The 60,948-nt window shown below is 39.4% G+C and overlaps 2 protein-coding genes across 3 annotated transcripts in view; both read right to left on the minus strand.

Moving 5' to 3' along the window:
- Nucleotides 1-11,459, minus strand: part of pcca.L (propionyl-CoA carboxylase subunit alpha L homeolog) — a 261,425-nt gene extending 249,966 nt beyond the window's left edge. The window contains exon 1 of one of the 2 annotated variants that reach the window (XM_041582406.1): nt 11,307-11,459. In XM_041582406.1, the coding sequence (XP_041438340.1) occupies nt 11,307-11,402 (96 nt within the window). In that variant the 5' untranslated portion in view covers nt 11,403-11,459. The remainder of the gene's footprint in view (nt 1-11,306) is intronic. The other variant, XM_041582407.1, reaches the window with a different exon arrangement.
- A 43,878-nt stretch (nt 11,460-55,337) lies between these two features.
- On the minus strand, nt 55,338-59,597 carry zic2.L (Zic family member 2 L homeolog). Its single transcript, NM_001087724.1, is given in 3 exon segments — nt 55,338-56,483; nt 56,846-57,009; nt 58,012-59,597. Coding segments are annotated over 3 exon segments (1,509 nt in total). The 5' UTR covers nt 59,147-59,597; the 3' UTR covers nt 55,338-56,273.
- Nucleotides 59,598-60,948: the final 1,351 nt, after the last annotated feature.

A 60,948-nucleotide genomic window follows, 5' to 3' on the forward strand; every position in this document is an offset into this window, starting at 1 on the left:
CATCTTGGGTGATAAATGATCGTATTTTGGATATGTTCTTTAGGTGGAATTGACATGATTTAATAAGTGACTGGATATGAGGAGTGAATGACAGAGCAGAATCTAGGATAGCCACAAGGCACCGGGCCTGGGGAGAGGGGGTGATAGTGGAATTGTTAACTATGATGGATACTTCCGTGATGTTACTGGTGTTAGTTGGAGGAAAGAGAACCATTTCAGTTTTAGAGAGGTTTAATTTAAGGTAGTGTTGCGACATCCAGGTAGAGATAGCGGACAGGCAGGAGGAGACGCGAGTTAGGAGTTCTGGGTTGAGATCAGGAGATGAGAGATAGATCTGAGTATCGTCAGCATAGAGGTGGTAGTGGAAACCATACCAGTTGATTAATTTGCCGAGGGAGGAAGTATAGAGGGAGAATAGTAATGGTCACAGGACAGAGCCTTGAGGAACTCCAACAGAAAGAGGTAGGGGAAAAGATGATACTCCATTGTAGGAGACACTGAAGGAACGATTGGTGATGCAAGAAAAGAACCAGGACAGGGCTGTGTCACGGAGGTCAAGCAAATGGAGGGACTGGAGGAGGAGAGGGTGATCTACAGTGTCAAATGCGGCTGAGTGTTGTGGCAAATGCGTGGAGTGTTGTGGCTTAAAACCAGATTGTAGGGGGTCCAGCAGGTTATTGTCAGAGAGGAATGAGGTTAGTCGGTTGTAGACTAGGCGCTCAAGTAGTTTAGAGATGAAAGGTAGCAGAGAGATAGGTTGGAGGTTGTCAAGATTGGAGGGTTTTTTCAGAATGGGGGTGACAAGAGGTAGCCACATAAGGACATGAGATGGCTGAGATATTAGAGTGAAGAGAGTCAAAGGAAGAAGAGAGATGTGACACGTCTACAGCTTGCAAGTCACGGTAAGTACATGTTTGGGGAATAGCAGGGGGTGAGGAGGGAGTTAGTAAGAGTTGAAATATGAGCATATTGTGATCAGAGAGGGGAAATGGTGAGTTAGTAAAATTGGTGGTTGAACAGAGTCTGGTAAATATGAGATCCAGAGCATTACCATTGGAGTGAGGGGGGAGTCTGAGCACAAAGATAAGCCTAGGGAGGAGGTTAGTGAAAGAAGTTTAGAGACAGAAGAGTTGTTAATGGGTATATTAAAGTCACCTAATATGATGGATGGGGTGTTAGATGAAAGAAAATAAGGAATCCAGGCAGCAAAGTTGTCCAGAAATTGTCCAGTTGGTCCTGGTGGTCGATATATAACAGCAATGCAGAGTGAAACAGGAGAAAAGAGCCTAATGCAGTGAGCCTCAAATGAGGAGAATGATAGAGAGGGAACAGGTGGAAGAACTTTAAAAGTACAGCGGGGAGAGAGAAGCAAACCTACCCCACCTCCAGGTATGTTACCAGGTCTGGGAGTATGAGTAAGGCGTAGGCCCCCATAGGACAGAGCAGCAGGTGAGGCAGTGTCAGTAGAAGAAAGCCAGGTTTCAGTAAATGCGAGTAGTTTAAAGGAATTTGCAATGAAATGATCGTGTATAGTGGTGAGTTTGTTACAGACAGATCTGGCATTCCAGAGAGCACAGGAGAGATTAACTGGGTTTTTGGGTATAGGAGTAAGAGTTCTGTACTGTTTGAATTTGCTCCAGAGAGAAGGAGCTCGTGGCCGTGATATAACTGGGATGGGGTAAGGGCCAGGGTTTGGGGAAATGTCCCCAGCTGCCAGCAATAGAAAGGAAAGATAGACTGAGAGTGGGATTTATAAGTATAAATAACTTTACCTTAAAGCTAAGGGCACACTATTTGGGTGATCTTTCCACCACCTGTACGGCTTTGACCTGTGTGCAGCTTAACTGGGCAGATCTCGATACCGGAAAACATGAAATTAGGCATTTTCATGTTGTGTAGTTGTACCCAGGCCAAAGCTGTGCTTGTCAATGAAGCTACACAAAGGAGCTGATATAAGTGGATCTTTTTTCCGCTAAGGATAGGGGATCATCTGTATTGTGTGCACACAAGTAAACAAAATGAATAAATAATACAGAAAGAAAAGCACTTACTTATGCTTTGTTACAGACAATTAGGAGACACTTTTCCACATTAAAGTCCTTTTTAACACTCACATGTGTAACTATTACGAAAAAAAACTTCAAATCATTGTTAAATTCTAGGCATTTTCTATATTTTTACCAGTTTTAAAAATGATTTTGTTTTCTTTTCCCTTTCTCATCCATCCCAGTAGCAGCTCAGTAAACCAGACCACTGACTTTCTAATATAAAAATATTTATTTTAAAAACTATATTTTAGAGAAAAAAAAAACAGTAATAAGGAACCACATAGGTTCTGCAAGTCTGACTAGTTTGGTGATCATTCATAAAATGAAAATAAGATATTTGACAAAAAAAGGTGCCTTGGAAGCTTTTAACTTAGTCAAATAAGCTCTTAAGCACGTCCTGTCTCTTAAATGTTAGATTAGCAAAAGGTAAGGTTAGAGTTGTCATTGTATTAGTCTTCCTATTATTTGACCCGCAGAGTTACTCTGTACACCTACAAAGACTAGAAACAGCATCAGAACCTCCGTCTGCATAGGAAGGAAGGAAAGATTTATTGCCAACTGACTTGAGTTACAAGTTTTGATGAATTACTGGAAGCACACACTGCCTGATAAAGAGGGATAGGTTTGCTTTAAAAATAAGTTTATTTTCTAAAGCAAATAAATACTTCTCGAAGAGGGAAGAGCTGTAATAAGTAATAGAAGTTGTGTATTTATTATTAAAATGTGTATGAGCCATTTTTATGTTCTCACTATTAATTGCATTTTAACAACGGGCTACGTGTCAGTCTATGGCTGGAGCGAAACGGTCATAATTCTGTCATTAGTTTAATTTAAAAGACACATGGTAGACATTTGAGGGTTCTAAATTCTGTTCACAAAAAGTTCTCGTCTTGCACCTTTGTATGTGTGATCCAAACGTTTGTTCCATGGGCATTTGTAGATGACGTTATTTAACATGGTGAGAGCCACTACTAACGATGGGCTTTCAGAATTTCATTAGCTATAACTCCTTAGGAGGTGTATGTATTGCCATTCCACTCTCATCAACAAAGCCTTCCTTTGGACTAAAGGTTTGATAAAATAATTGAAATGCTGGATAAACAATCAATCAATAAGATTGTCATGGCCATTGGTAGGACAAGTGTATACATTTTGTTCAAGTAACAATAGAATCTGTCAATGGAAAACATTTGTCAATTGTGATCTGACTGTGCATATGTGATGGGATGTTGGTTTTTTCACAACGATTACATCTATAACAACATTACAGAAATTAGGGATGCACCGAATCCACTATTTTGGATTCAGCTGAACCCCCGAATCCTTCGCGAAAGATTCGGCCGAATACCAAACCGAATCCTAATTTGCATATTCAAATTAGGGGTGGGAAGGGGGATACATTTTTACTTCCTTGTTTTTTTTACAAAAAGTCACGCGATTTCCCTCCCAGCCCCTAATTTGCATATGCAAATTAGGATTCGGATTCAGTTCAGCCTGGAAGAAGGATTCGGCCAAATCCAAATCCTGCTGAAAAAGGCCAAATCCCGAACCGAATCCTGGATTCGGTGCATCCCTAACAGAAATCCTACACTGTACTTATTTACAAACTAAAAACATCATAAAATAGACCTACAAATCCATCTTTAATGGTTTAAACCAAATGTTTGTTGCTATAGCAATAGAACATAACAATTGGTCATTAGCTGCAATGTCAGCAGAAATGCAAAAGCTAAAATGTGGCAATAAAACAAAATGTGCATGAAAACAAATTGGTACAAAAAAAAAGTGCTGTGGCATTTTAATAGAGAATGTGATGTTACACTGAAATCTTTTTACATGCTTGTTTTTTCATGCACGGTTATAAACAATACAATCAGTCACCTATGAACTACAAAATCTTATCATATACAACCACCTTTAGAATGGCAACGCTAGTTTGACCTTGCCAGTGTGGTAGGGGAAGAATATCTGAACTGTGTAAAATAAATTTTCCATGAAGCACAACCCATTATGGTGGGAAACAAGCACTCAAGGAAACGGTTTGGTGTGTGCCACTCATGTACCAGGTCAGTTCTTGATTGATCCTAATTCCCTGTACATTCAAATTTACTGATCTTTATCTCAGTGAACATCACTAGTTGATTTGCACCCACATTCACCCAACACAACCGTATACTTTCCCACATGTTCAGTTTTTTACATTTCTTCACTCTCACATTCAGCCTTCCATATTTCAAGTCTCTAACAGCATTCCCTACCCACATAGGCAAAAGTATCCCTCTTCATTAAGCAGGTCAATATATAAATACACGCAACAGGATGTATTGCCTACATGCTCTCAATATAAATATGACTGTTTGGAAACCTCAGCCAAATGAAAGCTAGGTTCAACAGTCAGAAAGGGAACAAAAATAATTATGCATACAAGCAGGTTTGTGCCAAATGCTGAATTTAAACAATAAAAAAAGTTTCACCCTTGCCTTAAATTCATAGTAGTCCAGCAATAAGGAAAGGAAAGTAAAAGCCATGGCTTTCCCAGTAAATTTCACAATTTCACTAAAATAAATGCTGTCAAGCAGAATAAAACCCACAGCCATTCAGTTTTATTACATTCAATAAAATGTTTGTGAGACAATGTTTTACTTTACAATGTTACAATGTTCAAATTTTAATGGGGACTATTACATCTTTTACTGTTTTCTAGTCAATAAATGGAAACTACAAAAAAGGGATAACAAACATAAAGGAAGGACTGTGATTTAAACTGTGCATAATTTATAATAATTTACACAAAACGTCCTCTACATCTTTTAGCAAAATATATGGGCATGTTGGAGTTCCGAGACTGCCCACTTGCATATCTTGCATTTATTAATTATAAATTAGAGCTACCATTCTGCTTTCCACATTGATTACATAAAGAATCACCCATAAACACCACAAAACGAATTAACACTTTCTACGTTTCAAATGATTATGTGTAACAAGAGTATTTTGTTTGGCTTTACCAAGCACTAGCTATAACTAAGCAACTTTCAAATGTGGATACCTTAACAGAAGAATACACAGTGATCGCTACAAAGTGTCATTGTTCCTAGCTCCAGCATATCTGAACATAATGCTAAGTTTTCAGGGTGTAAATCTACCTTTATTTTTTATTCAGTGCTTCAGCTGTTCCCCAAGCAACTTAGTCTCCAGTCTAAGGGGGTAATTTGTCAAAATTATAGTATTAGAGGGTTTTTTTTTACCTCGAATGAACTTGAATGACTTCGAAACTCGAATGGTATCTTATTTAAGAAAAATCTCGATTCTGCAAGTTCGAGTCCTGCAACACTGATCGAGTTTTCGGCTGAAAAAAAACTTGAAGCGATCAAATACAGTTTTCTGTCCCTAAAAGAAAGTTATTCCCAAACGTTGTGCTCCCTGGAAGAATTTGTAAAATGTCAGCCATTTTTGAAAAATGTAGGTTATCCTACAAACTACCATTCTTTAATTCAGAATATTGGTCAGATAAAGCTATTTATTATCAGACAATTGTGTGTGTCCTGTAATCGTAATGATAACTCAAAACAGATTGCCCTGATCAAAAATCATACACTCAAGCTGACACACACAGGTTGAGATGGCAATGTTTGATTGTAATTAGTGTCTGTGTATAAATAGTGAATACTTTGTACATTTTATCCAGTGCTGTGTTGACTTTGCTGATTCAGCACGGGGAAAGCTGTGATCAAAATTAGTTTAACATTATAAATCAGTGAACGTATATAAAAAGAAATCCAAAGATTTGAAAATGCCAATAAGTACTGTTCAAACTCTTATCAAGAAATGGAAAATTCAAAGTTCTGTTAATAACAAGCCATGGCCACGTATACCAAAAATGGTTTGAGACACAATTTGCAGGTAAATTTGTCAGGATGTAAATCCACAAGCAACTTCTATGGAAATACAGACTTCTCTGAAACAATGTGGTGTGGCTGTGTCTGTGTCTGCATACACAGTAGGGAGATACTTGAACATAAATGGCCAGATTTAAACTTTATGTCACAAGATGAATGCAGCATATTATCATTCATTTTATTATCATATTGCTGGAGGAAAATGGGGTGCACTTGGACTCCAACAAGACAATGATCTAAAAAACAACTAAGTTCACTTTCAGTGGCTTCAGCATAAAAAAGTGAAGGTTCTGGAATGGCCAACAGACTGTTCATTATTAACAATAATAACTAACAGCAAGGACTAAATAAAAGTATGTGAAAAACTATGTAACTAAAAGTGTACAAGGAGGCTTACAAACAGTCATCAATCACAAATTTTAAATGAGTGGTCCAAGTAACTAAAATATAAGTAGCATGTGTTTCTCAGTGAAAATATTTGACTTGGAAAAAGAACTGATATAAAGCAAGAGGCTATGCCAAAAATATCAAGAATTCTCATTCCAGCTTCTACCCAACATAGTTTCATAAGATTAGTATGCGTTTAGATGTACCCAGTCACTGATAAAGTGCATGTTCAAATAAGGACATGCAAAATGTTACCGCAGTTAAATTACAAAAGTTTGCATAGTGGAGTTGGACCACTATATGACTGTGGCTTCTTTTTATCTGAAATCATAAAAATCAATGCCAAAGATGTGCTGAATGTGATATTGCAGATAGGGAAAAATATAGAACATTGACTTTCTGAGCTGACTTTGCAAATAACAAAGAGCTGGTTCTGTTAGCTTGAAGTCCTACTGCAATTCATATTAGAAATGACCAGTGCACAAATTTAAAGGAAAACTATACCCCCAAACAAAATATATTGCATAAAACAACTCGTATGGAAAAGCCTGCTTCATCTAAATAAACCATTTTCATAAAAATAAGTAGCATGCACCATTGGGAAATCCTAAAGAGAAAATTGCCATTTTAAAGGGGTTGTTCACCTTCCAAACATTTTTTTCAGTTCAATTGTTTTCAGATTGTTTACCAGAAATACATTTTTTAAACAATTTTTTTATTTTTTACCGTTTTTTCAAAAATCTAAGTTTGAAGTTCAATGGGGTTTGAAGTTGTGGGGTTTCAGTCCGGCAGCTCAGTAATTCAGGTGCAGACTCTAAACTGTTACAATTTTGCGACATTAGTTGATACATTTCTTAGCAGCATCTCTGGAGTATTAGCAACTATTGTATCAATTCAAACAACGGTCTCCACAAAAACATAACTTAAGCTTTTTGAAAAGTAAACATAATTTCAAGCAACTTTGCAATATACATCAATTAAAAAATATTCAGACTTTTCATGAATTTTAATGGTTTCTGACAGTTTCCTAAGCCTAGCCCCTGCTCTTCTGCTAAGCTTTCTGACTACTGTTACTTTGTATCAACAGCCAGCTGTCTTCAACCTGCATCCTCCAAACCCCAGAATTCCCTGCACACGTGATTTCAATAAGTAAAAGCACATCACAGTGCAATGCATTGTGGGTTATGTAGTTCCTGCATGCTGTCTGTAAGCTGTGGAGAAGTTGTTACAATTTGTAACATCAGTATTTAGTCCCTCCTCCCCTGCCAGGATTTCAAATGATGCAGAAAGAGAAGAACTATTAAACATCTGGATTTCAGAATAGAATATGACATTTATTCATACTTTTTGAAGAAACAGGTAACTGTGATGGAAGCTGGGTGTTAGCCATAGACATGTACTGGCACATAGTGATGCGCTGCTCTTGCATACGTCTTAAGTTTACAGTACGTCTATTGACACCTTCAGCCCTAAAGAAGTATGCGAGAGCGGCCGCGTCACTATGTGCCAGTACGTGTCTATTGCTAACACCTTCAGCACACAGGCAGCAGTATAGACCAAGTGGCAGATCATTTCACTAATGTGCCCAAATATTACTGCTTCGGCTAGGCTATTCCTGATTGCACAGTGCTGGCGGGCTGCATAATTATTACTTTCATGATGGAGTCTGAGGGCCGGTGTAAATTTGAAAACGGCCGCAATTGGCTCGACTTTGGAAAGGCCCGAGTAAAGAGTACACAATTACTTGGGGATTCCTAACTTTTGGCACCCCCAGTATAACTTAATTACATAATGGGTTCACTTCTAATAAACATGAGAGAATCCAAGTAAAATATTACAATATTTGATCTATTTACTTGCAGCACTACCTTGATATATATGTAGAGTTGGTAAAATTTTACATCAAATCTAAAACCAAATATAGGTATAGGACCGGTTTCTGTAATTTGTATTCCATAATTCTCCATACCTTAACGCTATTAAAAAATTATTTGGAGCTTTCTGGATAATGGGTTTCTGGATATCAGATCCCACATATGTAATTTTCAAAACCATTTGCCTAAAAATACAACAAATGAGTATGGTCCTCAAAAACCCTATAAAATCCTAGACATTAGCATAAAACCATAAAGGATTATATTTTCTGCATCAAATCGAAATACTACAGAAATGAATCACTGAGCAATCAAAACAAAAACATCGATATTTTGTAATTAGAACGGTCAAAAAGTATGTTCAACACAAACCCTAGTCATTGAATTCATTTTAATCAAGGGGGTACACTGGTAAACCTACATTTTCCTACCAAGTTGGGCATATCTTCCCCACACAAGCCACATCATTTGTACTGCATATAACCTCTCCATTTGTCAGCGCCATCAGCCGGCAGCCATTTTCCCTATGACACATAATAAGTAATATTGACTACAGCATACATGTCCTGTTTGCAGATACATTCATGCAACGCAGATTTACACAGGCACAACATACTTTGACAAAAAGTTCTGCTGGGGCTGAGCACTGTACGGGGCCAGCACTGTCCTTGTGTTCTGCCATAGGGCAGGTGGTAAGTACAGGGCCCTGTTTCAGCCAGCGTAAGCTGCAGCAATTCATCTAGAGTAGAAGGTAGGATGCAAAGTGCAAAAAGATAACATATAGCTTCAGTTTTTTGGCACCCCGGTCTTTTAATCACAAATCACTCTAAATTTAAACAGATTGAACTAAACTGAGCAAACTGGTAAAAAATATTAACTAGAGTGTGGCAAGTGGAAAAGCACACAATGCTTGGACACTGAGCAACCCCTGTAGAGCTGTCAAACTGGAGCTTTCAAACCAAACTTAAACGAAGGCACAAACAATATTACAAGAAATTTAAATCCTGGATCCAGTTCTGTTCCTAGTTAAACTAAATCTGATTGCTAAAAGGTCTGTTTATCAGTTTGTTTCTGCTAGACTGTCACAAGTCAGAAGGACCGAAAATATAACCAGACAGATACTATTTTAAACACCAATTACACTTACAAATATATTTAATGTATAGTGGAAAGCTGTTTAGGATTTTCTTCATATATTTCGTATATATGTTTTAAAAGAAAAATATTTGAGTTAGCATTTGCTTTTACTCAGAGGGCAGCAGCAGGGAGCAATTTCAAGGGTATTTCATGTGCTGGAAAAACAGAAATCTGTTACAGAACTTAACGGAGATGTACACCCCAAAAATAAGCTTTGTCTAATGACTTTGGCTACACAGTTTCAGGAGACAGTCGTGGTGTGTTGCGTCGGATCAATGCTGCGACTTCATCAGACATTTCTATCTCTTACCTTATTTCCGTCACATGGATTTGTCGCATGCGTTTTGTCGCAGCGTGTCGGATCGCACCAAAAGCGTCCATGTAGTCCTACCCTTAAAGTCTAAATAAGCTGACAAGGAGCAAAAACTGGGAAAGGAGCATTCAGATTATTCTTGTACCAGTCACTTAACCATGTGGCGGCTACCTGACCAGAACAGCAGTGTAATTGTGTAAAACCCACTAATTATCATTAAAACTAAAGAGAATAGAAATGTTAAAAATTACAAGTTACAATTTGAATAAGTTTTCATTAATTTGTGGGGGGGGGTATTTACTATCCCTCCAGTGATGAGTTACATAATGTAATTTGTAGTGTTTACTGCAGTGATCCCCAACCAGTACCTCGTGAGCAGCCACTTGGATGCTGCTCTCAGTACCCTCAAACAGGGCTTTATTTTGGAAGCGAGTATAGTGCTATAGCTTCCTATAGGCTGCCAGTCCACATAGGGGCTACAAATAGCCAATCACAGCCCTTGTTTGGCACTCCAAGGGACATTTTGATGCTTGTGTTGCTCCCCAACTCTTTTTACATTTGAATGTGGCTCACGGGTAAAAAAGGTTGGGGACCCATGGTTTACTGTGTATGGACTGTGTATGATTAGATCCCTAAATCATTTAATTGTGCAAATGTGAAAACGTAAGTCACTACAGTAACTAAAATATGGCTATTATGCCAGGAGTCCATTGGCACTAGGGCTCTTTTACAGACACATAGAAGTGTGCACAGAGAAAAGGCCAATTCATGCTGTGATAGAAGTTGTAATGACCTCAAAGCGATGTGTACACCATTACCATTCAGTCACTTGCCACAGATCTGCTCTTGATTTACAACTGTAGCAAACTTGATGCAAAGGAAAAGAAGAAATGGGAGCACTCAACGACCCATACACATCCACTGTGCTGCAATGTGTAGACGCGCCCCAGAAGCATAATCCATATAAGAAAGACTTGTTCCCCTGGAGCAACAGCAGAGTGGTTAAAACATATATTTGTTTATTCCATATTCATTAAAACCAGAGAACTTGATGCGTTTCATGGTAATAGCCAGTTCAAAGCTATAAGCTTTTGAAGAAGTGCTACGACCATGAAACGCATCAATCGCAAAGACTCTGTGCTCTCTGGTTTTAATGAATATGGAATAAAGAAACATATGTTTTATATGTGTAAATATAAATATATGTTATAACCAGTCTGCTGGTGCTCCTTGGAACAAGTCTTTCTTGGTGCAAACATGACCTTGTAACATCTAAAGTGTGAAATGACTGCACACACATACCAATTCACATGATTTGACACTGCACTGGTCTAATCAATCAAGACTCGAACACAGAGCCACGTGCACCATGTGCTTTTAATAAGGAATCCCAGCAACTCCCTTATTAAACACTGAACGCTGTTAGCACGATACTAGAGAGTCGGTAAAGACAGAAAAGGTTTCACGGAGAGGTGTGACTAGCAGCCACCACATGCAACTGTACAGGTCAGTCCTCTCTCCCTTGACAGCAGCCAGCCAAGGTGAAGCGTTCTCGTGACGCAAGTCCGCCAATAACTGCACATTATCTTCTCCCCGATTTCCCTTTCTACATATTCCTTGAAGAGGTGATTAAGGAGACGCATCTCACCTGCCAGGTTAACACCAGTTTCTGTACATCTGCAAGCACCCTGAGCGCCGCCATTGCTGCTAGTGAATGGCACTGCTGACCTTTCGCCCGTATCATTTGGGCGGCGCAAGGGCGGAGTTAAAGATGTTTAGCCAACCAGATGCTTGAAACGACAGTGCGTCATCTCACGCCCCATACTTGAGCCTGTCCTTGTGAGAAAAAGAGCAGTGTAGCTTAGGACGATTGGAGGACAGTAAGCGTGGCTATTGCTGGTTGTACGAGTGCGTTACACATGAACATGTACACAAAGGGCTTAATACAATGTGAGTGTCAAGCGGTTTGTGTTTGCGGTCATGTAATATTCAATTTGCTGTCTTAATGAAGTCGTCTTTCTGCCATCTTTTCATAATTTCATCGTCGAAAACTGACGTGAGCGCTATGCATACAAGTCGTTTTCATGTGAGCCTGGTTCAATATGGATGTGTTTGCCATGTAACAAAATAGTGTTCAGCAAATTGAGTTTACATTTCTTAAGCAGGTCTGCTAAACAATAGCTCAATATTACTTTTACTGCTGTAAATGTGAATATTGAGTCTCATTTGCCTGCCTTGTAGTGTCGATACAATACATGGTAATGCATGTAAGTTAAAATATCCTTCTAAATGGTACTCAGCAGGACCGCCATCAGAAATCACAGGGCCCCATACGACAACATTTCCTGGGCTGCGCCCAAGTCCCACCTGCAGGTCCGCCCTCCCAACCCCACAAGTCCACCCCCCACCACACAGTAAAAAAAAAAATATATATTGGTGGCTAGGGTTCCCACATTTTAATAAAAAATAAAAAGATATTGGTGGTCAGGGCCCCCCATAAAAAAAAACATTTGTGGCCAGGGCCCCCCCATTAAAAAATATTGGTGGCTAGGACCCCACAAGAGAAAAAACAATTGGTGGCCAGGCCCCCCCCACATAATAAGAAAATTGGTGGCCAGGGCCCCTTAAACGTCCATGCCTTCCCGAAGTCAGCAGTTCTCAGAAAGATGGGGGGCCCGGCTGATTAAGTAAGTGTGGCATGGCCGGGGCCCCCCTTACCCTCGGGCCCGCTACAACTCTCCCCCCTGTCTCCCCCCGGATGGCTGCCCTGGTACTCAGTGATGTCATGATAATTACATAAAGGAATTGTTCAGTGTAAAAATAGAAACTGGGTAAATAGGCTGTGCAAAATAAAAAATGTTTCTAATATAGTTAGTTAGGCAAAAATGTAATGTATAAAGGCTGGAGTGATTTGATGTATAACATGTCAGTCAGAACACTACTTCCTGCTTTTCAGCTCTCTTGGTTTACACTGACTGGTTACCCTGGCTACCAGGCAGTAACCAATCAGAGACTTGAGGGCGGGCCACATGGGTCATATCTGTTGCTTTTGAATCTGAGCTGAATGCTGAGGACAATTACAAACTCACTGAACAGAAATGTACCATGTGGCTCCCCTTCAAGTCGCTGACTTCAAGTCGCTGACGCAGTTATAGAGTTATAGAGCTGAAAATCAGGAAGTTGGATTCTGGCTGTTTTATTAGACATCTGTTCACTCCAGCCTTTATATATTACATTTTACACTGAACTGTTCCTTTAAGTGATGTCAAATGTGTCATGACTCACTAATACTCTTATATGTGGTTACAAAATGCATGTCATGCAAGAAGAGGCCCAAACACTGACATATTATACCATCCCCACTGGCACTTAACACTGACATATTATACCATCCCCACTGGCACTTGCCAGAATCTAGAGATTGCCAGTCTGGGCCTGATTGGTGACTTATAATATTCTTATATTTTACTTTAGTCATTATATAGTGAATAAAGTACCCCCTCTTGTAAATTATAAGGATATTATAAGTTACCGAGCAGTTTCATGATCATATAAAAATATACAGGTCATGGAACTACGAGGTAACTTCTAATATCCTTATATTTTGCAACTGGGGTCCTTTATTAAAATACACAAGTTTCAGTGAGACATGTGACAGAAATGACATTAGAACTCACCGGTTATAACTGATGACATCAGTACTCACCGTTTATAAGGATATCATTTACAGGATATTCATGGCTTTTGTGTATTCTATTATAATGCATCAAGAGTTCACTCCATTGCTTTAGTGAATGGTCAAAGGATTTATTGTTTCCCTGTTATTTGCACATTTTATTTTACAGTGGAACCTCGGTTTTGCATACTCTGATTTTAACATTCTCCTATTTTACAGTTTTTTGTGGTTCCAAAATTTATCATGCATTTCACTGGGTATTTTTTGCTAATCTTACCTCGTGTTTTGCAGACTTTACACCAAAATTTTGTCCTGAAAGTTGACTTTTCCTTCTGTGAATATTATTTGTGAAATTAAAAATACTGACTGATGCACTTTTTGCTCTTGTTCTTCCTGTAAATAGTCAATTCCGATTGGTCTGTGCCTCATACAGCACAATAACTTTTTATTAGGTTATGCATGTGACTGTCAGTTCTTGCGCATCATGACCCCCCCCCCCCGTGTGACATTAATGCTGCAATGCTTAACCCTTGTGATTAAGACAGTAAATATTTTATTTCAGTATATCCGAAAGAACCATTTGGTTGGCCATTTCACTCTTTTAGCAGCTAATTTGATTGGTGAGTTGCAGAAAGCAAGGCCTAGTAGAGCTGATTTAGCAGAAAAATAAAGATCCAGTACAATGTTATGGGCACACAGGCTAAAGGCTCCAGCCATATTTCTGCAGGCTGAGAGAAATGGATCTCCTTCCTGCCCTTGCTCTATTGATCAGCCTGTGTAAGCACACAACAGAGGTCAGCCCAAATAGGCACACACACATCATTTTTGAAACATATAATTTAGTACTTATTCTAAGTACCAAAATTATTAATTTTAAATTTTCTTAACCTCCCTGTCGAATTGTGAGTGTATTCGAATTAGAAAAAATTCACATGAATTTGAAATTGGACCTTGATAAATGGACCTCTAAAAGTTGACTGAAAGGTGAACTACCCTTTTGACTACTAACAATGAGGGCCCACTGCAGACCAACTTGCATCATCTATGGACTCAAAACCAAGATCAAGTCAATGAGATGTAGCTGTTGGACTTCATTATAAGAAATCCTGCTGACTATGTACAGTATGCTGCAGCTAAGAAACGTATCTAAAATACATATCTAAGAGATACTAGATGAAAACATGTGGCTCACAGGGCAACTATTGTTCATCTTTCATGGAAACAGATGCCTTACCAGATATTGAAGAGATTTCCCTCAAAATCATCGCCTACTTTAACTTTGTTGAATTTGAAAATCCAATTCCTCCAACTGGTCTTCTGAGGCTAATCCCACTTATTTAAACTCCCTTTTAATTCAAATGGCCCATAGGATGAAACCTATACCTACCGCCACTGAAAACGTCTGAGAGAGTTACAGTGGAATGTTGCTGTTGGACCTCTGTATCTGCACTAGACACATCTTATTCTAATATTGAGAATGTTGCACTTCAGAGGGTCTAGTACTGTATGCAGGATAAATATTCTGGTGGTAGGGATGATATGAGTTTTCTGGTATTTTAACAGTCAGCCATGCTGCTGAAGAGGTGGCTCTTTCCATGCTGTTTCCCTTCATTTGGCTATTGCAAGTGAATTTTCTAGATGTAAAATAACGTTCCTTTGCTCCTCTACTCTGCAGTCAGACTAAGGTGAATCTTGGTGAAAAAAACTTCATGCTATGGAGAGACCATACAGGAAGCAAGTGTGCTAAGGATGCAGTTCCTCACAGAGGACCTAAGCATTAGGTTGATCGGAATGTGGTGAAAAGCAATTTGAAAACATACCGTAACGTTGCCTGATTTCAAGACCATCATGATGTTTCTGATTGGATTGAATTTGAGGTTATGAAGGAAATCAAATATTAGAAAATGAAAGAGAATAATAGCCAGAAAATTCACTGGGGGTGCCAAAATGTTAGTTTACCACTAAGTTTATTCATCAGCAATGTTCCTTTTCAGAGAAAAAGGCACTGGTACTATTTAAAGCAGTGCTCATAGCCATCTTGCCTTTTTTGGATCTTGGGGAGAGCAAGCAAGGTTTTTATGTATAAAGTTGGGTGGTATAAAAAATAGATGAAGGGGAAATTGGAATGTGTAGATCAGAAAGAAGAAGACTAATTGGAGAAATGGAAAAGAGTAAGGTAGAGAACATGGAAACTGTTAGCAGAAACTGAAAGAAATTAGATGACAATTTGATGTTATGAAGGAAATCAACAATAAAAAAAAGAATAATTGCCTTTATTATAGAAGAGTAGAGCAGTATAAATGGGAAGGGCTCAAAATAATGAGAAAGTATAATCATATGAGTGGTAACATATGAGGTATATATTTATAGTGATAGACTTTCACTGTGTCATTGCTGGGATGTCTGTGTTTCTAAAAGACAATCCTTTAAAAGTGGGAGATTTTGTAAAGGAATTGCAACGGTTGGCACCCTGAATCTAGAACCAATGGCAAGCACCCTGGTCTCAGCTCGTGCTTCTGCCTGTAGCAGCCGCTTTTGGCCTCGGGAGGAGCCCTCAGCTACTCAGATACCGCCAGGTCTTAAAATGAGAGGTGCAAGGCGAAAGGTTCTAAACAAGCGAAGGGGCACGACTGTAAGTCTTTGGGCAGAAGGTGGTGGTACAAGGCAAAATCGTAGTCAGATCAGGCTGGCAGAGAATAAGGCAGGCAGAGAATAAGCATGATCAGGCAGGCAAGGGTCAAACCGGGAGATCAATCAGAAAGGATTTAGCAGAAGAGGTAGTCGGTATTCAGGCAAGGGTCAGGATTCAGAGGTCAGAATAGTCAAAAGCCAGGCAGGGGTCACAACAGGAATTAAAACAGGTTCAGACAGATTATCTTAAAGCTCAGAAGCACCAGGAACAAACTTCTATAACGGGCAGTGTGAAAATGAAAAAATGTCCCTTTAAGTACTTTTGTATTTTCGCGCCAATGTGCGCTGACGTCATCACGCCAGCGCCTTTAAACCAGGGAGAGGCGCCTCACGCTCGCCCTAAGAAACCGGCGCCTGCAGTGGAAACTGGCATGGCGGGCATCCCCGCCGAGGGGGCGTCAGGCGTCCCTGCCATCCCCCCACTAGACCACCAGTGTAAGTTGTTATTACAGGAATGATGGTAAAATAGATGGGTGCGTCTTCAAAATCGTTGTGCCCTATACTTTTATTCTACCTTTTTGAGGCACTTGAAACACTGATGGGCCTGCCTAAATCTCAAGCCGTGAAAGGACGCATAAGCCAGAGAAGTTTGAAAACCTCTTTTATGAGGCATGGAAAATTGAATTTGAGTATCATGAGTGCCCATATTCTGTTGGACTCAATGAAAGAAAGCAGTGGAAGATAATTGGAGCAGCTATAGGCATCAATTACTTTAGATATTCCAGGCATATTTACAGTGGGTAGAAGGCGATGCATCAAGGGATTACCGATAATATATATTTTATGACCTCTGACTCTGAATTAACATTATTACACATATATGTAGTAACAAAATGAATGAAAGGTACATAAAACTTGTGAAAACTTATAACGAGGTACCTATAAAAGTCATTTTAAAGAGTGAAGAGTTACTAAAGCTCTAAACCAGATTTAGAAAGTTCCATGTTTCCTGAATGCTCCAATACCAAATATGTATAGTTTTATGGAGATTTCACACTATAGGTCAGAAACTCCCAAAAGTATACTACCTCATTTTTAAAGCTCAGTAAATATGCATAGTTCTGATTTCAAGGCCAAACATTCCACACACAGTAGGTTTACCCTGGAAAACTATACATTTTTGAAATAACATTCTGATGAATCCAAAAAAGTTAAATATGTCTTTCTCCTCTAAACTACTAAAGTTGCAATTCTCTCCTAAAGTTGTTGTTTTTTAAATCTCCTCAAAGCTTCTGCTCGTCTGTAGCATCTTATTTCCTATAGTTTATGAAACATCCTAAATATAAATGCCAGGGGTCCTCTAAACTGTTTAATGCCCAATGTGCATAGGTTTAACAAAGTATGTGGCATACAGTGGTTTAGGAAACCCCTAAATAATCTATCATTTCTGTGATTCCAGATACTGCAGAGTCAGCACATTTACAACATTTTATGAGGGGTATAGCTACAAAAAAACGTACACTCCCCTCAGAAAGCCATATATTTTTGGAAAATACACATTCCTTCGAATCAAAATGTGAACACGTCTTTATATTCCAAAGTACTAAGCTGCAAAGGTTTCCTGAAGTTGGTGAATGTGCTGAAATTTACAAAAAGCTTCCACTTTGCAGCATCTTATCTAAAACTGAACAGTTCCATGCCCAATGCATATAGCTTTGTGGCATATAGGGGCTCCAAAATAAAGTTAGCCCAAATCATCTATCATTTCAGATACTGCAAAAAAGAGCACATTTACAGCATTTTATGAGGGGGTAAAACTACAAAAAAGTAGTTCACTCACAGAAAGCAATATATATTTGGAAAGTACATATTCCTCCAAATTGGAAATACAGTACATGTCTTTTTACTTCAAAGTACCAAGCCACAAAGGTTTCCTAAAATTGCTGGTTGTTATGATGTTTCCAAGAAATCACCTCAAACCTTCCACACCATACATTCTGCTCAATCTTATCTCCCACATATCATTCAGTACCAAGATAAAACAGTATGTACAACAGGGGTCTGCTGAACAGTTTGATATCCAATGTACATAGGTTTACATTTACACTAATATATAAACACACCGCCAGTATGGTGTCCCCTAAAAACCATATCTTTTTGGAAAGTACACAGTCTGATTAATCTAAAATGGCTAAATATGTTTTCTACTCAAATCTACCAAACTGCAAAGCATTTCTAAATTAGCCATTTTAATGGCATTTCTGAAAATCACCTAAAGATTTAATGTATGCATTTATCTCACACAATTTCTTACATACAAAAGTAAAACACCAAAAATGTGAATTGCAATGGTCTACTCAACAGTTTTATGCCAAACATGAATAGATATACCAAAGCATGTGGTATGTACAATGCACCTTATGTGAACAAAGCCCCCCTGAATGCGTATTATATGTCATATATTTTTTGGAAAGTACACTTTTAATGAATACTAAATTTCTAAAAACATCTTTATACTCCAAACTGCAAAGTTACACTAAAGAAAAATCATGAACAACAATGCAAGTATAAAACTGTAATAAAATCTCAAAAATCAATTACAATTAGGCAAATACTGTACATTTTTACATTTTTCAGATTTAAAAACTTGATTTGAATTTTTTCTTTGAAAACAAATCGAATGTCAGGAAGGCTGCAAACAACTCCAAATGGATCCCTGGACCTCTCCTGTTGACTCAAACAGCAATTCAGCAGGTATGGCATATGTATTTGTAATTTTTTTGTTATAAAAAAAGTGAAAGTATGTTGTCTCAGTTGCCATAAAACTTATAATTGTGTTTTAAAAGACCACAATAAAAATGTGTAATATAATATGTTATTGCAATCTGCATATACGCTTTGAGAATAAATCAGACTATTTTTATCAATGAGATCAATAGATCATTCTTTGCAAGTAATTTGAATCTCAAGAGATATAAATGCAATCATTAATGTATTACATTATTCCCATACCCGCTGAAATCATTTTCTGCATCAGTAGCATAAGTACAAATCTATCATAGTTATTTACTCTAGCATTTATTGATTTCTTAGAAGATGCCATCACTAGACTTCACTAACTAATGTGGCCTGGAGACTGGGACGTTGATTTCTCTGCAAGAGAAAAGTTAGTCAGGGTTTCCATACTGTATCAAACAAATGTGTGTTTCATTTTGTGTGGAAGAAATAATATTCTTAATCATAAATTAGATTATGACCATTGCATAATATAAAATATTGTTAATAATAATAAGAAAGTGCTTTACTTTAAGAACATTCGTTTCTAGTCTACCATTAGTTCCATACTAAAAAAAGAGGCATAATGATGTTTGAAACAAGTTGTTTCATCTTCCATTATTAGAATGGAATTAGAATGGTAGCTGAACAGAATGAATTATATAACATTGATTAATGTCTTGAGCAATGTATTTTCAAAATACACAGCCAGTAATTTCTGTGGCTTGCAAGGATTACATTACAAATATGATGCTTTAAATGTTTTTCTGATTAGAAACTATTCATAGAAGAATAAGGGAATAATAATAATACCGCTCTTAAGGGAAGAGTGGTATTATAATTTTAATCATTTATGTTATCTATATGTAGATCACGGAACGAGAATTATAGCACATAATGTAAGGGTGTATTTATTAAAATTCAATCAAATGCATTGCTTTGGTCTGAAAAAATCTCCACCAAAATAAAAGTTGAAGGTTTTTTTCAATTGTGGTAAAGAAACTGATCATGGAAAACCACATTTGTGTTGTTCGCCATAGTCTATAAAGAGCACTTTAAAAATAAAAAATCTTGCAACTTAAAACCTAGAGAGTTGCTATTTTAATTAACGGGAACTATTAGCATTCCAAAAAGTTAATTGAATTTTATTATAAATCCGGTCATGTAAAAATAATCTTACAACCAAGTTTTTTCGGGGTGAAATTCAACAAAATGCACTCAAGATGAACCCATTTGATAATTATGATTATAGATGTTGCAATCATGAACTTTTTTTTATATTTGACTTTTAATAAATGTTGTCTTAGTTGTATTTTTAAACTATTTGTCCAATAACCCTCCTGATCTGAAGCTAAACACAAAGGACAAATCTAGCAACATTCAAATTGAACTTTTATTTACTACAATTCAAGTGTTTTGCGCCAAAATTGTTATATTGTATTACAGTTGTATTCTGCATGTATTAAAGTTGTATTCTGCATGTATTTCTGTTCACAAGGTTCAATACAAGGTAAAACAGTAAAATGATTAATATTTTTAAATATAAATGATGTATCATGTTTACTCTGTTGAATCTGTAATTTTAATTTGGACCACATTTAAATGGGTGCTTCAAGTTAATGTTTGGTATGTTCTGTATATGTTCTGTATATTTCTAGCAACTTTGCAATTTATCTTCATTATTTTGGATTTTTTTTTAACTCCTCTGCTTATTTCCAGTTTTCAAATTGGTCTCACTGAGCCCAGAAGCCAAAAAACTCTTGTTCTCTAAGGTTACAGTTCCAGTCTCTCATTCAAACAACTGCCTGGTTGCTAGGGTAAATAAGACCATAGCTGCAAAATATCTGCTGAAATTCTAAACTGGAGAGATGCTGAACAAAAAGCTAAACTGAAAAACCATAAAAAGGCCAATTAATTAATTGTTTCAGAATATCTATATATCTAAATGTCCATTTCTCCTAAAAGTTAATTTAAACGGGAATTACCCTTTATAAGGGCAGAAGACACTGCAGAGGCAAGACACAATGGAAATTATAAACTTTAATTTTTCAACTGAAAATATATATCTGTAGGAATTATAGCTATACATAGTATTGGTACATGTCCTTTGGCTCAGCCTATAAGGATTATTGCATCAAAAACATTAAGCTATATTGAATGCTGAATAATAATTTATAGACAGGCAAAGATTCAGATTGGTGTGGCCATTCCTTAGCGTTTATCAACAGCCTGGCTATATAATACCCAGGTCTGAACCTACTCACTGCCCTACAATGGGCAGCGAGTAGGTTCAGCTTGTGTCTGGGTGGCCTGATTCCTGAATCTATATTCTGAGTATTGTCCAGGTCTGAATGTTTTTGCCACACCCACTTTCTGTAGACCTGCGTACACAACTCTGCATTAATTTTGCTACTTTGTCTGCGCCACCTGATGTGACTGTGGTGTGCTCGCTCCATTGTTGCCCTTTATACTCTAAGTGGGACGTCATAGTATAATCTCACGAGACTGTGAAGAAATGTTCCGAAAGCATGCTGGAAAAAGCAGTGGCCAGAAAGATGAAAATCTAGGCAATGCGACAAGAACTAAAGATCTGTTTAAAAAGCAATCTATTAGAATCATGACTGTACCAAAAAAGATTATACCATCTTATAGTACTATAAACCTTCTCAATACATTAGACAAAGGAAAAAAAGCATACCTTGGCATGCAATTGGGTTATTCTCAGGAAGTGGTTTTGCAATGCAGTTCAGCCACATGCCCTGGTGCTCCCAGAAGTTCCAAAATATAGATAAGTGAATGCTGGTGCATACAGGGATTTTTTTCTTCAGAATCTGTTTTTATTTAATCGACGTTTAGATCCACTTCTGGGACCTTTATCAAGATAAAACACCATAAGATTTATCAAACATTTAAACACTCACCCCCCTGTGAACCACATCCATAGTCCGCCCCTCTCTTGCCTCACACGGCATTCTGGGGAATGAAAAACAAATTACAAAACAGTGAAAAGAACATTTTTGACAATATCACATTCATTTTGTAGAAGCATAATTACAAAAATTAAAAAACCCAAGCTTTTGTGTGCATACAGGGATTTTTTTCTTCAGAATCTGTTTTTATTTAATCGACGTTTAGATCCACTTCTGGGACCTTTATCAAGATAAAACACCATAAGATTTATCAAACATTTAAACACTCACCCCCCTGTGAACCACATCCATAGTCCGCCCCTCTCTTGCCTCACACGGCATTCTGGGGAATGAAAAACAAAAATGTGTTGAGAACATCAGGATATGATTTGCTATTCCTCAAAAATAGGTTAAAGGAGAATGAAAGCTTAAGAATTAGGGTAACTATGCTAAACATTATATTTTGGTTTTTTTTACTAGCCTTAAGCTACCATGTTATTTTAGCAGAGAAGATCTGTGTCTCTGAAGAAACCCCCAGTAGCTCCCCATCTTCGTTTCTACTGATTCACAATACATGCTTTGTGCTGCTCTCAGTATATAAAGCATATAAATGTCACATTACAAAGCTGATTTGTAATTTGTTCATAGTCTCATTACATGGCATCTTTGAAACAAACACAGTTAGTATCAGGATGTAATAATCATCCCTGTAGCATCAGCTTACAGGCAAAGCTCATTTTCTGCTTGGCGATTTGGGATGACCCCTAAGCTTAGCTTGTCAACGGCTTCTCAGAGCACAATGAGCTTGTCACTGAAATTCCCCCAAAAAATCCAAGATGGCGAGCTCCTGTGATAAATTTGAAGACTTGGATTATTAGCGTTATAAATATTCTGAACCCTTAGGCTGGTGCATTAAGCTTAATATATAAAATATGGTATTTCTAGCTATATTCATTGTTAGGTTTTACTTCTCCTTTAAAGGGAAACACTAAATATTAACTTTTTTTAACCTTAATTTGAAAATCAGAAATAGGTGTTCCCCACAGATTTCACTAATGAAACCCCAATACTGTTTTTTTTTTTAACCTTTTAAATGCCACAGATCGTAGAATCTACGTTCTGTGGCAAAGGTACTTGAAATGCCACAGAACGTAGATTCTACGTTCTGCAGCATTTCCTGTTTCAGGAGCGGAGGAGCGGCTGTTAGAGCCGCTCGCTCCGTTCCTGCTCGATCCCCTGCCCCTAGGCAACGAGCAGAGCAGGGGATCGAGTGGCCCCTGGGGCGCGATCGCCCAGGGGCCCAAAAACAGCAGCAGGCACGTGTTACTTACGTGTCCTGCTGCTGCAGCCTGCACCGGATCGTCGATCTCCGCCCCCACAGCACACAGACAGGAACCACGAGGCAGATGTCTTCCAGGGGCTCTTCCTGATCGCCTGCAACAGTCTCCAGCGATTTTTTCAGGTTAGTGCAACAATTACACACACAAACACACCAACACACACTTATTACAGTAATACACACTTAGATTCACACTTACACACACTTACACATACATTTTTGGGGATTGGGGGGGTCACTTACACTCACTGCACTTACACACATGTGCACACGCACACACGCGCACATAACATGTAATTTACCATTTGTACACACGCACACGCACATACATGGCATTGTGGCCTTTTTTTTTTTTTCTTATCGCATCGTTTCTTTTTTTGGCTGAAAAAAATGTTTTATTGCCATTACGCATAGCGTATTCGCTAACCGTACTGTGCAATACCTTTTGTATGTTATTTCGGTGATTATATTGCAATTTTGGGTATTTTGGTGCATTTTTAGCCATTTTATTGAATTTTTAGCCATTTTATTGCATTTTCAGCTCTGCATATATTGTGTTCACTTTTTTCTAGCCGTATAACCTGTTTGGCCCATCTAAAATATTCAAACTGTGATTCTGACAGCTGATAACACTAGTCTGGAAAAAAAACATTGATTTTTGTGGTTTTATTGGATTTTTTTGCATTTCACCCTTTACTGCCTTATTTTGTTTTGCCTTGTAAATTTTATCTACTATATATCCATTTGGGGGTCTCTGTGCGCCACATAGTTTGGTATATCTATGCATATTGGGCATCAAAGTGTTCAGTAGACCCCTGGCGTTCATATTTAGGATGTTTTATGCTGATAAGTTACGAAATGTGGGGCATATAATGGGGTAAAATTCAAGCTTTGTGACGATTTTCAGAAATTTGATAAAAACGGTTACGTTCAGCATTGATTTGCAGTCTGGCAGTTTGCAGTAGAAACACTTATTTACCCATATTGGATTCGTCAGAATGTGTACTTTCTGAAAATATATGGTTTTCTGGGGTCTCTGTACTTTTAGGGGGGTCTAATGTCGCATAATACACACACCAGGTGCTCATATTGCAGCAGCCAGCGCGTCAGCCGTGAAAATGTATATACACTATTGTCATTTGGGGGTCTCTGTGCGCCACATAGTTTAGTATATCTATGCAAATTGGGCATCAAAGTGTTCAGTAGACCCCTGGCGTTCATATTTAGGATGTTTTATGCTGATACGTTACGAAATGTGTGGCATATAATGGGGTAAAATTCAAGCTTTCTGACAATTTTCAGAAATTTGATAAAAACCGTTATGTTCAGCATTGCTTTGCAGTTTGGCAGTTTGCAGTAGAAACACTTATTTACCCATATTGGATTCGTCAGAATGTGTACTTTCTGAAAATATATGGTTTTCTGGGGTCTTTGTACTGTTAGGGGGGTCTAATGTCGCATAATACACACACCAGGTGCTTATATTGCAGCAGCCAGCGCGTCAGCTGTGAAAATGTATATACACTATTGTCATTTGGGGGTCTCTGTGCGCCACATAGTTTGGTATATCTATGCATATTGGGCATCAAAGTGTTCAGTAGACCCCTGGCGTTCATATTTAGGATGTTTTATGCTGATAAGTTACGAAATGTGGGGCATATAATGGGGTAAAATTCAAGCTTTGTGACGATTTTCAGAAATTTGATAAAAACGGTTACGTTCAGCATTGATTTGCAGTCTGGCAGTTTGCAGTAGAAACACTTATTTACCCATATTGGATTCGTCAGAATGTGTACTTTCTGAAAATATATGGTTTTCTGGGGTCTCTGTACTTTTAGGGGGGTCTAATGTCGCATAATACACACACCAGGTGCTCATATTGCAGCAGCCAGCGCGTCAGCCGTGAAAATGTATATACACTATTGTCATTTGGGGGTCTCTGTGCGCCACATAGTTTAGTATATCTATGCAAATTGGGCATCAAAGTGTTCAGTAGACCCCTGGCGTTCATATTTAGGATGTTTTATGCTGATACGTTACGAAATGTGTGGCATATAATGGGGTAAAATTCAAGCTTTCTGACAATTTTCAGAAATTTGATAAAAACCGTTATGTTCAGCATTGCTTTGCAGTTTGGCAGTTTGCAGTAGAAACACTTATTTACCCATATTGGATTCGTCAGAATGTGTACTTTCTGAAAATATATGGTTTTCTGGGGTCTCTGTACTGTTAGGGGGGTCTAATGTCGCATAATACACACACCAGGTGCTTATATTGCAGCTGCCAGTGCGTCAGCCGTGAAAATGTATATACACTATTGTCATTTGGGGGTCTCTGTGCGCCACATAGTTTGGTATATCTATGCATACTGGGCATCAAAGTGTTCAGTAGACCCCTGGCGTTCATATTTGGGATGTTTTATGCTGATAAGTTACGAAATGTGGGGCATATAATGGGGTAAAATTCAAGCTTTGTGACGATTTTCAGAAATTTGATAAAAACCGTTACGTTCAGCATTGCTTTGCAGTTTGGCAGTTTGCAGTAGGAACACATATTTACCCATATTGGATTCGTCAGAATGTGTACTTTCTGAAAATATATGGTTTTCTGGGGTCTCTGTACTGTTAGGGGGGTCTAATGTCGCATATTACACACACCAGGTGCTCATATTGCAGCAGCCAGCGCGCGTCAGCCGTGAAAATGTATATACACTATTGTCATTTGGTGGTCTCTGTGCGCCACATAGTTTGGTATATCTATGCATATTGGGCATCAAAGTGTTTAGTAGACCCCTGGCGTTCATATTTAGGATGTTTTATGCTGATAAGTTACGAAATGTGGGGCATATAATGGGGTAAAATTCAAGCTTTGTGACGATTTTCAGAAATTTGATAAAAACCGTTATGTTCAGCATTGCTTTTCAGTTTGGCAGTTTGCAGTAGAAACACTTATTTACCCATATTGGATTCGTCAGAATCTGTACTTTCTGAAAATATATGGTTTTCTGGGGTCTCTGTACTGTTAGGTGGTCTAATGTCGCATAATACACACACCGAGTGGTTATATTGCAGCAGCCAGCGCGTCAGCCGTGAAAATGTCTATACATATTGTCATTTGGGGGTCTCTGTGCGCCACATAGTTTGGTATATCTATGCATATTGGGCATCAAACTGTTTAGTAGACCCCTATGTTTATATTTAGGATGCTTTATGCTGGTAATGATACATGGACAATACGATGCTGGAAAGTTGAAGCTTTGAGGCAATTTCCAGATATTTCACCAAAACCGCCAAATTTGGCAAAGCCTTGCGACTCAGTAGTTTGGAGCAGAAAGGCATGGGTACCCATTTTAGATTCCGTAGAATGTGTACTTTCCAAAAATATATGGGTTTGGGGGGTAAACATATATTTCTGTGTTTTTACCCGCAAAAATGCAGTCAATGTGTTGATTTTTCATTAGCTGAAGTTACCCACGGGACTGTTTGTATGCGCTAACTTCATTTTGGGGCCTCTAAATGCCAGATACTTTGGTAAACTTATGAACAATGGCCACCAAAATGTTCAGAGGAACCCTGGCAATCATATTTAGGGTGCTTTTTCTTAGTACGTAATGACACATGGGTGATATGGTGCTGGGAAGTTGAAGCTTTGAGGCAATTTTCAGATATTTCACCAAAACCGGCAACTTTGGGAAAGCCTTGCGACTCGGTAGTTTGGAGCAATAAGGCATGGGTACCCATTTTAGATTCTGTAGAATGTGTACTTTCCAAAAATGTATGGGTTTGGGGGGTAAACATATATTTCTGTGTTTTTACCCCACAAAAATGCAGTCAATGTGTTGATCTTTCATTAGCTGAAGTTACCCACAGGACTATTTGTATGCGCTAACTTCATTTTGGGGCCTCTAAATGCCAGATACTTTGGTAAACCTATGAACAATGGCCACCAAACTGTTCGGAGGAACCCTGGCAATCATATTTAGGGTGCTTTTTCTTGGTGCATAACGATACATGGGTGATATGGTGCTGGGAAGTTGAAGCTTTGAGGCAATTTTCATATATTTCACCAAAACCGACAAATGTGGGAAAGCCTTGCGACTCAGTAGTTTGGAGCAGAAAGGCATGGGTACCCATTTTAGATTCTGTAGAATGTGTACTTTCCAAAAATGTATGGGTTTGGGGGGTAAACATATATTTCTGTGTTTTTACCCCACAAAAATGCAGTCAATGTGTTGATTTTTCATTAGCTGAAGTTACCCACGGGACTGTTTGTATGCGCTAACTTCATTTTGGGGCCTCTAAATGCCAGATACTTTGGTAAACTTATGAACAATGGCCACCAAAATGTTCAGAGGAACCCTGGCAATCATATTTAGGGTGCTTTTTCTTAGTACGTAATGACACATGGGTGATATGGTGCTGGGAAGTTGAAGCTTTGAGGCAATTTTCAGATATTTCACCAAAACCGACAACTTTGGGAAAGCCTTGCGACTCAGTAGTTTGGAGCAGAAAGGCATGGGTACCCATTTTAGATTCAGTAGAATGTGTACTTTCCAAAAATATATGGGTTTGGGGGGTAAACATATATTTCTGTGTTTTTACCCCACAAAAATGCAGTCAATGTGTTGATTTTTCATTAGATGAAGTTACCCACGGGACTGTTTGTATGCGCTAACTTCATTTTGGGGCCTCTAAATGCCAGATACTTTGGTAAACTTATGAACAATGGCCATCAAAATGTTCAGAGGAACCCTGGCAATCATATTTAGGGTGCTTTTTCTTAGTACGTAATGACACATGGGTGATATGGTGCTGGGAAGTTGAAGCTTTGAGGCAATTTTCAGATATTTCACCAAAACCGACAACTTTGGGAAAGCCTTGCGACTCAGTAGTTTGGAGCAGAAAGGCATGGGTACCCATTTTAGATTCAGTAGAATGTGTACTTTCCAAAAATATATGGGTTTGGGGGGTAAACATATATTTCTGTGTTTTTACCCCACAAAAATGCAGTCAATGTGTTGATTTTTCATTAGATGAAGTTACCCACAGGACTATTTGTATACGCTAACTTCATTTTGAGGCCTCTAAATGCCAGATACTTTGGTAAACCTATGAACAATGGCCACCAAATTGTTTGGAGGAACCCTGGCAATCATATTTAGGGTGCTTTTTCTTGGTGCGTAACGATACATGGGTGATATGGTGCTGGGAAGTTGAAGCTTTGAGGCAATTTTCAGATATTTCACCAAAACCGACAATTTTGGGAAAGCCTTGCGACTCAGTAGTTTGGAGCAGAAAGGCATGGGTACCCATTTTAGATTCGGTAGAATGTGTACTTTCCAAAAATATATGGGTTTTGGGGGGTAAACATATATTTCTGTGTTTTTACCCCACAAAAATGCAGTCAATGTGTTGATCTTTCATTAGCTGAAGTTACCCACGGGACTGTTTGTATGCGCTAACTTCATTTTGGGGCCTCTAAATGCCAGATACTTTGGTAAACTTATGAACAATGACCACCAAAATGTTCAGAGGAACCCTGGCAATCATATTTAGGGTGCTTTTTCTTAGTACGTAATGATACATGGGCGATATGGTGCTGGGAAGTTGAAGGTTTGAGGCAATTTTCAGATATTTCACCAAAACCGACAATTTTGGGAAAGCCTTGCGACTCAGTAGTTTGGAGCAGAAAGGCATGGGTACCCATTTTAGATTCAGTAGAATGTGTACTTTCCAAAAATATATGGGTTTGGGGGGTAAACATATATTTCTGTGTTTTTACCCCACAAAAAATGCAGTCAATGTGTTGATTTCTCAGTAGCTGAAGTAAAGTCCTGATCAATTTGGATGTGCTAACTTCATATTGGTGTCTCTAAATGCCAGATACTTTGGTAAACCTATGCATAATGGGTATCAAACTGTTCAGTGGACCCCTGGCAATCATATTTCAGGTGCTTTTTCTTGGTACCTAATATAGTTTGGGATATGCGGAGCAGCAAAATAAAACCTTTGAAATGATTTTTCAGAATTTTGAATTTTTTTTTGAAAAACCGCTATTTTCAGACAAGCTTTTATGTTTGGTAGTTGGGAGTAGAGAGACATAGTTACCCATTTTGTAATCGGCAGAATGTGTACTTTTCAAAAATGTATGGTTTTCTGGGGTAAACCTACGGTTTCAGGATTTTTTGCCTTGGAATCTAAAGCATGCCGTTTTCTGCCTTAGTGCTTTCAAAATTCGGTAATATACTGCCGGGAGTTTTTGCTGTACAGAAATCCTAAATCTCCCTAAAACTATACATATCTGGTATTGGCACGTTCGAGAGACATAAGGCTTTCCAAATCAGTTGGATTTTCATCCCTAAAATGAAATATTTTTCTGGTATAAATTGATATACGATGAAAAATGGTAATTTTTCATTTTTTTTTGGTATTTAGCACTATAAATTTTTTTGCACAGGTGGAAATACATGAAAACTCCGGCAGATTTAGAAAGCTCAGTTTCTACCGAAAAAAACAATGTATAGTTTTCCTAGGTAAACTATAGGTTTCCCCTCAGAAAATGCCCCTAAAGTGAGAGAGCACAAAATGTTTCAAAAACGGCTGGCATTTCGCGTAACCAAAATGTGAAATTCTGCTGGCACTTAAAGGGTTAAAAGATGTTTATTTCTGGTTTTTGAAAACACACAACAAAAACAGACATATACAAGGTTGTGCACCGAATCATTAATACATGTATAAGTTGACATTATAACATATACAGTTCAAGTGTAGTGAGTCCTCACTTATTATTGTGGAGAATCGGGTAATTGGATTCCCGGGATTGGCATAAATCCATGAAGTCCAGATTTTATCAAATTTTGTGGGTGAACCTCTGGCAATGTAAGTCAATTTAATAAGTGGTAATGTCTTATTTATTAATTCCCGCCACTGTTTGATATTGGGAGGGTATGGGCTCATCCACTTCATCACCACCAGCTTTTTGGCCTAAAATAGTGTAGCTCGTAGAAGATTCCTGGTTTTGTTCAGAGGCACCAACTCTTCTACCACCCCTAATAGACACACCAACTGGGATTTTACTCCCAGGAGATCAAATAGTTAAAGGTAGCTTGAGCCATTGGGTGGCAGCCCTTTTAAACTTTTGCACAGTTGGTTCTAGGTTGTTTGAGATATATTGTGAATGATCCTGCGTGATAACAATACCCAGATATTTAAATTTAGATACCCAGTTCATCCCACTTATTTGCCCAATCGGGGTGTCACCACCTAGAGAGAAAAGTGATTTGTTGACTTTTAACCCACTGATTTCCCCAAATTCTGTCAGAACCGTCAGAGTCACTTCCAAAGATCTATCTTTATCTGCTAGAAACAAAATAACATCGTCCGCGTAGAGGGCGATTTTATCTTCAATCCTGCCTATTGGTATGCCTTTAATCTCCTGTGCACCACGTACCTTGAGGGCTAACAGCTCTATTGCCAGAGCAAAGAGCAGTGGCGATAGGGGGCAGCCCTACCTCGTACCTCTTTCAAGCATGAACTGGGGGGGATAGTATCTCATTGACCCATATCTGGGCCATTGGCTGTTTATACATGAGACATATCCATTTAATGAAGTTGGGACCCACTCCAAACTGTTCTAATACCTGCCAGAGATATTCCCAGTCGACTGAGTCGAATGCTTTTGATATGTCCAAAGAGGCTATTACTCCATCGTATCCCCTTTGGGTGGCTAATTGTATGTGAGTATGGAGCCTACGAATGTTAACTGCCGTCGTTTTATTGGGCATAAACCCTGTCTTATCACTGTGTATTAGGGAGGTAATAACTTTATTAAGTCGTGTCGCTAGTAGTTTGGCTAAGATTTTTATGTCAGTATTAATCAAGGAAATGGGGCGATATGAGTCCCAACGTGCCATGTCTTTCCCTTCCTTTGGGATCAGTGTGATCAGCACAGAATAAAATGAATCGGGGAGAGTGCCAGCTTCCCAGGCGGCAGCATATGTATCTTTAAGTTTGGGTACAGCCATCTCTAATTGTAGCTTACACCAGGCAGCCGGCAGGCCGTCTGGCCCTGGGGTCTTCTGGGGAGGTAAACTGAGAATTGTGTCCCTAATTTCAGATTCTGTTAAAGGATCATCTAGAAATGCTCTCTGATCCTGGTCTAATCTAGGAAAGGGTAGGTCTTTTAAATAGAGGTCTATCTCTTCCTTAGAGGTGCTCCGTCCTTTTGAGTATAGGACTTTGAAATTCGTTGCAAACTCAGCTGCTATCTCTTCAGGATCAGTGATTTTAGTACCTTGGGCTGTTATGAGATGCAATACCGGAGAGGAAGGGGCAGTAAGCTTAGCCAAATGGGCCAGGGTTTTTCCATTTTTATCCCCTACGTCAAAGGATTTCTGTGCACTATAGAGTAGCCTTTTCAGAGTTAGTGCGGTATACAAAATAGCTAAGTTCCTTTGTGCGGTTTGAAGAGCTTCTTCAGCTTTGTCACTCTTATCCTGTGCTAACACCAGCTCGGCCTCTTTGACAGCATTTTCAGCTAGTTCAATCTGAACTTTCTTATCTTTTCTAGATATATTAATGGCTAATATAATTTCCCTTCTGGCAACTGCTTTGGATGCTTCCCAGGTTATGATAGGGTTAGCTGATCCTTCATTTAGTTCCCATAATTCTTTGTATTTCTGAATACAACTATCTGCTACTATGTTATCTGTTAGGGGAGATAGCCTCCGTATTCTATGTTTCGAGTTAGGCCCAATCCGTATTTCTACTAGCAGGGGAGAGTGATCTGAGTGTGACCTAGGTAAGTATTTTAAATGGACCACCAGTTTTGCAAAATCAGCTGTTCTAGAGCTAAATCAATTAGTGACAAGGAGGCGTGACTCGCCGAATGACAAGAAAACTGGATATCAGTGGGGTATTTACCCCTCCACATGTCTGTCAAGGCCATTCCCTCCATCCATTGAAGCAAGTGTGGTGTGGCTACATCCGAGCCACTAGACCGATCTATAGCCGGATTGATCGTTGAATTAAAGTCCCCAAGTATACACACTGGGTCTGGAGGGAGCCCAACCAATTTTTGTGAGACTAAGTTCAGAAATTCAATATTGAAGGGGGGAGGGACGTAAATATTAATTACTATTATAGGGCGGTTATTCAATTTACAATGGAGAATTATATACCTTCCCGTAAAAATCTGTTTGGATTCAAACACCGTATTTCTCTTAACGAGAATGGAAACACCTCTGGAGTGTGTGGAGAATGGAGCATGATAAATATGCCCTACCCAGTGCCTTTTCAGAGCCGGAGCCTCTGCCGCGTTAGATGTGTCTCTTGTAATAGCGTGAGGTCTGGCCTGTGTTTGTGGATATAGTCTAAGATGAGCACTCGCTTAAATTTCGAGTTTAACCCTCTAACATTCCAGGTCATCAATTTGATATTAGCCATTGGACCAGACGGTATTACAAGTACAGGATAATGTAACATGCATATGTATCCAACAGTAGTAGCATAATAGAAGCATTGACTTATATTCAAAATTGCATACATAGGTAGGCAGATACTCGGTGCACCCAATACTGTTTTAGCCCCCTTAGTAGATAGGGAGTGTGTGAAATAGGGGGTTATATAATTAAAGTCTCTAAGTTTGCCCATAAGCAGTAACCCATAGCAACCAAACAGCAGGCCAATTTGGTGCCTTGTATTACAAATCGGAAAATTTACTACAATATAAAGGGTATCTTTTTTTTTCTAATCTTTATTCCATAAACAATATCTAAAAAAAATTGTTGGTATACATAAAAAAAACCCCACCAAAACAAATTAAACTTTAAAATCGCAAAGTCTTTATTAAGAAATAACTTACCAAAACTCTGCTTGCACTCCTCTTCAGAAAGCGATTGGACAATCGTGCGGAACTCGATTTCTCCTCCCTGCCTTCCTTATAGGAGATAACCATAGAGGATAAATTGAACGCCGCACGATGGATCGTCGCCTTTTCTGAAGAGGAGCGGAAGCGGAGTTTTGGTAAGTTATTTCTTAATAAAGGCTTTGTGATTTTAAAGTTCAATTTGTCTTGGTTTTTTTTTTCTATGTATACTAACGAATGTTTTTTTTTAAAAAAAAAATTTACAGGTCCTTTAAAGGCCTTTATTTGTCCAACACTATAGGACTGAGTAAATGATAGACGCTGCCAAATATGGCCATGATTTTGCAGCAAACCAAAGCAGAACTGTGGTTTTTTTTTTTACCATGATTTTACTCAATATCTAGTAGAGAGAAATGCAAATCAACTGGACTTTCTGAGTTTCTCTTGAGTTGCTCCTCTCTGGAGGCAGGACAAAGTAAGTTTCTTTGAGACTCATTTCTCTTTGTATCTCCACCTCTTCTCCCTTTTTTCCCAGCCCCAGCCCTGAGACATCCCCACTCATCCTGCAGTGCTGCTTGTCACTTAGTTCAGTTAGGCTATTTTCACGAGCAGATTAACTAAAACTAAACTAGAGGAAGAGTTACCGGGAAGGAAAAGTCTCTCCATGAAACAATTAGTTTGTCCTGCCTCCAAAAAGGTGCAACTTAACCATAGCTTGTATCTGTCCTTCTTTACACAGGACCATTCCTCTTTTCATAGCACAGCCCACTGTCCCAGATAAATGTCCCACATTGCCCTCACACTTTGCTCTTTCCATTTTGCTGTTAAGCTCTTTCGCCAGCTGATCATCTTTTTTCAGCCTGTTGTTGGTCTCTTTTTGTTGTGTTTTTGTGAAATGAGACTGACTTCAAAATGTTATAGTATATTGCCCAGCGATAAGGCTTGCAGTCTGCCTGCCTATTAGCAAGCAAGAAAGAGGCAAGGAGCATACCATGTGGAGCAGGGTGTGGCACATGAGTGGACATCTTTAGGACATACTCTGCTGTTCCTCTGTTTACAGCATTGTGACTAGGGAACGGATCAAAGGAAAATACATTTTTTGAGGTTACCAGCTATAACCATTGCCACGAAAGGTTCAGCTCTCAATAGTAAGAGAAATGAATTGTTTTCCAATGAAGAAAATACACTAAATTCTAAGTAAATATAGCTTTTAATAAATTTTATTAAAAAATAGATCATCATAGGGGGAAATTAAAAACATCTTTGAAAAAATAAAAAGGATTCTGTCCATTACATATTATCATGGTTTAAAATCATATTGTTACTCATATTGTTCCCATCTGGCTTGATTGGAGTATCTGATAATTTTAGGGTTTCTATTATTTAAAGGAGAACTAAAGCTTAACTGAAGAAGTAGTGTAGAAATGTTGTACATTATGTTTTGGGCTTCTATACCAGCCCAAGGCAACCACAGCCCTTTCGCAGTAAAGATCTGTGCCTCCATAGATGCCCTAGTAGCACCTCATCTTCTTTTTTGTTGATTCAAAGTGTCACACTATAAGACTGATTAGTAATTTAATACACACAATTACTTCATGGCAGCACAGAAACCAGTGCAATTAGCATCATAATGAAATAATCAGAATTATAACATCATTTTATATTACAGACCAACCTCATTTTGTGCTTGATCATTTACAATGACCCCTAAGATTAGTTTCTCAACAGCTGCTCAGAGCCCACAGAGCATGTGAGTGTCGCAGACACTTCCCAAGATGGTGACCCCCTGTGACAAGTTTGACGTCCTGGATCATTGCTGCTATTGAGAAGCTGAAACTTTTGCTGGTGCAATAAGTTGAGTATGTAAAATATGGCATTTTTAGCCATATTCATTTTTAGGGTTTAGTTCTCCTTTAACCCACGGCACTGTACAAATAGTTAAAATTGAAATTAATTAATTTGAGGGGGGTTAAAGAAAGCCAGTAGTGCCTGAAGCTCAACCTTTAAAATAACTGCTGAACTAATAGAAAAGCTATTTAATAGGAAACTTTTTTTTTCTTTGGAGGTTTAATTGTTGTAGTACACAGCCCCTTATTGACTGCTCTAATATCTGTCATACTGCATTTTTAAGTCAAATAAATCAGAAGCTGCTACCAATAAACTATTGGATTTTTGCTAAAAGTATGTTGGCCATCCACATGCCACGTGTGCATTAGCCTTAAAGCCAATATACATGCTATCATACATATAGAATCATACATCTCAACTTCTGTAATGATATGGAACAGAAATGTAGGTACATATATTGGTTTGAGATTTGGTGTTGTAGTCCGTTAAGACAAATTATTTGTAATTTAGCAAACAAAAAAAACCAAACAGAATGAGATCAGCTAATCTAATTCTATTCCTCTCAATGCTTTTTGCGGACAAAGGTTTAGACTTGGAAAACAAATGCATGGCTGTCATCCAGAGGTAATTATTCTGAAAGAGTGCACGTTAGCTCAACCTTTGGGGTTCCAAATTAGTGTAAAATGTTTTCTACAAAGAGGCTTTTTTGTCAAATGTAAAGTCCAAACACTTTAACTGGTTTCTTAAATTTGGCATCACTGGTGGTCACTAAATGGATCATTGCACTCTTTTCAAATGTCTTTATCTTGTCTTTTTGCATACCTTTCCCTTTGGTGCTAATTAAGGATCCAAGACTGTAATCACCATCAGTTACATGTTCACATTCCACTTGCAATTTGTTGGGACTTCTGGCTTGTCCAATTAATGTAGTCTAACATTCCACAGCCTAGTAGCATGGAAAGAATCTTTTATAAATAAGTGAAATAGAGGGGCAAGCCCTACAATGGGCACAGCCATGTTCGGTCAAGCTACATCAAAATTGCATTCTTCTAAAGAAATATCACAATATAGACTTGTGCAGGCTCATTCACTGCCAAGTGAATATGTATTTGAAAGACATGATAATTAAGGGTAGATAAAATTATAATAGGCCCTGTTGCCCTGAAAATCACAAGGAGGACACCAAGCAATTATGGTTCAAACTTTAATATAGATAACAGCTGATGGTGCAAGAACACTTGAAAATGTACCAGGTTTAACAATATTCAACATGCACTGATATATGGGTCTATTAAAAGATACAAATTCTACATCTGTTTTTTAAATAATATATGAAAAACCAAAACTCTTTTTAGATAATATTAAGGGGCAGATTTATCAAGGGTCAAATTGAAATTAGAATTTCGATATTTTTTTTTTTTTTTATGGGCCAAAACTGTCAAATTCGATTTGAGTTTTTAAAAAAATTAGAATTTGATTTTAGAGTTATACTCTGGCCCTTTAAGAATTTGACAATTCCCCACCTAAAACCTGCTGAATTGCTATTTGAGTCAATGGGAGAGGTTGAGGGATCTATTTGGAGCTATTTGCAGCCTCCCTGACATTTAAGGTTTTTTCGGAGAAAAAACTCGAATCAAGTTTTTTTAAATCCAAATAGAATTTGATTCAAATTCGAATCGAGTTTTTGGGTCAATTCTGTTTATCTGAGTTTTAAAAATTTGATTTTATTAATACATTTTGATTAATCAGGTTTCGAATGTATGGGAGTTTAGGGGAGTTTTTAAAAACTCACATGTATTTGAAATTCGACCTTTGATAAATGTGGCTCTAAATGTTTTATTAGCATGCGCTATCGCCGTAACATTTTTTTCCTGCTATATAAAAAACTTTTGTTTTTTTTACTCATGCTAGAATGAGAATGTTAACTGCCATTTAAAATCACTGGTTTATTATTGCACTCCGGGAAATAAGTAATAACATAAATGTTTCATTATGAAAACTTGATAATACATAAAATATGTTCAGTAACTTAATTGCTTCATTCATCAAGTCAAGTTGAGTAGAATGATCTAAGTAACTGCAAATGTATTTTCAATCACTTTAAAAAAACAGTGGACTTGCAAATATTCAGTGACTTGCAAAAGTATTCATGCACTCAGGGGCTGATCTGTTACATTTCAGGATATTATTTTGCCACATTTTGCACAAATTACTGCAAAAAATAGTAATCCTGATTTCTACATTAGACCAATATAGAATGTGTGCCCAATATTTAAAGGGACTTTCAACCCAAAAAATATTTTTGCCTAGTAAAAGAAAACATAATTCTAAGCAACTTTGCATCATACATCCATTACAAATTTTCCATGGTTTTTAATTGATCTGCATACGTTATGCTATTAAAAGCAGTGTTTGTCCCTTTCTTTCCTCTGCCGTGGTGGCTCAGACTGTTGAAAAAATGTAAGACAAGGCAGCTCATTAACAGACCTGACTATGCTGCTTTCAGTAGCAATTATGCTAATACATAACTTTAAAGGCACTGAACATGTTTAATAAATGTTTATTGTAAAATTGCTTACAACTATTTTTGGGCAGATTTTTGATTTGGGGTTGACTTGCCCCTATATGGGAGTTGTAAATCTAACACTTCTCACACGTCACATCATGACACACATGATGAGTTTCAGTGCTAAATTAAATATCAGAAAACAACATTTCAGTGTACAGTTTGTTGCAATGTATTTCAACTTAACTGACCGCTCCTAAAAATTCTCCTCACCAAATCTTCAGCATCAAGCTCCATTTAAGATACACCTCCAATTACGGAGAGGCAATCAAAACATTGATAAATCTGCACCTTCCCAAACTGTATTAAAGTATCAAAAAGTACTTTATTATGCTTAGGACTCCTAAGTTATTCATAATGAGTTTAAAGTAAATAGTGTTTCTAAAACGGAGAAAGGGAAATAGTGGAACAAATCTAGTGAGGGTGGAACACATGCCCTAACAGGAAGTGACATAATGGACGGTGAGGAGAGAGACGGTACTGAAGGCTTGATGCTCTTGAAAGAGTCTGTGGAATAGACAGACAGCAGGAGACTCAACTGGTAAGATTGTACCAGTGAGGGAACCCCTGATTACAAGAACCGTGGTGGAACTAAGTGAGCTCTGAGACGTTAGGAATTTGTTAAAAATTAAATGTGAGTACCAAAGTGGATGGTGCCTTGTCCGCTTCTGCACCTTTGCCTTAGAGCCAGAACTCTGAGCATAAGTTTCACACCTCCAGTAGTGGCTACACTAAATATATGAATACTGTATGTCACTATTAACACTATAAACTAACCCATTAACTTCAGGTATCCACAGACTGCCTCAGTGGCCTATAACTAGCTGTTGGGATGCTAAATGCTACAAACGCCAATTGTTGCTATTTTGTCATATTATTGGCTCATTTATAACTGCTGCTAACTCTGATTGCTATTTTTGCTATTTTCTGATCAGTTGCAGCTTTGACTAATTAACTGCCACTATATTTGATCAATTGCTGTTGCTGCTATTTGTGATTAATTGGCATAATAATGAACTTGTATTATTAATCTCTCTATTTGAATTGATTATGATGCATTAAGTAATTAGGAGCCTATGGATATCTACACACACACACACACACACATATACAGATTGGATTATTGGCACTCTAGAAAACACTGGTCATCTGGTGCCTGGGTGCAGTATTTGGCAAATTGAACAAACATACTGTAAAGTTGGAGAAACCACGCACACAAGGCTTATTGGAAACAAAAGTTTTTTTATTCCACATACTTAGAGGCCCATTTATCAAAGGTCGAATTTCGAATTCATGTGAAATCATTTTTAACTCAAATATACTCACAATTCAACTGGGAGGTTATTTAAGAAAAAATTTGGATGTCCAATATTCCAACAAATGGTTCCGACCTGAAAATTCGAATCGTATTCGATTTGTATGAATCGAGTTTTTCTCTGAAAAAAAAACTTGTATGTCAGGAAGGCTATTAACATCTCCAAATAACTCAACGGACTTCTGCCATTGACTTGTACATGAACTCGGCAGGTTTTATGTGGCGAATATTCCAATTAGGACTGTTTCCATGGTCAAGGTGTGATCAATCTCACATTCTAATTTACATTCGAATAGGGGGATTCAAATTTGAATGTGTGAATTTTGACACCAAAAAAATTGACTATCCGAACTTTAATAAATCTGTCCCGTAGTATGTGCCACGTAAGGAAAAAAGGCCTGGCACACGGAGCGAGTTAAACCGGGGTCCTACCCCTGGTGTGTTTATTGCATCAAACAACGTTTCGGAGGGCGTTCCCCCTTCCATCACCTGACGAAGGGGGAACGCCCTCCGAAACGTTGTTTGATGCAATAAACACACCAGGGGTAGGACCCCGGTTTAACTCGCTCCGTGTGCCAGGCCTTTTTTCCTTACGTGTATCCATTGGGAGTGCCGTCTCCCGCAGGTCCTGGGCACCAGCATATCTCTACGAAGGGCCTGAGTGTGCGCGTGGTCTTCTTGTACCGTAGTATGTGCCAGTAATAAAAGGCAAGTTTCCAATAAGCCCTGTGTGTGGTTTCTCCAACGTATATATATCTGGCTTCTACAAAATATCTCCATCAACTTGCCCCTAAAAAATACTTGTTCATGGGCCAAATTATATGTAAATTATAATATTTTACACAACAGTCTGTGGAGCTTATATTCAGGCAGGGTGTCCTAAAACAACCGACACAGATTAGGACAGTCTATTAAGTATAAAGATGGGCTGCAGCTCACCGTTTAGTTGCTTGGTTTGGTTATCCTGCGGGGTATCCTGAGTCGATCCCCCAATACAGTCAATCAAAAGAAATCCAAGTGTAGGACAAATCCACAGCAATTTTCTTTGACTTCAAAATCTTTTATTGGGAATGTGCAAAACACAACATGTTTCGGGCTAGGCCCTTTATCAAGTGTATTGGGAATGTGCAAAACACAACATGTTTCGGGCTAGGCCCTTTATCAAGTGTAAAATATTTTGCAGTCAAAGAAAACTGCTGTGGATTTGTCCTGCACTTGGATTTCTTTTGATTGTTCTAAAACCCAACAACCATGTGACCCACTTTGGACATCCATTTTCTATGGTATCCATTTGATCCACCTGAGACATGTGCATGACTACTATTATAGTATTCTTTCTGTCCAGACCTAAATCGCAGGAAGCTAAGAAGAGATGATGCACCATACACTCGCCAATATGGAACTTCAGCCAAACGAAATGCAGATGCACACCTGGTCCCTCTTTCAACGTTCACGGTGCATGGAACATAGGAGGACGGCACCCCCAACAACTGGTACGTAAATAGAATTAATCCAGCACACGAAATCTGCTCAAAGGTTATTACCCGTGTTTAATGTCAAGCCAAACAGGTTACAACGTTTCGGGGGCGTACCCCTTCGTCAGGTCACTCGCCAATATGGTTCATCAACAAATTTCATACATATCTAACCAACATGATCGTAATATTGTATGTTGAAATAGCCATATGAACACAAATTTATGTCGTAATGGTTGGTCAAAAGTGCCTCATCAAATCTGGGCACTTTTTTTCAGTCTTTTCCTTCTGCCTGAAAAATGTGGCAGTTCAGCAGTTAATGCTTGGCACATGCAGCATTCTAACCTCTGCAGTTACATGTGCATGTGTTCATGTTATTCCAAACAAAACTTTTAGAAAGCAGTACTTGACAATTAGAATGTTGATCCTCTGTTGTAACTGAAGGAAAGCTTCAGTGGTAAAAATGCCATATTGTGTCATAAGCCTTTCAATGTCTTTTTGAATGTTTATTTAAGCAGTGGTTATTCTAGTAATATATTGACCCAAAAATGCCTAGGGTAATGACAATTTTATGCTTGTGACTCATGGATGGTTTTTGTTGCATGAAGACATAAGGTCTTGAGCTGAATTAAAAGGGGCATTGATTCACGGCAGGAAGCGGTCATTCTTTCACTTTATAGAGCACTGGTAAGGCCCCATCTAGAATATACCGTACAGTTTTGGTATCCAGTGCTCAAACAGGACATTATTGTATTGTAGAGGGTACAGAGAAGGGCAACTAAGCTGGTAAAATGTATGGAAAATCGTAGCTATGCAGAAAGACTTGCCAAATTGGGGATGTTCACGCTGGAGAAGAGGCGTTTATGGGGTGATATGATAAACTTTGTATAAATATATCATATAATAATCTCTCATGTTTTATTTACCAGTTGGTCTTTCCAGCTGACATGAGGTCACCCATTCCATTTAGAAGAAAAGAGGTTCCGCCTAAATATTTGGAAGGGTTTTTTTTTACAGAGAGAGTTGTTAAGATGTGGAATTCTCTCCCTGAATCAGTTGTACAGGCTGATACATTAGGATTGGATGGCTTTTTAGCAAGTGAGGGAATACAGGGTTATGGAAAATAGCTCATAGTACAAGTTGATCCAGGGACTAGTCCGGTTGCCATTTTGGCGTCAGGAAGGAATTTTTTCCCCCTCTGAGGCAAATTGGATATAGTTCAGATGGGTTTTTTTGCCTTCTTCTGGATCAACTGGCAGTTAGGCAGGTAAAAAAAAGTTAAAAGGTTGATCTTGATGGACGTGTATGGGTGTAGGTGATATTGTTTCTGCAAGTCTTAAAATTATTTCAGTATATTTTGATTTAGTAAGTGTTCTATGATTTTCAGGGCTTTCATTTCCCAATTACTGATTTTGAGGCCTGGCATCATTGTTTCTAACACGTGGACAGAAGTGTCTCTTGCTGGAAATAACATGGATGCTTTGCTTCGATATGTTCAGTGCTATTGCAGTAGTGTGGTAAAAGGCGGCTATTTTGGATGGTACTGTTGGTTTTCCAGACCACATGGAAAGGTGGCTCTCTTGTTGTTCTCTATAAAGCCAGTGTTTCCAGCTTGACAGGAGGTTCCACAGTGTCATTTGATCCATGATGGTAATTTGTAATAGTTTTCCATGTTGGGAACTCCAAATTCACCTTCTTTTGTGCTTTGCATTAGGAATTTCCATTTGATCCTAGATTGTTTGCCACCCCAAATCAATGTGTTGAAAGTCCTTTGAGCTCGATTGAGGAAAGTTTTAGGTACAGTGATAGGAAGTGTTCTAAAAAGGTAGAGTAGTTTTGGGAGTTTCGCTGTAGTTTTGCGCTGTTGTTTTGTAGTACAGTTTTAGGTCACAGTTGAGGAATGATATTAGGTGGTAGTTAGGGCATTGGTCCATTGATTTCCCTGGTTTTGGTATTGTGAAAATTGTAGCCTTTACTCATTTCTTCTGGGAATTTACCTTGGTGAAGAATTTGGTTGAATAAAGAAGTAAGCTCTAGGACTAGTATGGTTTGAAAGTGCTAGTAGTATTACGTAGTTATGCCATCCCAAGGCTTTTCCACTTTGTGTTTTGTAAAGTTTTCATATGCATAAAATAAAGTCACATTTATACCAAAATTATTACATATAAACGTAACATAAAGCATGGTTTTCTGTACAAATACTTTTCAAATGTTCACATGTTAAAGTTGTGTATAGTATTCCAGATTCTGTTTAACATAGAGTTTTGAGCACTTCCAGGTGGGTAGCGTCTCATAATACGATAATGGTGGAGCACACCAGGGCTCAGCGTCTTCAGGCTCGTCACAGCTCTTGCTCGTCACAGCACAGCGACGATTCCGATACTAGCAACAACAATCTCCCATTCTGAGCGCAGACCAATTCACACTGAAGTCGCTTTAAATAATATCAATCAGGCTTTATTTTAGCATACAATGTGATCCAAACAGTGGGTGTGCAAAGAAAATCCTACACGTTTCGTGCCTCTATACCAAGCACTTCCTCAGGCTACACTGAGGAAGTGCTTGGTATAGAGGCACAAAACGCGTAGGATTTTCTTTGCACACCCACTGTTTGGATGTAGTGGAGGGTGAAAATTAAGTCTATCCTTGAGTACCTCATAGGATGGTAGGTTTTAATTGTTTTTGCTGTTAAGCCCATTTAAATTGAGTGTGGTGATTGTGATGTTATGTTACCAAAAGTGTTAGAGAAATTGTGGTACTCACTCATTGGGTGATCATGGGCTTTTACGAGTAGAGTTGTCCCATCTGATTTTGCAGTTTTTGATGTTATGTTCCAAAGCCGGAAGAATGTAGTAGCCAATCTTGTTGCAGGTTGTAGACGCAGAGGCGATCCTGGCCCCTCCGCCGCCTGAGGCAGCAGCAGTTGCTGCTGCCCCCCCTCCCCCGGAAATTCGCTCTTAAAGTACCAGGAGCAGCATTTTTGCTGCCCCTGGTACCTAGTGGGGCGCTGCTGCCTGAGGCGACAGCCTCAACTTGCCTCATTGGCGAAGCACCCCTGTGTAGACGCTTATGAGGGGAGGTGGGAGAGGTTAGAGCAAAGTAGATGCTAGTAAGAGAGGGAGGAGTAAATAGAGTAATTAAAATACATTCAAAACATTGAAAATATATGTACTTCAATACTAAGTAGAGTGTTGCAGTCTTTGGCTTAGTGAGACTTCTTTGGTAGTAACAAAGATTAGGTGTAAGTGCTATCTTGAATTTATGACTTTGATGAAATATAGTAGAACTCAACAGGTTGACACTTAGCATGTGCAGTTTAGGCCAATCAGGACCTGTCTTCAATTTTGTATGTTCCCTGTCTGCATTTATGTGACCCTACTGCACTTCTCATCTGTATCTCAGCATGGGGAATTATTTGGGGGGCAAGCCGGTGCAATTTGGGACGTGGACAGTGGGGCTGCCCAGGGTTACTACGTTTCCTCTAAGTTTTACTTTCTTCTTGAATCTTGACAGAGTAAAAAATATCTTGGCAATTGTATCTCTGGGCACAGAGGCACATACCTGCGTTATGGCGGAGGCTGATGAGGTAGCAAGTTAGGAAACCATTACCCAGGATTCTTCCAATTTCATGGCTTTATTTATAATCTCATTATGAACTTTCAGACAATCAGTTTGTGCATTTTGGGCTTTGGCTTCTTTGGATTTATCTTGTTATATTCTATAGAACAGTGCTGTCCGAGATTGTCCATGCCATGGGTCAGTTTTCCACTATATCTAATTGGGTGCACAAATTATTAAAATAATTATGTCATACAAGGAGTTCTGTGGAGATCTCGGGCATACAGGGAGCCATAAAAATCTCTTGTAGGCTGAGCTGACATCAGGGGTACTGAAGTCAGTGGCCACAAGGTGAAAAAGTAGAATTCACAGGTAATGAGAGTGACCAGGGTTTTGGTGGTGTTTGTCCTATTTTCTGCACTGCTGGTTCTAATTACATGTTTCACATAAACAATATTGCAGTAGTCAACTACTCTATCATCATATAATTTAAGTGATGATATGCAGATACAGGTGCAACATTACCTTTACCCTCACCTAAGAGAGATGTGTTTTTATCATGGTCAAATTTGAATTTTACCACAATTTGCATAAACATTTGGAAATTGTATTGAAACTCATGAATTCAAGTAGAAGTTTCCAATTTTATTGATTTTAAGTAAAAATGTGGAATGCTGGCACGTTACTATAGAAGCCAATGGGAGTTATCCTAGGCAAAATGTAAAGAATTTTTTGAGTTCAGACATGAGTGCTAATAACCCAATAGTGAGCAGGTTCCTCCATTCAAGGTTAAAAAAAAAAAATTTGGACCCTAGTTACCAGATTGGTTAAAGGAGAAGGAAACCCTGTAGAAACCCCCCCCACCCCACATAGACACCCCTCCCTCCTCCCCCCAGGCTAACTGCCCCCCCCCTGGGAAAATGCCCCATACTTTATACTTACCCCTCGTCACAGATTCTGGCAGCCGACTTCACGGCATCCATCTTCCGAGTCCTCTGTAAGCTGACTGGGAGATAGGCTATAGCCGTCAATTTCGGCGCATGCGCAGCTGTCGAAAACCGGCAAATTGCTCCAACTGCGAATGCACCGACATACTGATCTTCCAGTCAGTTTACCGAGGACCCAGAAGATGGATGCCATGAAGTCCGCTACCAGAATCTGTGACGAGGGGTAAGTATAAAGTATGGGGCATTTCCCTTCCCCGGGGGGCAGTTAGCCTGGGGGAGGAGGGAGGGGGGTCTACGTGGAGTGGGGGGTAAAGGGTTGTTTTCTACAGGGTTTCCTGCTCCTTTAAGATGCAAATTTAAGAGCTGCTGAATCAAAAGCTAAATAACTCAAAAACCTTCAATAATAATAAATTAAAACAAGTTGCAAATTGTCTCAGAATATCACTCTCTACATCATACCAAAAGTTATCTCAAAGGTGAACAACCCCTTTAAAATACAATGTTAAGCTGGCCATAGATGTTGAGATTTTTAAAAGATCAGATCCTGATCGTGAGACCATGATCTTCTCAGAACGATCGTACGAATTTACCATCAACTAAAAAGACCAATTTACCAGGAAAACAAAGGGGAGCTGCCTGCTTGGCCCTGCAAACTTAGAGAGATTGCACTGGGGCCGACAAAGATTTTTTGACCTGGCCGATCAATTTCCCGACAGATGTCGGCCGAAAAATCGTAAGATGTACGATCGTTCGAATACCACTAACCACACGATAATTGGTCGGGCTTCCCTAAAATCGGTCGTTCGGCAAGAAGAATCGTCGTGTCTATGGGGAGCTTAAGTTATGATTAGGAAAGATCACACATGAAGCATATTATATTTGATAGGCATTATGCATCATTTTCCTTTTGTTATTATCACATTATTTAATTTAATTATTTATAAAATGTATGTATAGTTTAATACTCCACCATGTGTTTTTTCAAATGTTGGCAACTACAGTAATGATAAATGGTCTGGTCACTACTTGTAAATACAGTTTATGAAGGCCCCCATACACGGGCCGATAAAAGCTGCCGACAGACCAAGTCGGCAGCTTATCGGCCCGTGTGTAGAGCCTGGCTTTCCCGGTTGATATTTGGGCAAAAGTCGGCCAGATGCTGATCGGGCAGGTTAGAAAATCCTGTCGGATCACTGGGCTTATCGGCCCGTGTGTAGAGCCCCCTGACTGGCTTTCCCGATCAATATCTGGCTGAAAGTCGGCCAGATGGTGTTCGGGCAGGTTAGAAAATCCCGTTGGATCTCAGCCGCATCTTTTCGTTGATGAGGTCCACCCACCCGTTTGGCCTCTGTTCTGACCCAATCGTTGGGCCTTAGGGCCTGCTATCGGATCAGCCCGATATCGCCCACTTCAATGTGGGCATAGGGGGGAGAGATCCGCTCGTTTGGCGATATCACCAAACTAGCAGATCTCTACGTCTATGGCCAGCTTAAGGAATGATATACTGTACAAGGCAATAATGAAAAAGCATATGGCTTCTTTATGTCCAGTGGAAAACTAACCGCTAATGGTGTTAAATTTGCTACTTGTCTAGTAAACCATAGCAACCAATCAGCGGGTAGCATTTACTGGTGAGTTGTGTGACAACAATCATTTGATTGGATGCTGTGGATTACTATATGTGGGCAAACTCAAGACTTTTTATTACCCAATATGAGCCTTGCACAAGTTTAGACTTTTGAACTTTACAGCTAAGAATACATTAGTTCACAATTGGCTTGGCAGACCTTGTTTAATCTAATGCCATCTCAGGTGGATTTATCTTTCTTTCCAGCAGCAATAATTATTATTATAACCACTTGTGTCTGAGAGAGAGAGCTGGCACAAATAATAGAAGCTGTGGATGCTCAGTAACAGAGCTGAGCTGAAAGGGAAGATTCTGCGCCTGACACAGTGACAAAGGCATGTGAGTGCTAGAGCGCGCAGTCCTGTCGCTCACCTGCTGAGAAATGCTACTCACTAACACACAATGTGACTGGCTAAAATATATAGGATCTAGGTATAAAATAAAGCCCCTTCCTCTGTGGGAGGTTTCTGGGGCAATAGACAACTCCGTGCCTTTCCTCATTCACTCAAATAATGGCAGCGCAACTTATTCAAACACAACTTATTCAAGGCACAAGTAGCTGCAGAAGAAAGAGGGTGGAATTGTCACCGGGGCTTGTAACATCACCCTAAATCAGCGCAGCGCCACTTGAACTTGAGTTTGGCTTTGTTTCTGTGAGACATGGATGATTTTAATGAAATGGATTGTGGATGAAAGCACTGGGTTGTATTTCTGTGCAGGCAGCTGGCGCTTGTTGGCTGTCCTGTTTGACTAAGGGGTTGTTCAGGTTGGTGCGCTGCACAACCTTAATTGACCGCTAAGAACAATGCACCTTGAAAGGGAATCCATGGGTCCTTTGTGCCAGTTTGCAGCAAACCCATTAAAGGAAAAATAGCATCCATCAGGATGAACAAAACCAGTTTGTATTGACTTATTTATCTGCTTCAAATACACTTAATGGCACAATGGGAAGACATTCAGTGAGACCCTAGAGAAATGGGGAGCTGCATTAGTACAAGTCCAGTACAGCCACCCAGAAACAGCAAAGGACGCAGGGAGGCGAGTGTTGGGGACCAGAAACAGTCACAGCATAGCTTGACCCACAACAAGGAGCGATCAGATGAGTGGTATATAGCCTCAAATTGGCTGCTGTGGCAACATTGTGTGCTCCTTGTATAAATTCGTAGAATTGACGCAAACATAGTGTCACCCTAAGTGGTGTAAGATCGGTTCGGGTTGTAAATTGCAAACTAAAATACAATTTGTATTCGATCCGCAGCAATTTAGCTCCTCGCCGTGTATAGAAAGTACTTCTTATCTCAGTCCCAAAACTCGTATGCGCTGTAACTAGCATTTTATGTACAAGCAATTAGCGGGGAATGTATACCAGCGCAGACTCTGGTGCATTGCCTACATATTGAAGCACAGCGAAAATGAACGAAAGTGTTTAAAAGCGAATTCCCCTACAATATTTGTATTCCGCGTAGGTTATTTGGCAGTCAGCTCAGAACAAAGAAACGTTTGAATCAAGCCGGTGATATTGTATTTTGTAAAGATTTTCTGAAATGATTTTATGCACTAAATGAATGCGAAGATTGCTGTGGTCATTTCCTACTATTTGAATAACCATACCGTATTTCTTTTGTGAGTCACATTATGACGTTTATTTGTGTGTCGTAAAGTGCATTTAATTTACAATCATCGAATTATTTTAGTTTAAAGTGAAGGAAATAGAATCTTCCTTTAAAAAAAGTTAATTTCCTTTGATATATTCCGTTAGTATCCAAGTACATTTTTGTTTGTTTCTAGTCGTTTTTTCCAATAACAGGTGTATGAATAAATAAGGTTTATTAAAATATGATTAAAAAAAACAAAAGTATGTGTTGGCATTTAGAACATACTGTTTAGAGAAGCCAAGGAATGTTTCAACTTGGATTTAACTCTTTAAGAAAAATCCATGCCAGATGATTAAGTACACCTTTTATATTTTAATTGGAAATATGGGATTTGATTAAAAATTGCCTAAATGTCATTTTCCTGGCGTGTATGTATAGTTGTTTCACAATTGTTTTACAGGGAATACAGTAAAGAGGAAAATGAAAGTCTGATATTGAACACACAGGGTATCGAAAGACTCGTATTTTAAAGCACTAGTTGCGCACATAAATAAAAATATACATGCATACACATAATACATTTATATAATACAATCTTTTTTTTCTCTTAATTGTGTTATTCCAACAAATACATACATTGTGTCTTCATATACTTCTCTAAGGAGTAAGATCTAACATTAACTATAAATGTAACCACAAAAAAAAGAGATTTTAAACCTCTTAGGGTAGTTACTACTAAAGATAGTCCTAGAAAATGTAGGCTTTATGTTTTGATTATATAATACAATATTACTGATCATGTTAGTGCTGGATTTGATCTCTTTCAGTATGAATACATGGCGTCTCAACTGTATATGTACTTTATGTACAGGTAAACGCTTGCTTGGCATGATAATACATTCCTAAATCAGTGACTTACTTCATCTGTTACATTTCTATTTTGTATCCCATCTAAAGTTTCAGCTATAGAGACAGCTTTACTAATTTACAGTTTATTTGTTGAATTGTGCAGCATTTACTAACTGCAAGTTTGCATACCCTGGTTTCGAGTTTATCGAGCAAAAGTCCTTGTTGGACGAAATCCATCCAGATAAAAGTTTTCATGGAGAGGTTAAAGGGTTTCAGAGCATTTGTGCGTATTCGTAGCTTTGTTTTTGCATTGAGACGTGTTGCTTTTGTTCTCTCTCTAGCTAGGTTTCCTGTGTTTCCCAGCTCAGCAGTGTTTGATCCCAGCTAAAAGGAAGCCTATTTGTTTGGGTGTTTGCTTTATGTGGACATGGGCTTGAGACAGAGTCAATATAATTGTACCTACACTAACAAATGCTTCTAATCTCGATTCTCGACCTCTTCTTCTAAATTATTAGACTGCGCAGCACCTAGGGGAAGGGTTACCAAATTCAGGGATGTGTCTACAAAATCCAGTTAGAGCTGCACTGATTATAATTTAATGTGAATGCAATCAGTACAGCCCTGGAACGTGCATTTATTAAACATGTCCCTGAATTTTCAAATGATCTTGTAATCCGACTCTGGGGTAAAACCTTTTTTTTCATAAGACATTGTAAACGCCATCATAAATATCAAAAACGTAAAAATAGTTTCAAAGCATTGTAATCAGCCATACAATTACACAGAATGCAAGAAATAAGAAACTGGGCGCTAAACTAAAACGCGCAACGTTTGCGTGAGTCTAGTATCCTATTGTTATGAATGTTATTTCAAGGCCAAGTCATCTTGTGAATTTAAAATCCTTTTTTGAGGGCTTCTTGCTAATCTGAAGGCTCGTGGCAAGTGCGCCAGCAGCCCTTACTTCTATTCCATACCTAGACAGTATCCCCTTTGTTGGATTTGTTTCATGATAGATTGATAAATAGGTAGATCTGGCAGTAACAGTAGCAGTAACCCATAGCAACCAAGAAGATGTTTGCTTTTAAACAGATGACGATTAAATTCTACCTACTGATTGGTAGTCATGGGTTACTGCACCTGGGCAAACAACGCCTTTTTATTACATTACCACGTGTCCTGCTACTGAAACAGATTAACAGTTGATCTGCATTTTGTAGTGTGTTGGTTAAATATAACTTACTGCTCCCTCTAGATACCAACACATTCTAGATATGAGACTGTAACTTTACAGAGAGAATATACTAGTATTGTTGCCATTCATTGTATTACCATCTTTCTTTTCAGGATCTCACCAATTTATGTTTCAGTCTCTCATTCAGACCACTGTATATTGCTATAATTAATGAGCCTATTAACCATAAAACAGTCAAGACTCTGAAATAAATTGATGATACAAATTCGACAAACAAAAAATAAAGCGCATATGTAACATACCCTACATATCTACACCATGCTTAAAGTATAACTTTTCCTTTAAAATAGCATTTGCTGGTTGTGTCTAATGTAATTATCTGCTTGTCTATTACCATGACACCTTGAGGCACCTGATAAGTACAAATCCTGCCAGGCTGTATGTCCTATTCAAGGATCCCAGCATTCAGAAGAACAACTGACTTGTCAAACAAGACCTTGTTTGTTATTACTGGGTATCCTGGTTTTGCTGGACTACAGCTTCCAAATGTATTTTATCAAACTTCACTATATATATATTGAAGGATGATGGTAATTATAGTCCAATAACATATGGGGGACGTTCACTAGGTTAAAAAAACATGGTTTTAAGTGTTGAGTGTCAAGAGCGTTCCCCAAATCTGTCTCCAGGCTTATTGGCACTTGCAGGGTTAATCGTATTGCTCTGCAGAAGGCAAGCTGCAGTGTGTCTTATAGCTGCTGTCTGATACAGTATTCCTGACTTTGTAGCTGTATAGGTGCTTACATACACATTCATTTACAATAACAACAGAAAGTGCATGCAAAGCAATGCGAGAATTGATACAAGCATTCTAATAAAATATACAAATGTATCAAATTTCTAGTACAGTACAAGTACTACACTATAGTGATTGGACATTATAGCACTATTGTCTAAAATATCGTCCTGATTTAGAGTTTATTATTTTCATAAAACTACAAGCTGGTATCAAAATGAAAATTTTAGTGTGTTGCAGATAGGATTATCTACCTAAGATTTCAACTGTAAGACAGGAATTCAAGATCTATTTTGAATGTTTTAGACTGGAATTAAAATGTACAGTATTTTAAATCTGCCATGCCTTACTCCTATCCAAATGACTTGTACAGTTTAATACATATGGGGATCTGGAGCCGCATCCTATTTTGGATTACCTGGCAGAGAACAAATAGCCAGAGAATTACAGTTGGATGTAGTTGTGATGTCATTACATATTGACATACATCAACTGACCCTTTAACGTGTGTGGGGTGGGGGGCTACGTATATCTATTTTCCTATGACAAGGGTGGTTCACCTTCCAGTTAACTTTTAGTATGTAATAGAATGGCCAAATGTAAGCAACTTTTCAATTGGTCTTCATTATTTATTTATTTTTATCTTTAACGTGTGTGGGGTGGAGTGGGGGGGGCTACGTATATCTATTTTCCTATGACAAGGGTGGTTCACCTTCCAGTTAACTTTTAGTATGTAATAGAATGGCCAAATGTAAGCAACTTTTCAATTGGTCTTCATTATTTATTTATTTTATCTTTTTTTTTTAATTACTTGCCTTTTTCTTCTGATTCTTTCCAGCTTTCAAAAGGGGGTCTCTGACCCCCATCTAAAAACAAATGCTCTGAAAGGTTGCACATTTATTGTTATTGCTACTTTTTTATTACTCATCTTTCTATTCAGGCCTCTCCTATTCATAATCTAGTCTATTATTCAAATCAATGGGTGATTGCTAAAGTAATTTGGACCCTAGCAAACAGATGGCTGAAACTGCCAACTTGAGAGCCACCGAATAAAAAGCTAGATAACTCAAACACCACAAATTATAAAAAAAAATGAAAACCAATTGCAAATTGTCTCAGAATATCACTATTTACATCATACGTTAGGGTGAAGAACCCTAAAAGTGCGATTTCATGCAGTAAAATGGGAACATATAAACTAAACAGGCACAAAGTGATTTTTGTGCCTATAATCATATAAACGGCACTAAGGTTGCTTGCTACTTTGCGATTGGTCAGATATGCTGGAACCTGCTGATTCTCTGAAAACAACAGATCTCAAAAAAATGCCAGATCGTCTGGGGCGCCTGCTGAGCGATCCTGACCAGTTAGCAGCGATAGGGTTAATCCCAGGCCAGTCCCCACGTGGTTGCTGCTGGCTCAGTTTGCTTAGAGCGCAAAGAACTCTCACTGCTCCCCTGGGCCGCTTGCTCACATGCGCTTGTGCCCGCCGCAGCGCTATATATATGAAGGACCTTTATAAAGACAAATCTTTAGCACTTTTCTACCTTTTCTTTTGCTGAAGAGTGAGTCTAACGTCAACTTGCCCATGTCACAAAGCGACTTCCCCACTGCGTAATATTCGCGCGTAATATTGCACTAAATATTCATTGTCTGGCGCGCAATTAAAATCCCCAATCCACATTCATTAGTATTCATGGCACAAGAAGCAGCGTCTGTATTTATCCTGTTCCATGGATCAATATCGGAGCAGCATGCGCTGAGCATGAGCAGGAATGTGGTCACTGCATGGGGCTGACCTTTCCCTCTCTCCCTCCAGGTCACAAGTCTTCTTCATAACCGCTCACGCTGGCCAACAACCAATGAGGCTTCTCCAGAGAATAAGCAGCAACCACATGTAAGAAAATCAAATAGGAAAAGGTCTAAAACATGCACAGAAAATGATCTTTAGCTTCGTTGTTACCTGGCACTGAAATACGAGTGTTGCTTTATACTACTGAGATACTGTAGCATGTAGCAGATATAGTCTGGAGCCTACTAGGGCGTGGGACCACCTGGAGATCAGACTTTTCCTAACAGGCCAGTCGCACCCTGTTTGTGCCCAGTGTAGGATAAAGCTGGCCTATCTAAAAGCCAAGAAATCCAACATTATACCAAGAGTAAGATAACCTTTGTCCAAATTCTCCGGTTCAGAACCCCTGAAAATTGCAGTGGAGCAACATTTCCAACTGATATATGTATGAAATAGAGTAACATATACACAGATGTACGTGGAGATGTCTATTCTTTCATGCAACAGCTGCATGGTCTCATTTAGTAACATCAGTGATCATTTGCCCCGGGCAGCAACCTATCAGACATTATTCCTTTCAGTTTTTCCTTGGAACAGGCCTTGTACTTGTTTCGGATATCAACCCTAAAGTCTGAGAATTGAACTTGAGCGTAAAGACTGTTAACATAAGCTCATACACTTACCACTGAGCAGGTAGGGTGTGTGAGGGATAATAGTGATGAGCAGGACCATCTCTGGGGTCATTCCTGCCTGAAGCAATGGAAAAATATTGACTGATTATGGAGGTAATGGGTCAGGCTGGGAAATGATTGAGTAATAGTGTAGTTGTATAAATGGCGCATATACTAAGCTGGGGGCTTGATCACTTATGACCATACTGGCCAAGTCAGGGATTGTCTTCTTGCAACTTTGGGAGATTGGTAGAATGGATGTTTTCATTTTATTGAACTCATTTTATTCAGCTGCACTGAGATTTTCTAACAGGCTGTAAAATACTATATTCAGTTTTGAAGGCAAATGATAGGAGTAGCTTGCGACAAGACTTTCCAGCACGATTCCAATGGCTTCTGTCCTTATTTTCGTTACAAACTACTTGACATTTTTTATCTGAAACATCCCATGTTTTCATGTTGGATAAAGGAGGGTCAATCTGTATAGACAGAAAATGTACATACTATCAGTACTGGGTTCATTTATAATCTCTGTTATTAATGGATGTAGTAAACCATAATTCGGTCTTTAGTTGTGTATGCTTCAATACTATATTTATAATTCAGCTATGAAACAATTCTGTATGTATGTCAGTGGAAGCGAGACCCAGGGCTAGGGCAGCGCAAAGGAACGTCGGCTGCGCCTGCGATTGCTGTGGAAAATAACCTGAAGTTAGATACACTGTAGGTAACGCCTAGGATCCAATTAGGGGGCGGAGGTTACCCCAAATCGTTTAACCCAACAGTCACTCACTGCACAGGATTGATTTATATGAGCGCAATAAGTTTACGATCACCAGGACCTTGGCGCGCAGCTGAGAGTGATAGCACTGAAGTGATTTACGCGCAAGGTCAAGTTCATGGTCTCAGGTGGCCAATGTGCACATTACTTGAACCCCACCGACCCTGTAATGCAGCGCTCTGCCCTGAGCACTTTATTGTTAGAGACAGACTGCCTGGTGTTAGTGAGACTTTAGGTTCGGTATCACTGTACCTGCAGCATGTGGCACTTCTATATAATACTCTAGTAAATGTTCTTTATAGTGGCTGTATGTTCTGCATACTGAAAATATCAAAGTATTTTGAGAAGTTCGAAAGTCATAAATCGCTCTCGCAGAAATGGTGCATGCGTCTTTATTGGATTCTCTGCAATTAGGTGTGGCTTTGCTTTAATCCGACGTCCATTCGATGTCACACAGCAGAACGGAATGAAATACGTCTAAGATAGTAAAGATTAATAATGGAGTCTCATTTAAAATCAATTGAATCAGCTTTTAGGACTTGTATATTTCTTGGTCAATACAATCCCAATAAATAAATAAAGGGGCAATCAGTGACCCAGGAATAATTGTCAGTCCTCTAGCCGCCAACTGGCACGTCTACTGCAGCTCGCCTGTCTGTACTCAGCTTTCACCTCGCAACCATCACATTTGGGTTTTTACCGTGATACTCAGATTTATCCAGCCCCGTGACCTGAGGTCTCTTGTACTTTTATCACAAATGAATTTCCAAAAATGGACCTTGAACAAGGGAATACGAACGGTATACATGGTGAAAAGCATAAGCCGAGATCATTTGCAATAGCCCCAAACAGTTTATCTATGTGCGCCTTCGCAGCTATTACATAAAGCACATGGATTTGCCTTATCCATGGACACAATTTCATATCCATGGCTGATGGTATGGTTAGGTCATATCACTCCTATTGAAGTCTACCTTTATACTGTGTATTCTTTTTTTATTTTGCCAGAATGTGAATACGCCTGCTTCTGTTACATTTTAAGAAAAGTATCTCTCGACTGTTACCATAAATGCTGTGCGTTAGTTGGGAACACAGTTTAATAGTTACTGCCTCCTTCTCCATTGTCCATGTAATACTTGCTCTCTGATAATTTCCTTAGTTCCTACATAAGTGTTACTCTACCAGTCAGTCAGTCATACTTTGCCAAAAAAAAACCTAATAAATCCTCTAACAAAACAAACCCTTATAGAAAAAAAAATAATCTGTGCGTTATTTGGGAGCACCGTTTAATATCTACTGCCTCCTTCTCAATTGTCCATGTAATTCTTGCTCTCTGATACTTTCCTTAGTTCCTACATAAATGTTACTCTACCAGTCACTCATCCTTTGCAAAAAAAAAACAAAAACAAAAAACACCTATCAAATCCTCTAACAAAACAAACCCTTATAGAAAAAAATAAATAACCTGGTTTCTTTTTGGTGTTTGATGTCGCAGTTTCAACACATTTTATTAGGAGGTCTGTATGCATTACTTTTAAAACATGTCACAAAAATGTAGAGACCACATAAAATAAGAAAAAAAAAAATCTGAAAACATTTATGCTCACAAATGTACATATTTATAGTCAAGAAACAATCTTTATAAATAGTGTTTCCTCTGTTGCAAGTTCATACCATAATTTAATTACAAATGGATAAATATGGTAGCGATTTATTTTTTACACAAGAAAGGCTGCTATAGGGTGACTGCACAACGGCTACTTATTTTTGCCTCGGCGCTTTTCCAAACAGTAACTAACAAATTCAACTTGCAAAAGCACAGAAAACATCACATAAAGCCCATTTAACAGAAAAGTACATTCACAAGCCTTTTGTAGAAATGCCTGCCTTTTTTTTTTTTAGTTTTGTAGGAACCATCTGGAGACTTTGGCACTCGTTGTGTCCCCCTCCATTCCGGGGCACTAAAAATGACAAGTCAGGATTCCTCTAATAAAAGAAAATTAAATAAGCTTCATATTAAACAGGTGAATGAAGGGTACGTCCATCATATATTATGTAAAACAATCTAAAAACCGAACAAATTGTATATACACCGAGGGAGGCATCCATCAACATGTCCTTTGCGGGTGTTTTTTTTTATCAACTCTGTATTCACACCTTGAGGAGTAATAACACGTTTTCTTTTGGGGAGGGGAAATAAATACATTCTGTTGGGTGATTTACTCTCTCCATGCGGATAAATATCTGTGTGCGCACTGAATGGTTCGGATGTAATCCTTGCTGGTGGGTGTCTCCTAGGAGATAACGCTGCCGTTGTTTAAGTTCTGGGTTTATCGCTGGTGAAGCTGTGACCACAAAAAAAGTCTCTAGTGGCCGAACAGTTGTCCCAGGGAAGTAGAAGCGTGTCCCCTACACATACCATTCATTGAAGTTTGATGCGAGGGCTCCGCTAGCCCCGCTGGACACATTGTGTACTGCAGACACCGCCGCTGCTGCTGGGGACAAGTTGGGGTTCTGCGTTTCAGAATTTGGGGAGACCAGACCTGGTGGGGTGGAGGATTCATAGCCAGAACTGGCAGCCGGAGAGGACTCTGAGCCTTGGGGAGAAGATTCATGCACCTACGAAAATGGTCAGAAACACAAGTTTAGTCCCTTGATCTGCAATGCACCCACAGGCACTCATATAAACATGTACATCAATTACACAGAGAGGAGCACTTTGGGTCTGCACAGGCAATTAACCGTGGCATTTAAACTTAGGATCATTTCTATTAAATATCCCTTAAACATTTAAAAATACCTAAAAAAGGTAGAAAACCGTCAACGCATTTATATTTATTTATTAGGGGAAAAGATAAGGAAAAATAAACACACAAAACACAAAAAAATATCCGTTAGAATCAATCTGCCATATCCTATGTTCCCCTAAAAACAAAAATACCACTGCGTAAAAGGCTTGTGAAGTTTGCCCTGCGTCTTACCTTCATGTGTTTTCTTAGAGAGCTGGGATGAGTGTACGATTTGTCGCACATCTTACACAGATAGGGTTTGTCCGAGGTGTGCACGTGCATGTGCTTCTTCCTGTCGCTGCTGTTCGCAAATCGCCTGTCGCAGCCTTCAAATTCGCACTGGAAGGGCTTCTCTCCTAGCAAAAGACAAACAACGTTCACAATGAGAATGGCGCATGACACATTTGTAGCAATCAACATTACATATAACACAAAACCCCCGCCAAAGTGGCGCTAAACAACCCAACTGCATGTGTGTTTGAACAGGAATGTGGCAGCAGAGTTACGCAATGCTTTTAGCACACCAATAGTTTAGCCAAACGAAATAGGCCGAAATAAAAATATTCCGCTTCCTCTGTCGCTCGGAGAGAGATGCTAATTGCGCTTCATTAGCAAACGATTTAAGAGCGATTGTTCTGCTGATACGTCCAGGTGGGGTAAACAAGCAGCTTGTAAATACACAGAGCTTCATTCATTTGACTTTCACAGGCTTCCCCCAGACACCGTATCCAAATGTTATGTTGTTTGGAACAATTTAGAGGTGTGATAACTCAAAATATCCTCCATTTGGAGGGAATCCATTTAGCGTTCAATTCCATTAGCACCTAAATTGTTTTAAGAGACAGCTGCTCGGAAACAATGAATTTAATTCTGGTTAACCCTGGTCTGTTACGTTAAATCGATCTCACAATAAGCAATAAAAAAAAAATACAATTACACGTAGGCCTCGGAAAACGACTTGATAAACGCAGAGGTTTGTTTCCACGCAAAACCTCCGTGGATTTGGATGTGATCTTTACCATAAACGTATAATTATTCACAGAAGTGTAGCTGAAGCATTGCAGCAGGGCACTAGAAGGTGGAAATCATGTAGATTTGGCATAGCACAAAGAAATCTGTCTGTGCTGTGGGAAATATACATTCTGAAGCCGTGATTTATATTTACCACCTCGTAGGGCCACAATATGAAAAAGAAAAGCAAAGGAACGTCCCAAAGCAAATATTAAGACTGGGGATATTAAAGACACACACCCAGGTTCTGGCTGAGCCAACAAGATATTAGATGGTTAGGAGCAGTTATGGATGGAGACATAATTAAGTTAAAATGAAATGTACTGATGCTACAGACTGGGACCTACCTGTGTGCGTCCTTTTGTGGATTTTGAGATTTTCCGATCTTGCAAAGACTTTGCCGCATCCAGGGAAGGGGCAAGGGAAGGGCTTCTCGCCAGTGTGTACTCTGATGTGATTCACCAGTTTGTATTTGGCTTTGAACGGCTTTCCCTCCCTAGGACACTCCTCCCAGAAGCAGATATGGTTGCTCTGCTCTGGCCCCCCGACGTGCTCCACAGACACATGAGTAACGAGTTCGTGCATTGTGCTGAAGGTTTTGGTGCAGCTTTTCTTGGGGTTGTTGAGTTGCTCGGGGTCGATCCACTTACAGATGAGCTCCTGCTTGATGCACGGTTGTCTCATGTACCTGAAGAAGGCCCCCGGGTGGTGGTGGTGATGATGGTGGTGGGCTGCCATGTTCATGCCCATGTTCATAGGGGAGTACTGGTTGTGCAGCTGGGCGGCTGTGTATGGGTCCCCCCTGGGGCTGGATACCTGGCGGTATTGCTCCGTCCTACCGAACACCTCTCCGGGCAAACCAAGGCGCATCTGGCCACCCAATGTGTTCTGGGAGGCAGCCGCGTGTTGATCGTGAATCCCGGGGAATAGTAGGTGTCCTTGCGGGTGCTCCGCGTGGGAGAGCTGGTGGTGGTGGTGCGGATGGTGGTGAAGACTTCCCGCTGGGGGCCCAAACAAGCCGTGCTGCCCCCCGCCCGCAGCTGCCGATCCCTCTGCGAAACCGCGTCCGCGGAATAAAAAGTCCCGTGGGCTGTTGAAGGCAGCGGCTCCAGAGTAGGCTGAATGGGGTGCCAGGGCGGAGGTGGGGTAACCGGCTTGTGAGGTGAAAGCAGAAGTCTGCCCTGGGGGGGACAAATCGTGGGGTCCACTGGCCCCGGCTCCCCCATTTGGACCGGCTCCTCCTCCTCCACCGCCGCCGCCGCTCCCTCCCCCGGAGCCACCGCCGGGATTCAGCTTAAATGCGCCCATGTGAGTAGGTTCCACGAAAGTGTTCTGCGCCAGACTCAGCTCCCTCTCCTGCATCTCTGCGGCTGCTGCTGCCGCCGCCGCTACCGCTGCATGGTGATGGTGATGATGGTGGTGATGTCGGGCAAATGTGCCCACACCCAGGGCCGGGAACTGGGGACCAGCGTCTAGTAGCATGTCCGTGCGACTGTGCCCAGTGTCAGTACTGAGTGTCAGTGGCGAGACTCTGCTGTGGAAGTGCACAGGATGGGCATAAAAGCAAAACGTACAAATACAAAATGCTACAAATAATAATAACGGGTGATGAAGGGATTCCAGATGCCGCGAGTATAAATGTGTATCCTGGTGCTGGGAGTGAATCTAGACGAGTCCTGCTCCACTTGCTCTCATCATTATCATCCGCCTCCGCCTCGTTCTCATGCGGGGAACTTAGTCCACATTCCCCCCAGATGAAGGACCGGGCGGCAGATGCTCCTCTCTCTCCTCTTCTTCTTTCTTTAACTTGCAGCTCAGGATGGTGGGGGGAGGGGGAGGGATAGAGGGGAGGAAGCTTCACAAGGGGGTGCTGCTTGGAGAAACCGAGAGGAAAAAAAAGAAAGCAAAAGGGTCATAACAAACGAGCACTGAGTGCAGCCAATGTGAGAGAGAGGAAAGCTCGGGACACAAATGGACAGTGTATCACGCGGGTCTGTGGATTCCCGACTCTGCAACACCACTGCCTTTCCGCGGGTTTCCTTAAAATGGGGTCTTGTTGCGCTCAGGAGTTAGTGTTTTTGTTTTTTACTGTTCGCCTTCCCCCTCCTCTCACTCTCACCAGGACCCCTCCTCTCGCTGCCTGTGCTTCTCTATGACTGGTCTGCAGCGCCTTCAGCCAAACGCCCCTTTAACAGCTGCTCGGTCACGGCCTGGACACTCTCCCATTGGCTGCAGCCATCCGACTGCTCCTCCTGTCAATCTTCCCTGCGTCCCGCCCCGACTGACAAACTGGGCGCTATAGGGGGATGGGTTTCACTACTCTGACTTGGCACCATCCCTGGGTCTTGCCACAAAACAACTAGATGTGCGTGTGTCTTACACACCTTATTAATATGGGCTCAAACATCATTCCCAGCGTTGCTTGGGAGCTACAGGTATAAACACTGGGAATTCTTATGTACCCTGTTAAACTCGCTCTACTTCACATCATCTCTGATATCTATATCTATATATCTATATATATATATATAGTCTGCCTCTGCAGGATCTACCTCTGAATATGACGCTTATGTTTGGGTTAATTCAATAAATGTTTCAGTTCTCGATCCAGTTTAAATATATCCTGCATAATGTCTTAAAATGTGTAGTCACATACTGAGCCTGTCCATGGACAATTCTAACGTGGGAAATAGCCTGCAGAGGGCTAATATAGAACAGGGAGCTCTACCTGTCCATTTAGCAACATTACCAGTCATTGAGGGTTCATTCAGCAGTTTACATGTAGTAGGCCGCTTATTCACAATGATAGGTGTCTGGGGTCTGACAACAATAACATTCAGCCAGCTCCCCTATAAAGGCCAAATAAACACGTGTACTGCTGCCTGACAACAGCGTTGACTCAACACAATAACGCCTTTAAGAATAAATACCCTTTCCCCATTGATATATATAGATATATATAGATATATAGATATATAGATATATAGATATATAGATATATATATATATATATACAGAATTTCTAGCCTTATTCTATTTTAGACTTTCCTTGTCCTTTAAAACTCAACTAGTTGCACTTTAAACTCCCATGCTTTTCCAACGTATTTCTATCCTATTTGGAAATTATAGAATGTAAATAGCGCCATAGTTGCCCTTTGTGCCACTAGTTAATTATGCGCTATTGCTGAGAAGGCAACAGAAGATCAGCGCCTTCCCCACGAACACGCGTGTGTCTCACTACACTCAAGTTAAACAGGCAGATACATCCAAAGATCTGTTTGTAG

This window comes from Xenopus laevis, chromosome 2L, assembly GCF_017654675.1.
Source record: "Xenopus laevis strain J_2021 chromosome 2L, Xenopus_laevis_v10.1, whole genome shotgun sequence".
In the NCBI taxonomy this organism is placed as follows: domain Eukaryota; kingdom Metazoa; phylum Chordata; class Amphibia; order Anura; family Pipidae; genus Xenopus; species Xenopus laevis.